Source organism: Adiantum capillus-veneris, chromosome 17 (genome assembly GCF_014529385.1).
Source record: "Adiantum capillus-veneris isolate H3 chromosome 17, ASM1452938v2, whole genome shotgun sequence".
NCBI lineage: Eukaryota > Viridiplantae > Streptophyta > Polypodiopsida > Polypodiales > Pteridaceae > Adiantum > Adiantum capillus-veneris.
Genome location: NC_140947.1, coordinates 134997405 through 135069493, shown reverse-complemented (window position 1 = coordinate 135069493; position 72089 = coordinate 134997405). Strand labels below are relative to the sequence as shown.

At 42.4% G+C, this 72089-nt stretch overlaps 2 pseudogenes; both read left to right on the top strand.

Moving 5' to 3' along the window:
• Positions 1 to 21374: 21374 nt before the first annotated feature.
• Positions 21375 to 57158, top strand: LOC147438132 (uncharacterized; annotated as a pseudogene).
• LOC147438133 (uncharacterized) lies at positions 37941 to 43516 on the top strand (annotated as a pseudogene).
• Positions 57159 to 72089: the final 14931 nt, after the last annotated feature.

The following is a 72089-nucleotide window of genomic DNA, read 5'->3' as shown; positions in this document are numbered from 1 at the left end:
ATGATGGTACATGAATATACCATCGTCCTGGGGGAGGTCTAATGATAGCCATTTTTTAGCCTCCATAATTGCCATAGTAAGCTACCTCACCCTATCAAAATCACTCAAACATTTTGGTTATCCCTACCATTTCACTGTACATAGGCGTGTGTGAGTTAGGGGACTTTTCCCATATCTTCTTAAAAACCCTTAATTAGCTAGTCACTAGGCTAGTTGAGCCAAAAAAATATAAGGATAGTATGGCCCATTTGTGTGTAAATATTTCATTGTATATAGGGCCTAGATAAAAGGATTTTTCATAATTATTTTGGTATTTATTTAAATATTTCTACGTATGGTGTGTTATTTATGCTATGTACATTGACTCACCATTACCATATTTTTTCTTACCATTTTGCATACTCTTTATTCCATATAAAAATAATTTCATGCAAGGTTCTCTTATTTTTGGTGTAACTCCATCCCAACAAAAATCCAAAAAAACTAGTTTTATTTATGTGTATATTATTTCACTATTGTGATTTTTCCTTCCTACATCTATTCTCTATTACTCTCATAAATTAGACCACAAAAAATATTCATTTTTTAATGGTAGACTTATAATGAGAGAGATTTATTTTGACCCCTTTATATTTTTTCCGACATGTATATATATTTTTAGACCCCTCAATATTTGATTTTCTTAATTGTACTATTCACTTATATCATGATCTCAACAATATCTTCAATTATAGACCTACCAAATAAGGTCAAGGGTATGTGGCATGCATGCATGCACCATGGGGAGCTCACTCTTAGAGGTATTCAAAAGAATCATCCAAAGAAGGTCCTCATAAGGACTTTGTGTAGTGAAAAAAATAGTCGGTTTTGCTGAATTTTTAAAGATCACATGCTCCCTGAATTTGAAAAGGTGATACAAACAAAAGTTGTAGCTGATGAGCTGAACTTTCACCTCAAAGTTTTTCATATTTTTTTGATCTACGAACTGTGAGCTATGATTTTATTGGTGGACCCCAGTTTGCCCATGCTATGTAGCCACACTCCCTCTTCCACCTTATCATTTTCCTCTTTCACACACACTCCTCCCTCTCCTTCCCACTCCCAAACCTGTACCTCCCATGTGCTAATTCACCCTTTTCACCATTTCCACATCTCTCACACCTCCATAGCCTTCATCCTCCATTTCTACACCCTATGTGTCCCCCTTTCTCTCTACATATATGTCCATATTACCATACTCTCTTCAGCTTTGTAAAGAACCTTAAAAAATCAGCAAAAATCCAAGGATAACCTCTGCAAATGAAGGCTTTTATCATGAATTTTCCAAGGTTTGAAGTAACATAGCTTCATCGACACGTGCTGCTTCGCCATGCTGACCGCTTCTTCTACCGGTGCTGTAAAGAGGTGAATGTCAACTTCTCCAAGCTTCAACCTTGCTTTACAAGCTTATCCCTTCTCTAACTTTTCTCATCATATATCTCACCATTTTGTGAATGATTTTGTAAATATTCACCAGTGATAATTACTAACTACTAACCACTAACCTTATTGTAAAATGCACCCTCTACTAGAGTAGGCACTCCCAAATTATTCACTCAATCCTCTCTCCTTTCCTCCTCAATAATTCTCTTCCCCTGAGCCCACATCCATGTGACTCAAAGGACAAGAGAGACCCACCCTCATTTAAAAATAAAGAAATAAAAAAAAATATGCATAATCTTTTATTCCTTCAAATAAACTTGATTGGGCCTAATCCTAATCGGGGCTTTTAAAACCTATAAATAGAGCCCTTCTCTCCCTTGTAAATCATCACATGATCACACTACACCACACCATTATCAACACATAACACACCACTCTTCAAGCCTAGTTGTGTAGAGTGTGTGCATTGTGAGTGCTCTATTCCATCACTACACATAGGTGCATGGAGAAGCTTGAAGTTAGTTATGCCATCTAGAGGAGGGGAGTGATACTATACTCTGCAATCACAGTTGTAGCCTACTCTTGTCCATAAATAAGATTCATAGTTTTGGGTGCAATTGTATGCTGCAACTACGACTCTTCTCTCCAAATTGACTTAATAAGTTGACTCATCAGGTGGTTGAAGGTATATTGTCCTTGAAGTTTGTTGTGCCATTTCATGCTTGGTGGATTGAGGGCTTGTTGAATTGTTTGCCAAAACTTTTAATTGTAAGAGGGTGCTCTGTGAGAGGGCTCTCGTGACCCTAAGACAATTTGTGTATTGGCAACAAGGTCAAGTTTTGTGTTGTCTCTCTATTTCTCATCAAGCTTTGTGTGCATCTAGTCTTTAAGGCTAAGACTGAGTTGCTCAAGTTGATTTGTGCGCTTTACCTCTCTCTGGCGTGGTGAATGTTTGTGTTTGGTGTGTGTGGCTATCTTGTATTCCCCTCTCTTTCTGCGTTTGAGTACAAGGAGAAATCACGTGCGTCCTAGTTCGCATCTACAACTAGGTGGTGCCCCTTTTCTTGTTTGGTTTCTGGCTGTGGGTTGTTGTTGTCTCTGATTGTACTTGCCCCAACCCCAATTGAGAAGCACGGGAGCCTCGAAGGATGTTTAGAGGTCGCTCTTCTTGTTGCCCGCCCCGGACTGCCTCAAACTGGTGCCCCCACTGAGGACGGCTTGTGCATTTTTGTGAAGGCTCAACCTTTAGCATAATCGAGTAGCTTGCATGAATCACGAGAATTTGTATGATTTCTTCATTCCCATTGCAAGGCAAAAGGTACACATAATTGTTAGTACTAAGTTGCAATTTCAACGTGTAATTCGTAGAATTTTAGGTCCTCTTAGGTTGACAGCGATAAACGCATCAGTAAATCCTTTTATTTTGCCTCTCATTAGGAACGACCTTAGTTTGGACGTCTATATTTTTGTTTTGTTTTAAGAATTAGGTCATGCATAGACCATGGATAATGGCCCAAGAATAGAGATTTTCCCCTTTCATTTCACTCCACACATTAGAATAAACATTACAATTAGTAGAAAAATCCATCTTCAACAACGTATGGTGTTCATGTTTGGTGCCCAAAGAGTAGGAGAAATTCTCGCATCACCAAACCCTGTCATCCTGCCTCTTATTGATTATCATAGGTCATTTGATGTGAATATTTTTATTTTGTTGTAAAATAGATTGCAATTTAGAAAACATTATTGTGTAAAATTTTTAAGAAAGAAAAACAAAAACGTGTTGTCACTTTGAAACCGATTCAATGGAGGCCCAACGCCAAATGTCCGGATATCCTCTTTTCTTTGGAGAGCCTGGAGAGGATGCAAAATTATTTTTAGCAAATTTCAAGATGTCTTGTCGTATCAAGAGGATAGTAACTGATCAGGAACGTGTAGAAATGTTTGAGGTAGTCCTTAGGAAAGAAGCTAGCACTTGGTTTGACTCTTTGCCTGAGGAAGTTAAGGGAAATTACACGGAAGTGTTGAATCATTTCAAGAAATACTTCTTTGATCCCCAAAACACTCAGAAATTATGGCAAGACATTGTTTCTCATAAGCAAAAAGACTTAGATGACTACTACTTGTACAAGCAAGAGTTTCTACGTCTTTGGGCTGTATGGGTGAGAAATGTTGCTAACCCTGGTGATCATTGCAGAGTTCCTAAAGAAGGAGAGGTTCATAGCCGGACTCTTTCCTGACCTCAAGATAAAAGTTGAGGCGGGTGCACCTGCTACCTTTGATGCAGCTGAAACTAGGGCTGCTGAGAAATATAGAAAACTCAACTGCCTAAGGGGAGAGGTTCCAATAGAAGGTCTTAGTCCCAAAGATAAGTCACAAGCATCAACATCTAGGGAGCTTCCTGAGGTAACGACAGAAGTGATTGAAAAGTTAAATGAATCTTTAAGCAGCTTGTCAATTCACCTTGCACAAGCTGTAGGTCCAAAGGGACAAGAAAAGAAGTCTGAAGAGCGAGATCCACGACCTAGGAGAGTCTTGCAATGTTGGAATTGCAGAGAGTCTGGACATGGGATGTATAATTGTCCTTGGCCCCGTGGGGAGCCAGGGAGACCTAACTTGAATTACCCAGTGATGAATGCAGGTGAAGGAACTAGTCAGCAACCACGGCTTCTACAAAGTCCAAATGGAGCAAGACCACCTCCACAAGGAGTGGAAGGAGTTCCACCTTTGCCAGACCCAAATGTGCATGTGGTAGAGGTGACAAATTCAAAAGAGGTTGACATGGAAGCAAATGGCATTAAGTGTGGCCGTGGAAAAAGGAAGGAGAAAGAAGGTGTCACATCACAAAGTGATCATGGACGAGAAAAGAAGGCAAAGGAGACTAAGGAAACTAAGAGGAATCGACGTCGTATCAATCTCCAAGACTTCCCTCTTGGACATGGTATGGCTCTATACAACCTATTGGAAGACATGAGAGGTAAGGGTCCTGATATCTCATGGCCTCAGTTTCTTGCATTATTCCCACAAGTTATGAGGGATTTAACAAAGGCAGTTAGCACTAGGAGAAAGGTAAAAGAGAGTATTCCTGTTGTAAAAATTGCACATGCTGAAATGAATGAGGATATTACACCTGTGCTAGATTGTTACATCAAAGGAAGATTGGTTAGGGAAGGTCTAGTGGATGGGGGTGCACAAATTTACATCATGACAGAGGGACTCATGCAAAAACTAGGCATGCACATCCATGAGACACCTGAAATTAAAGTCAAGATGACAAACAATAGCAAAGCTAGGTGTGTAGGCATTTGTAAAAATGTTTTTGTAGAGGCCTTTGGCATTAAGAAGGCAGTGGATTTTTATGTTATGTCTATGAAAGGAAATGGTTATCCATTTATCCTAGGGAGACCATGGCTAATGAAAATGCGATCTTTGCAGGATTGGGAGAGTGGAAAGCTAATTTTCAGGAATGGCAATCATAAAAAGGTTGTCTTTGACATGAAGGAGCAACGCCAAGAGGATCTCTATGAAGAATCATCTCAAAATGAGACCGAGGAAGGCTGGACCGATAGCAATTCAGAAGGAGAAAGTAGTGGCAGCATTACTGAAGAGGAGTCTTCCATCGAAGTCATGGGGGTAAGGTTTAATCCAAACAACCAAGAGACCTCTTGCCCAGGTTTGGAAGAGGTAGGTTCCCAAGAGAACCAAAAAGTGGAAGATGAAAGAATGCTAGAAGGTATGTTATCTACAACACTTACAAAGGATGAAAGAGAGGAGCTCAAAGGTGTGTTAAGGAAATTTCCTAGGCTTTTTGCTAAAGATTACACCGATGTGCGTGGAGTAGATGCTGTTCAACACAAAATTGAGTTGAAGCCAGAGGCCACACCTAAGGCTCAGAAGCTACGAAGGCTAGGAGTCATCAAGGAGTAGGCTTTACTCAAGGAGGTAAGAAAGCTTCTAGCAGCAGGTTTCATTTATCCAGTGGAGAATTCAGAGTGGGTCTCTCCCGTTGTTGTCACTCCTAAGAAAAATGGCAAGTGGAGGGTGTGTGTGGATTATCGTCCACTCAATGAGGCAACAAAAAGAGATCACTTTCCTCTCCCATTTCAAGATGAGATACTAAATGAGGTAGCTGGTCATGAGAAGTACATTGTGTGTGATGGCTACTCGGGTTACTTTCAAATAGGTATCGCATTGGAAGATCAGTTGAAAACAACCTTCATCACTCCTTGGGGTTGTTATGCTTTTAGAGTCATGCCATTTGGACTGACAAATGCTCCTGCAACTTTCCAACGCTTCATGAACATGGTGTTTCAAGCATTCTTTGGAAAGTTCATTAGGGTTTTTATTTATGATTTTTGCATGTATAGCTCAAAATCATTGCATCTACAAAGGGTAGAAGAAGGTTTAAAGAAGCTCTACGACATGGGAGGTCAACTCAACCCCGACAAGTGTCACATAGGTGAGGATGAAGTGATCTTGCTTGGTCACAAGGTTTCCTATAAAGGCATTGAGGTGGATCCTTCAAAGGCAAAGGCTCTTATTGAGCTCCCATCACCCAAGAATCTCAAAGAGGTCATCTCATTCATTCAAAAGGTGAAGTATATGTCACGCTTTATTCACTTAGCTTCGAAGTTGCTTCATCCTTTGCAAAAGTTGACACAACAAGTAGAATTTTCATGGTCTTATGAGCTTGAAGAGTACTTTTGTAACATTAAAGTCATTTTGTCAGAGCTAACAATACTCATGCCTCCTTGTTGGGAGTGCACATTCTTTGTTAGCTCTAGTGCTGGGAAGGAAACAATTGGTGCCGTTTTATTACAACAAGATCCCCACAATACTAGGATGCGACCCATCTACTTTGCTAGTAGGGTCATGAATGCTTCGGAGAGAGGCTACACAGAGGCAAAACTCATGATGCTGTCTCTCATGTTTGCGGTGAGAAAGTTTAGATCCTACTTGCTACCAAAACCTTTTGTAATTCTCACTGCAGAAAATTTATTTCCTTGGGTGTCATCTCAAATGAATCTTAGCACCAGGATCTCAAAGTGGATTATGGAATTGCAAGAGTTCCAATACTCTTTCAAGGTAGACGATAGTGTGCGTGCACAATTGGCAGGGATCCTTACTTACAGGGTACATGAGAAGGAGATTAAGGTGCCTGAGGTAAAGACCCTACCATTGCCACCACCTAAAAGTATTCCTAATTCTTTTACCTTGTTCTTTGATGGAGCTTTTCGACGAGTCACAGGAAAAGCAGGGGGAGGGCTAGTATTGCTCAACCCAAGTGGGGAGGTGGTCATGCAAGAGAAGGTCAATCTACCAGGTTCAACTAGCAACAATGAAGCAGAATATGACACACTACTTCATGGTTTAAAGATATGCATTGGCCAAGGTATACAACGTTTCATGGTAAAAGGGGATGCACTTCTCATCGTGAAGCAAATTTTAGGCATTTGGGCATGCAAGAATGAAAGCCTAGGGACAAAAGTTCATGCCATTCGTAGATTGTTTAATCAATTTGAAGAAGTGCAACTATATCATATTCCTAGGAAACAGAATAAAGATGCCGATTTACTTGCACAACAAGCAGTTACATGTGTTGAGAAAGAAGTGCAGGTCATCATGGTGGCAGCAACTGTCAAGCAACCGAGATACCAGGGATTGGAGTCATTGACTCCCATTATTAGCTACATTTTGGAGGGTGAGTTTCCACAAGACTTCACGAAGGCTCAGAAGAGGAGACTCATGAAAAAGTCAAGTCCGTATCTCTTTCTAGAAGGATCCCTTTATCAAAGAGGGAAGGATCAAGTGTGCAGAAGAGTACCAACTATTGAGGAAATCCCAGCCATTCTAAAAGGTCTGCATGAGGAAGCGTGTGGTGGTCATTTTGCACAGGAACTCACTGCAAAAAAGATTTTTTCTTGCCGGATATGTTTGGCCAAGCTTGCACATTGATGTTCAGCATTGGTGTAAAAGCTATCACAACTGTTAGATTAATGGAAACAAGCATCTGTTATATGGTCCATGTCAATTAGTCCTTGCAAATAGTCCATTTGAAAAATGGGGCATTGATGCTATGTGTCCATTGCCTAGGACTAAAAATGGGAAATCGTATATCTTGGTGGCCATAGACTACATGAGGAGATGGGTATAAGCACAAAGTGTGGCAAAGGTAAATGAGAGGACAGTGAGCAAATTTGTCTACACTCACATTTGCTGTAGATTTGACACACCTTTAGAGATTGTTTCTGATAATGGTCCAGGGTTTAGAAAGGGCTTGCTCACAGAAGTCTGTGAAGACACTACAAGAGGTTGTGTGCTCTTGTGACGCTGTTAGCGACGGAAATACACTTGGTTTTTATAACCCCCGACGTTGCTAATAGCGTCGCTATGAGAGCGTTGCTATATGCGACGCTATATGCGTCGCTATATAGAGACGCTCATAGCGACGGTTATAGCAACGTTTACACAAAAGTCTATAGCGACGCTCCAGAGCCATAAATAGCGACAGTTATAGCGACGCCCGAGAGAATTTTTATTTGGTAACAGGGCATTGAATGCCCTGCCACCCATCAACCATATTTTACTTGATGGGTGGCAGGGCATTCAATGCCCTGTTACCAAAAAAAAATTCTCTCGGGCGTCGCTATAACTGTCGCTATTTATGGCTCTGGAGCGTTGCTATAGACTTCTGTGTAAACGTTGCTATAACCATCGCTATGAGCGTCTCTATATAGGGACGCTTATAGCGTCGCATATAGCGACGCTCTCATAGCGACGCTCCAGAGCCATAAATAGCGACAGTTATAGCGACGCCCGAGAGAAATTTTTTTTGGTAACAGGGCATTGAATGCCTTGCCACCCATCAACCATATTTTACTTGATTCACTTTTTAAAAAAAGTGCAAGGGTAGATAATAGACCCAAAATAGTCACCCACAAGACGCATTGTTTGCAAAATTGACAATTGTACACATCATAGGCAAAATGAATTGATTGGCAAATGTAATAATGACAATTGTACAACATCATAGGCATAAAGAATTGATTGGCAAAATGAACTGCGGTGACAAATGTAATAATATACATGGTTCAAAAAGACGTATAAAATCCGTCTCATGATACATAAGCTATGAGAAACCCTAAACTAATGCTATCTAGCTACGGCTAAACTGACGTCGTCTAGTCAGACGTCTCATCGCGTCCAAGCGGCGTATCTGTCGGATTCTGCAAAAAAAGACAATAAGACAGCTTTCAGTAAGTATAAACATATAACGACATTTATAAAACAATACAAAAAATAGAAAAGAGTAAACCCTAATACTAACCATGCCGCCGCGAGTGCATTATGCCAGTGGGGGTCCGCAAAGATCGAATGGTCTCTTTTACTTTGCGTTCTTGGGCTCCTGTGAAAATCCATGGTGCTTTAGGGAGTTTTATCGATCCATCAGACGCTGTTTGCGGCCAATATTGCTCCATACGATCCACATTTCTAAGGTCAACTATGGCTCCCAAAGTATCTTTCTTGCCGGTCAGATGGTCCCATAGTAGATTACCCACATTCTTGAATATGTGCATTGGATCGAGCAAGTGATTGATCATGAGTCGGGGCCAGTATGGTAGCTCGTACCATAGAGATAGTCTCTTCATCCCTGGAGGCAATCCGTCATCGCACATCTCCTTCTGCTCTAACCATGCTTGTGCAGACATCCTTGGTGGCTCTCTTCCCAAAAAGCCGTCGCGTAACACATGATTCTCTGGAAGATACGCTTGATGACCTTCGTAGATTTTCTTCTTCAGTGAGGGCTCCCTACGTGCATTCAGTCTAGGTCCACATGTGACACATGCTCTGTATCCGCTTGTTTGAAGCCCTGCATGTATACACATGATAATAGATCAACTATGGGAAAAAACAAGATTTACAGTGTCTGAGTGAGGAGTGTCAATAGATCACCTGAGCATTCTGTTAGCCCGGGATAGCCATGCATGGTCCACATTAGAATGCCTCTGATCAAAGCATTCCGTCGTCCTGTGTGTCGGCTCATATCCACCACCTCTATGCCAATCCACAATTGTTGTAGCTCTTCCAATAGTGGACGAAGATACACATCCATATTCTGCACTTTATATCGCCCTGGCACAATCAAGCTTAGCCATAGGTGCCCCTTCTTCATAGTCAACCACGGGGGAATGTTGTAGTTGACGATGACAACGGGCCATACACTATAAGATGTTGATCTTTGACCAAATGGATTTACGCCATCCATAGCCAGGCCTAAGCGCAAATTTCGAGCTTCCCTGGCAATATCCGACCATGTTCCATCTATATGTTTCCAGGCTGCGCAATCTGCAGGAATTCGTAGCACACCATCCGAAGATTTATTCTCCTCATGCCATGATGCTAGGGCGGCCATGGACTTACATTCGAAGAAATGCTTGATGCGAGGAAGCAGAGGAAAATGTCGCAAAACCTTTTGTGGAATTTTTGTCCCGTGGAGATCTACTCGATATCTTTCGGAATCACATTTCGGACACTTCTCCATGTCTATGTATTCCCCTCTGAAAAGAATGCAGTCATTAGGACAAGCGTGGATAGAATTGTAATCCATTCCCAAGTTTCGCAAAATCTTTCTTGCTTCATCTCGGGAATCTGGCATCACATTGTCAGGTGGTAGTATGTCCTCTTTAACCAATCTACACAACATAAAAATACGATACAGTCGTGTAAAAATCTATCAGATCATTATACATTTAGAGTTTTATTAAAGTAAACTAATTGTAATAGATCACCTGAAAAGCGCTATGACGCTAGTGTCACTCCATCCAAACTTTGCCTGCATGTTGAGAAGAACCAGGAGTACTTTCAATCTAGACATACATGCTCCATTATACAATGGCGTATCGGCTTCACTTTTCATATCATCATAGATAAGCCTTTCTGATCTCGGGCTCAAACATTGCCTCGTTGGGAATGTGCTCTGCATGATCATCCCCCGAGCTGTCAGAGGCTACATCTTGTGGCCTCACATATGCTGCTTGACCAAAGCGCCTGCGAACACGTCTATTGGGTTGCAAGATTGCTGCTTGTTGGCCAGCGTCAGAGTCCGATGAGTTATAATTGGCAACAACTCGATCTATAATAGATGGATCGAACTCGCCAAATTCGCGAACGTGCTGCAAAGAAACACGTCTTGTCCGTCGCACAGCATGCTTGCATTGATTACAAGGACATAAGACCCTCGTTGAGAGATAGGTGTTTCGGTTGGACGGTCCCACATCCTCGTCACTACTCATAATGAGGATAAAAATCTTATAACCTGGACAACAAATTTAATATTCTATTGGCATTCTTCGTCTTATCTCTCTCTCTCTCTCTCTCTACCTCACATTTCTCTAGTCATGTCCAATCCCTGCACACCTCGTTCTAGAGGTGCACGGAGATCAGAACCACCGGGTTATAATCTCGTCTTTATTGGTCAATACCTATATTTGTGGGTACAATAAATCTACAGACCCACATCTACATGATATTGCATGTAGTGGACAAAACCCCTTTGCCTCTTCTCTAGCTGTAGCACTTCACAGCATCTTAACATCTTTTCACAGTAGATCTTTTCACTGTTCGTCTAACTCTAAACCCTAAACCGTAAGTAATTCTTGAGTGGACTCGATCTAATGTAAATAAGTGTAAATCTAAATAAACGTAAATCTAACTAAAAATAAACCTAAATCTAATTTAACGTAAGTCTACATCTAACCTAATCTTTAACGTCTTTTGGGATAGTTTCCTACGACGTTAAAACTCTCTTCTTCTTGTGTGTGTGTGTGTGTGTGTGTGTGTGGGTAAACCTAAATAAACCTAAGTCTAATCTAATATAACATAAATCTAAATCTAACGTAAATTATGTTATATTAAAAACAAAGAACTAAACTAACAGGGATTATAAGAACCTTAAAACTAATTTAACACATAATTTTTCACATAACTCGGCAAGAGTTGGCATTCTCATCACTAAAGATGTGAGAGTTAACTTTCGGCGGTGACGCTGCCTCATCTCCATCCACATGTGACGACAGCAATTGGCCCTTTGGACCGTTCTTTCTCTTGTTACTAACTTTGAAGTTGTTGTTGAATGACTAGAGGTTGTCTAGATGATCATTGTCGGGGATGTAGTGACTCTTGCCGCCCAGAAGATCCACCTTCTTCCCTATCTTCTGAAGACATTTCACCAGTACTTTTGGATCGACGGAGCCCACCATGAGTGAAGGCAGCAATACCCTATATTCCATTGAGGACTTTCTTCACCCGCTTCATGCAAGCATCGCAGTCTATGGAGACCTAAATCTAATCTAATATAACGTAAATCTAAATCTAGCGTAAATAAACGTAAATCTAACTAAAAATAAACCTAAATCTAATTTAATTTAACTTAAATAAACCTAAATCTAATTTAACGTAAGTCTACATCTAACCTAATCTTTAACGTCTTTTAGGATAGTTTCCTACGACGTTATAACTCTCTTCTTCTTGTGTGTGTGCGCATGTGTGGATGTGTGTGCCAATAAAAAGAGATAAATGGTATAACCTTTCTATCACCCATGCCAAGTATGATAGATTGGTTATGCCATTTTCCTCTTGAATAATAGGTCTTGAGTTCAACTCCTCGTCGGCTAGATCTTTAGGTCTTTTAATTTTAATTAGTTTCCTACGACGTTAAATTAGTTTCTCTCTCTTTCTCTCTCAATGTGTGTGCGTTTTTTTGTTTATGCATGTTTTCTCTCTCTTTTCCTCTCTCAATGTGTGCGTTTTTTGTTTATGCATGTTCTCCCTCTCTTTCCCTCTCTCAATGTGTGCGTTTTTTGTTTATGCATGCTCTCTCTCTCTCTTTTCCTCTCTCAATGTGTGTGTGCATTCTTTGTTTATGTATGTGTGTGTGCATTTTTGTTTATGTTTGTACTCTCTCTCTCTCTCTCTCTCTCTCTCTCTCTCTAAAAAACACTATGTGTGTGTGTGTGTGTGAGAGAGAGAGAGAGAGGGAGAGAGAAAGAGGGGAAGGGAACATGAGAGTGAGGAGAGGGAAGGAGCATACCTGGCTCTCCTTCCTCTCCTCGTGTGTGTGTGTGTGTGTGGAGAAGAAAGAGAGAGAGAGAGAGAGAGAGAGAGCGTTACCTGCTCCTTGCTTGAGGGCGTCGAAAAACTCAGATCTGAGATCTGAGTTTTTGGGCGCTCTCTATTATTTTTTTTACCCCAGCCGACGTCGCTATGAGCGTCGCAAATTTACTTGTAAATTTGCGACGCTCATAGCGATGTCGGGATTTTTTTTTTTTGACCGTCACTGTGTGAGCGTCTCTAATATGAATAGCCTCTTGTAGTGAGAACTTCACATTCTACATCATCATAGTACACCCTACTATCCCCAATCAAATGGTTTGGTAGAAAAAGCTAATAGTATCATTGCAGGCATCATTAGAAAGATGGTTCAAAACAAGACAAAGTTGTGGGATGACTTCTTGGATGGTGCCTTGTGGGCGTATCGAACCACATATAGGGAAGCCACGGAATTTACACCATTTCACTTGGTCTATGGTCAAGAGGCTTTACAACCAATAGAGCTCAACATTCCAAGAATGCGACTTCATGGCAAAGCAACACAAGATGATCAAGAAGCATGGATGGATCGACTTCTTACCCTAGCTGAGCTTGAGTGGAAAACAAAAGCAGCATACGAGTGCTGCAAGAGGAAAGCCACACAGACGAAGGAGAAGCTCGACAAGAAACTAAAGGACAAAGGCATCAATGAAGGAGATCTTGTGCTAAGGTATGACAATCAACTCGATAATCGTTTTGATGCCAAATTTGAAACTAGATGGCATGGGCCATACATAGTTAAGAAGGATTTCAATTCAAGTTACTATCAACTTATGGACTTGAATGGGAAAGAGCACTCCAAGAAGGTAAACGGGTATCGCTTGAAGCCTTATTTGAGTCGCCTTCTACCAAAGGATCTACCAAAGATTTGTCAAAGGGCAGCTATCTCATGTAAGTATTGTTACATGAAGTATGAGTGTAACTCCAGCCAAAATTCTGAGGGGCCAAATAATGAAGATCTCGTCAAGGACTCTGAAGCACTCTCTTTGGAAAAGATGCTCTATGATGGTACATGAATATACCATCATCCTGGGGGAGGGCTAATGAGAGCCGTTTTTCGGATTTCCATAATTGCCATAGTAAGCTACCTCACCCTATCAAATCACTCAAACATTTTGGTTATCCCTACCATTTCACTGTACATAGGCGTGTGTGAGTTAGGGGACTTTTCCCATATCTTCTTAAAAACCCTTAATTAGCTAGTCACTGGGCTAGTTGAGCCAAAAAATATAAGTATATTATGGCCCATTTGTGTGTAAATATTTCATTGTATATAGGGCCTAAATAAAAGGATTTTTCATAATTATTTTGATATTTATTTAAATATTTCTACGTATGGTGTGTTATTTATACTATGTACATTGACTCACCATTACCATATTTTTTCTTACCATTTTGCATACTCTTTATTCCATATAAAAATAATTTCATACAAGCTTCTCTTATTTTTGGTGTAACTTCATCCCAACAAAAATCCAAAAAAACTAGTTTTATTTACGTGTATATTTTTTCACTATTGTGATTTTTTCCTTCCTACATCTATTCTCTGTTACTCTCATAAATTAGACCACAAAAAATATTCATTTTTTTATGGTAGACTTATAATGAGAGAGATTTATTTTGACCCCTTTATATTTTTTCCACCTATATTATTTATATTTGACATGTATATATATTTTTAGACCCCTCAATATTTGATTTTCTTAGTTGTACTATTCACTTATATCATGATCTCAACAATATCTTCAATTATAGACCTACCAAATAAGGCCAAGGGTATGTGGCATGCATGCATGCACCATGGGGAGCTCACTCTTGGAGGTATTCAAAAGAATCATCCAAAGAAGGTCCTCACAAGCATTTTGTGCAGTGGAAAAAATAGTCGGTTTTGCTGAATTTTTAAAGATCACATGCTCCCCGAATTTGAAAAGGTGATACAAACAAAAGTTGTAGCTCATGAGCTGAACTTTTACCTCAAATTTTTTCATATTGTTTTGAGCTACGAGCTGTGAGCTATGATTTTATTGGTGGACCCCAGTTTGCCCATGCTATGCAGCCACACTCCCTCTTCCACTTTATCATTTTCCTCTTTCACACACACTCCTCCCTCTCCTTCCCACTCCCAAACCTGTACCTCCCATGTCCTAATTCACCCTTTTCACCATTGCCACATCTCTCACACCTCCATAGCCTTCATCCTCCATTTCTACACCCTATGTGTCCCCCTTTCTCTCTACATATATGTCCATATTACCATACTCTCTTCAAGCCTAGTTGTGTAGAGTGTGTGCATTGTGAGTGCTCTATTCCATCACTACACATAGGTGCATGGAGAAGCTTGAAGTTAGTTATGCCATCTAGAGGAGTGGAGTGATACTATACTCTGCAATCACACTTGTAGCCTACTCTTGTCCATAAATAAGATTCATAGTTTTGGGTGCAATTGTATGTTGCAACTACGACTCTTCTCTCCAAATTGACTTAATAAGTTGACTCATCAGGTGGTTGAAGGTATATTGTCCTTGAAGTTTGTTGTGCCATTTCATGCTTGGTGGTTTGAGGGCTTGTTGAATTGTTTGCCAAAACTTTTAATTGTAAGAGGGTGCTCTGTGAGAGGGCTCTCGTGACCCTAAGACAATTTGTGTATTGGCAACAAGGTCAAGTTTTGTGTTGTCTCTCTATTTCTCATCAAGCTTTGTGTGCATCTAGTCTTTAAGGCTAAGACTGAGTTGCTCAAGTTGATTTGTGCACTTTACCTCTCTCTGGCGTGGTGAATGTTTGTGTTTGGTGTGTGTGGCTATCTTGTATTCCGCTCTCTTTGTGCGTTTGAGTACAAGGAGAAATCACGTGCATCCTAGTTCCCATCTACAACTAGGTGGTGCCCCTTTTCTTGTTTGGTTTCTGGCTGTGGGTTGTTGTTGTCTCTGATTGTGCTTGCCCCAGCCCCAATTGAGCAGCACGGGAGCCTCAAAGGGTGTTTAGAGGCCGCTCTTCTTGTTGCCCGCCTCGGACCACCTCAATGGTTCTGTTGACATTGACAAAGTCGGACTGAGATGAGACAGTGGATTCTTGAGCTTGCGGAGCTGCAATTTTTGACCAGCATTCTGACGTCTTGGGGTGAGCAGGAAAAGGGCAAAGTCAATTACATAGTGGAGACCATCATGAGAGAGTACCAGCCTGCTCCGAGTTCAAACGTTGTTCCAAGGAGGTGGATCAAGGGTGTTGCACGGGACACCGTGAAACATCAACGAGATGCAGCTCGGAAAGCTTTCAGGACTGGCTCGCCGAAGCTTTCGGGCATCCCACACGAGACGTGGCTGTAGATCAGGGAGGATGAGCGGACAGCGGACATGCGGTTCAGACAGCAGTGTGAGGCCGTGCAGATACAACAGATGACCAGGGGGACATCTCATCTTGGCAGCGGAGGCTTCGACACCTTTTGCTATGAGTTTGTGAGTTTCTATTCCAATCTTAACTATGGCGTTTTTTAAAATGCGATGAATCATGTATTCTTATTACTGTGATTTTTGTATAAATGCAGAATCTTGCGATGCATCGAGCCCCGACACGCCAAGAGGAGTCAGATGGATATCGCAGAGGTATCTATGAAGTATTGAATGATCTTGATGCTTCAGGAGAGCCTGTAGACTAGGAGGTCTTACAGTCTCGCTGATCGCTTGAGGTGAGACGTTAATATGTGTGTGCTGATTTAATTAAGTATATGTGAAGTAATATCAATACTAATTTTGTGAGTTGTCCGATGTGCAGGTTGTGATGCCTAGTCATCAGTGGACCGGATTTCATATATATGCTTTGTGAGACACAGACATGCTTCTGTGTCTCTTTTTTGTATAGACATATATGGTTATGGTTATTCTTCAGACAGTTATTGTTTTCCTTATGGTTATGGTTATTGTCATTGTCATTGTATAGACATGGTTTTTTCTCCTATTCTTGTATAGACATAGTTATGGTTCAGGTTTTGTTTATGGTTATGTTTAACTTTCTGGTTATGCTTATGGTTACTGTTAATTTTGTTTATGGTTATGGTTATCTACATTATGGTTTTGATCAAAGTGGTTATGGCCGGTTATGGTTATGATTTTAAGTTATGGTTATGCTTTTAAGTTATGGTTATGGTTCGTTATGGTTATGATTTTCAGTTGGTACGGTTATGGTTTTGCACAAAGTTCATTTCATTTCTTTCATTGGCCTTAAATCTCATGTGAGATCCTACATGGATAGCATGTAGGAGGCGTATACATAATATGGTTTTTTTTTTAAAGTTTATGGAAAAACGAAGAGAACTCTGCCGAAATTTCTGCAGGAGCACTGTTGATTTTGGTGGTGCTCACTTTCTTGGGCAGAGGGCAGGAATTCTGGCTGTGGTGGCTGTGTCCATCTTTTCACTGGTCACAGGCCAGGCTACCTCTCCTCTGCCCAAGAAATTTTTACGCGTCTATACTTTCGTCGAAATCTGCGTCGCTATCTGTGTCTATAACTGCATCGCTATCTACATCGCAAATAAAGCCTTTCCATACTTATATCGACGCTGTTTCCGACAGTTTTATAGGGACGTAGATAGTGACGTTAAACGTCTCTATATACGTCAATAACACCTTTTTTGTTGTAGTGAATGTTTCATTGGTATCAGAGCTATTGGTTTCTCTTTTCTTGCTCAAGAAGAGAGGTCCTCAAGATTTCTACAAATGGCTGGTGTTATTAATTGCAAAAGAGTAAGTAGAATAGGGATTTTTAATCCTTGAAGCACGCCTGCTTTATGTAGTTAACAGGAATACCGTCGAGAGCTATGGTCTTAATAATGGAGTCCTACAAGGCTTGCCTATGGGTTAACCATTATTGAGTTATTAGAATCTTCACAAGAACCGCTATTGTCTTGGCTCTGTTAAACCCTCTCTTTTATTCCTTGCAATTAATAATATTCGAGCCATGGGTATAGATACTTGAGTGCTTATCTTTGAAGATAAAGAAGAGTAGCAACTACGGCTGGAAGTGCCAAACTACAAGTAAAAATGTACACCTAAAATTTTCTAGTATGGCTAATAAGGGAAAAAATATTGAAATGAATGTTGATAGCTTTGATTTTGCTAATGAAAGAGTAACTAATGATGCCCCTATGCTTGTAAACTATCTTGTTTCTAAGCTTCAACAAGCCTTGGACAATCCATCCCTCCAAGGTGAAGTGCTACAACAATTGCACATCCATGGTATTCTCCAAACTCCCCACCAAGAAGAGAGAGTACCTAAGAAAGCTCCTGGTGAGACTTCCAAAAGAGGACTCTCTCCGATAAGGGAAGAAGAGGAGAATCCATACAAAGGGCTCAAAAACTTACTACTTGATGAGGCATCTCCCTCCAAAAGGAGAACCCAAGTTTTAACGGTAGAGTCCCCACCAAAATAACGAGAAACAAGTGAGTCTCCTGCCACCTTGGTGGAGATGGCTCCACAAAGATGGTATGCAAAACGCTCCCAGACCATTGCATACTCCTCTTCACCATAATTCAAAGACGGAAGAGAGAAAATAAGAGAATAAAAGGCCAAGAAAGAGGTCAACCTCTTTTCCATCCTGTCCCTCTCTTGAAGAAAGTGATGGTGCAGACATGAACAAGGGAAGAAAAAGGCAAGAAATAGATCACCCACTTCTCCAGCCTCCTCATACCCTTCTTTTTCTGAAGGAAGTGATGGTGCAGCTCTCGAACCACCCAAAAGAATAGGCCATAGGAAATCCTCTTCCACTTGGAAAAGGTCTTCCAAGCTCAAAAAGTTCAAAGAGGGAGGAAAGAACATTTCTTTCCTTACCTATGATGGCACCTTTGGTGCTATGGACGAAGTCTTGGCCTTTATCCAACAATTCAATGTGGCATTTGGAGATGAGGGATTCACGGAGTCCTCTAAGATACATCATGTAGGTATGAATTTTCAAAGTCCGCCAGGCAAAGGTGGTCTAGCCTACAAGAAAATGGTGAAGCTCCACAAACATGGAAAGCTTTAAGAGCGTCCATCATGAAGAAGTTTTTGGCTACTGATGCAAAAGACAAAGTACTCACCAAATGTTGAAGCTTGAATCTCTCTCCCTGCGCATCTATTTACAAATATGTAGACAAGTTTTGGGATTTACATCTCAAAGACATTCTCTACAAAAAGATGGATTGATGAGAGCAAAAACAAGAATTTTGTGTGGGTTTATCTGAGCGTATGTTAACTCCCAGAGGCCATGCACCATCTCAACGGTCATACACCATACCATGTGGCTTCAAGAATCAACTTCCAACAAGGGGCTAAGAGAAATCTTAAGCCCATGGAAAACCACGACCATAACGAGCCTAAGGGGAAGGACAATGTCCAAAAGTGTCCCAAAGGCAACGCCAACAACAACATAGCTGAGGAGAAGGAAGTTTACAAAGGCAAAAGTAAACTCTTTCCTGAAGAGCTAGAGCATTTTCGAAAAGATAACCATTGTTTCAAGTGCGAGGATCAAGGGCATACCTATCGTGCTTGCCCCCACAAGAATACACGTAATGAGCCTCCTAGAGCTACATCGGTCGAAATTCAAGAAGAGGATGCTCATCACAAAGGATCTTCTCTATGTCATGCTTGGGGAAATCTTCGAGGGCTTTCATTCTCTTTGACCCTGGTTCTACTCACAATTTCACATCCATAGAGTTGGCCACCAAGCTAGGCATCCAAGCCAATGAGATGGGAGATATCCTACCTACTGATGGTGCTTTCAAGGGGCAAGAAGCCTCATTCACTCCCTTAATTGGGAAATTGAGGCTCCATGACCAAAGCTATGTGGAAAAGGAGGATTTATTCATCTCTCCTCTCAAACATGAGGATGTAATCCTAGGGGCACCATGGTTTGATCGCATGGCTTCCAATGTTAAATTCCCTGAAAGAAAACTCTACTTTAGGTATAGGGAACAATATATGTACAAAGATGCTAAGGAGTTGGGTAGTACCATACCCATTGTACATAAGCAAGCTTTCAATAAGTCAATAAAGAGATTTTTTTATGTGTACATGATTTTTGTTAAAGATTCTCAAAATGAACCTAAGAAGATATAACCAATCAAAAGGAATTAGAGTTATGCTCAACAAGAGGAGATTATGCGGCAAGTGTATGAGTTGGTTGAAAAGGCATGGTTAGGCCTATCTCATCACCATTTTGTTCACCAGTGTTATTAGTGTGAAAGAAAGATGGCACATATCGTATGTGTGTCGACTATAGAGCACTAACTAGGATCACTATCTAGAATAGGTTTCCCATTCCATGGATAGAAGATCTATTTGATAAGCTACAGGGGTTGACCTAATTCAATATTATTGACCTAAAAAGTGTCTACCATCAAATAAGGATAGTTGATCAAGACATTGTAAAGAACTAATTTCACACTACATTGTCATGCCTTTTGGCTTGACTCAATGCACTGGCCACATTTAACTGCCTGATGGAGAAGCTATTCAGGCCTCACCGAACCTTTACTGGAGTGTTCTTTGATGATATAATCATCTGCTCTAATTTATTAGATGGACACAAGTTTTACGATAGAATAAACTTTATATTAATTGAAAGAAAAGTGAATTGTTCTTACAAGAGATTCAGTATTCAGGTCACATTATCTTTCAAGATGGCATGCAAATGGATCCATCAAAGTTAAAGGTAATAAAAGGATGGCATAATCCAAGGAATCTGCATGAACTAGGAAGCTTTATAGGTATGTGTGCATACTATAGATGCTTCATAGAAAAGTTCTCACAAATCGCCGGACAATATAGTGGATACCTGCAAGAATCTTTACAAAAGATTAGGGATTTCACTCTCTCTCTCAAGCTCTCTTTCTCTCCCAAGTTTTAAGCTCCCTTCCTGTCACTCAAGCTATCAAGCTTTCAAGCTCTCAAGTCTGCATGTTTGCCATTGATGCAAGTCTCAAGCTCTCTCCCTCTCCCTCTCTAGTCTCTTTTTTAGTACAAAAGTGTTATGGGCCAATAATAGTAATATCCTGTTTAGAGTTGATGACGTGCCATGTTCACTGTGCATGAGCTGCATGTCTCTCTCTTTGTCTCTCTCTCTCCCCCTCTCCCTCTATGCGGTAGGAGAGGATGACATGCATCACTTGTCGCATATGAAGAATGCTAGCTTGCATACTGTTAGAGCTATCTCCAACAAATGCATACTCTCTTGTTTAACTTCACGTATTCGTTTATTAGAAAAAAGAAAACGATATTGGACATTCAAAAAATGAGAACCCAAAAAATAGGTTTTATTACCAACTGAATGAAATATGAGAGGGTAATTAGTGAGATGTGAGCTGATGTTAAATGGAATTGGGAGGAAGAACTTGAGAAGGTTGTGATTGCGGAGATGCCCAGAAAGGATGGCAGAGCGTTAACATTCAAAGAACTTGCAGCATGAATCTATAAGCACATTGATGATGTCAAGAGGATGAGGGATTAGCAGATACAAGGGGATCAAGCTCTGTCAGCACCAACATTGAGAGATGAGCAGAGGCTGGCGATCGAATCTGGAGGGGTTCCGCTAGGAACAACTGTGGTGGCCATGGTATGGGGATATTAATCCACATCATCCAACCACGTGTCAACCTAATAGACACAACTACCCGCATTCCCAAGAATCACACACGACCTTGTAACTGCCTCCATAACTGTATAAAATACATACTCGGTAATCAATTCAATACACACTTTTTTCCATTGCCTTCTTGGATGCATATCACTCTCCCTCTCTCTCTAACTCACCTTCTCTGTGAGTTCCTTTCTCTCACATGGGATCATCGAAGGCAAGGCCTGATACTCCCACACCTGTGAGGCGCCCCACCATGCAGTCACCTGTGCCTCCCCAACTCTGGACGCAGAACCTCCTGGTGGTTCTTCTAGCTGCCATACGGCGAGCACTCCATGCCTTTTGCGGACCTTCTGCTATGGGAAGGTACCCCAACCTCAAGCCCGAAGGCCCCACGCTTGCTGCACCTCCATCAGCCTCTTTGCTTAAGAGGCAGACACCTCCTACAAGTGTTGCTACTCGCCCTACCTCCTGCAAACATGAAGATGCTGACGTTGCTTATGATGATGAGGTCATCAGTACTACCTTCCATGCAAACCTTCCTACTGAAAATGGTGATGGTGATGCCACCATTGTTGCAGCATTCCTCGGGAACCCGGCTTCTACAAACCAAACATTTGTTCAAGCCACCCATCCTGCTCCGGGTGGTCCTTCTCATGCTCCAGTCGAAGGTGCTACCGCACCTCGGCATGTAGACCCTGTAGCCCAACCTGCTACTGCCAATGCTACTGCAGCCATCAAGAATCCCACGCCTACTGTAGACGACAAGCCTGCTCCAAAAGATGACGCTCCTGCTGATGCAATTGCTACCGCACCACCTGCGAGCGTCGCAACCCTAATTGATGTTGACACTACTAAAACACTTCCTACAGACGCTCCAGAATCTCTTGTTGTAGATGCCACTAATACAAATCCCACAGACACCACTTCTGCACACGGAGACACCGCTGCAACACTCTCTGTTGACCTTGATGCAACCCTTGCAGACACATATCACGTTGCCACCTGTTCAGCTGTGACAGACGCCACCCTTGCGGCCAAGATAGTCGTTAGTGTAGCCGCTAACGGAATTGTTGCTGCATCACTTGCCGATGGGTTTACTATGGCCAACAGCATGTCAAACCCTCTCAGATTAAAAACAGTTGCAGCTGAAAAGGCTGCCCTTGCTGCCTCTAACCAACCTGATGGCACCCGTGCTGCTGCTGACAATGGTATAACCCTTAAATATCCAACCTTGCTGGAAGTGATCACAAGCATTAGGAGAAAGTTTAACTCACTTTTGGGCCTTTCAGTTCTAGAGGGAGAGTGGCGCTCAACCAATGAGGAAGAGGCTAACGTTACGTTGAAAATCGACATTTTGGAGTCAAGCTCTTTTAAAAAAACGGAGGAAATATTATTTTTGTTCATCAAATTGCACTAACTCTGTACCGAGGAATTTCAAAACTTTCATTGAAGACTCTATCTAGTATCTTTGTTCCCGCCCAAATATGACTTTGAGTAGCTCTACTTTCCTCTCAAAACTTCTTCTCTTCTTCATATTTGCACTAACCTTTCTGTGTATTCTACTGCACACCATGACTACTTCTCGAAGTCCTAGCACTACCATTGACTCTGTTAGCATTTTTAATAGTTATACTACAGACGATCAAGAATGGATACCATCTCAAATAACTATTGAAAGTTGGGTTCTACTGCAAACTAGGAGGAGGAAGAGGAGGTAACACAATGATTTCGTGGAGGCTTATAAAGAACAAGTTAAAGAGTTTAAAGTGTTTGCACAAAGCAAGCGGGTGAAAGAGGTCCTCATACAACATGCTTTCCAGCATGCAGACTTAAGGTTGCAAACATCTCCTCCATGTTTTCCAAGGCATCCACCCAACTGTAAGTTATTTTGAGCATCTCGCTTAGTGCAGGATTATATTCGAAGATTAAGTGGTGGATATCATCTTTGGTATGTTTTAGATATTTATCCATCGAATAACACAGATTGGCAACCAGTTGAGAGCATAGTTGGTATTTTTGATGCTTTCCATGCATTTATTGGTGAGAAAATGTACCGAGGAAGACAACACAAGAAACTTGTAGATAATGGAATTTCTTTTATGATATGTCATATGTGGAATCGAGAACTTCCATTGGTTGGGATCGTGTAGCTCCTTTGTCACTTCCATCCTTTGACAGCAAGGATTGGTCCTTGCCAACTTCACAAACTAGTGAAAGCTTTAGGAATAAGTTGTTTCAGAATATACAAAAGTCCCTCAAGTATTCAATTGCCACAAAAATAGTTCGGCTTGCACTACTTGTGCCTCTTGAATTAGTGTTTATAGAATTTTTCTTCAATGAGAAAATAAGAACTACCGCAACAATGTTCATTTGCAAGTCTGAGAGCTATTTGGACTTTTTAGATGATAATTGGGATAGGAAACAATCACAGAACAAAATTTGTATTTTGCAAAAGAAGTCCATAATTTGCAAGTTCATTATAAGCTCTGAAAATTTCTTAGTGTCGTTTTACTATATTAGATATCATCTTCTTAGTGGGCAGCTTATTCCACTCGACCAAGATACAGAGAATAGCCTCGAGAACAAACCTTTATCAATGGAGCTCTACTTTTGAGAGAGCCTACTTATTGTGATGGAGACAATGTCAAGCACAACTCTTGCACAGCTCAGGGTAGATCTTACATGTGAAGAACTTTCACTTTTGCCGGAATTGTATGCATTCCGGCTCAACAATAGAAGGTGCTTACTAACTCGATGAATTTTGATTGTCTTTAATACATTAAAATAGAATTTAACTTTTTCATCTTTTCAGATTCCAAGACGCAAGGAGAAAACAACATTGTGCAAGGAGTCACTAACAAATACACTTCACTTAATATATTGCACCGGAAGCTAAGGTCACATACCTTGTGCATGCAAGGAGCTTTGATGCCATGCAAACCATGATGTACTCTTCAAAATGACTAATGCCGAAACATTTTGTGGTGGTCAAACAATGTTTCAAAAATGTACATTTTCATTGTCTCAAAACTTTACATATTGTGTTGTTTCTCTCAAGATTTATACTAGTAAATTGACTGAGGAGCAACAGGACATTCAAACAGATTTGCCAGCCATAGCTATAGTCATCAGTTTGCGTGGGCACGGTTACCCGTTCGTGCCGGATGGTATTTCCTAGATCATGTTCTAACAAAACATGCTCTACACAGCAAACAAGTTTTTTCGCGGCGCTACATACATAACCACTTGAGTCAGCAACACATTACGAAGAGACACTTCTTCCAAATGTACCCAAATGGGCCTTATGGTTTTACATGACCGTGAAATGCCCTGCTTTTCCCGGAGTTTGCGTAGTAAACAATCTTAGCTTCCATGTCAAATAACATCAGACTCCAATGATCACTACAAAGACACCATCAAAGATGAGGAGAAAGATTCTAAATGAAACATGGTTTTTACAAGGCAAGAAAAAACTCACGATTGATTGTATGCAGTGACCAGAAAGCACACTAGATCAAAGTTGACTCTGCTAAACCAGTTCATCAAACTCAAAAAGGAAACTGAGTTGTTTTGCAGCAAAGGTGATATCAGCGGATCTATTACGTATACTTTGTCTTGAACCTCAGGGGGCAGAAGCGAGACAACGTGCCTAACATGAATCAATGGCAGAGATTAGACTTGAGGTATTTTAGCGGGCTATCACTGCCATAAACCCATGAGTCAATACCAAGTCCATCCCCCACTGACTCGCTTGGTATTGATCCATGTCTTAACAATAGTGAGCTATTTAATGAATCAAGCGTGAATTATAAAGAAAAACTTGACGAGACTTCTGTGAAGACATGGATCAATACCGAGCGAGTAGTACCACTATCCAATTCCATAAGCCACTATCTCGCTTGGTATTGACCCATGTCTCGGTAGAGACCCATTTAATGAACCAACCGTGACTTTTAAAGAGCATGAGAATTAACACAAAGCAACGTTGACGACCTCATTCGTTGCATTGGAGTTGGGAAACTGCGCATGCACAGGAACTCTTGTTGATCGAGGTTGAAAATGCAGTCCTCCTGTGACCTTCCAGGAAGCAGTATCTGTGCATGCAGAGGCGCTGCGTTAAACAAAACTCTCAAATCATCTTTATTCTCTTCGTTGATTTTCTCTAAAATAATTGACTCATCTGATACGTTGGATGGCCCTTGTGATGCAGAGCCTTGACCTTGCCTTTCTTGAGCTGGCTTCATGGCTGCCTCAGGCTCCTCCCTAACAACCGTAGGGTCCTCCCTAACAGGCACAGGCTCCGGATCATTTTCCTTCAATATTGGTCCCTGGCCTGCACTTGCCCCTCATCAGCCCTTACTGGCTGCGGATCCTCCATGACTTGCTCATTTTGGTGTCTAGCAGGCTCCGCAATAACTATCTCTGTTTCTTCCATGACTGCCTCTGGGCCCACTCTGGCTTGCTCATACCCCTCTGTGGCTATCTTAGCCTGCTCATCTATATCGTTTCTCTCGACCCGTGATCAGGTCCTTCTGCTGTTTGTTTCAGCCCTAGATGGATCTGTCTGTTGTGCACGAGGATGGAGAGGGGGGATGTTGAGAATATCCATAGTTCTACTATCCCGGATAGGCACTGACTGAAGGAGCCCATCGAAGCAAAAATGTAGCCTTTGAAGAGTATCAAAATCCCACGGCATGATAGTAACGCGGTGTGCATGGGCAGCTAGGATATATCCATCGCTGAAGAATTCAACAAGGTAGTCTTCTGCAATTTCTTGAAGGCAGAGTAGTGCACTACTGGCCCATCGCATGCCGAATCTCCACTACTCACAAATCTTCCACACTACTCGCTGGAAAGGGAAACGTGGAATAGCAGGTTGAACGTGTCGTTCTATCCTGCACAGCTCTTACAGTACACCTCTGTGCGTCTCATACTGGTGTCTTCTTGCTTGAGCATTCAAAGATTCACCTGTTGCCCTCCTAGCCATGGCCTTTACACGAGGAATCTCTACAAATAGCATAACACAAAAAGACAATTTATTTGTCAGCACAAGGGACTTCAGATTTTAGAAAAGGTCAGTACCAAGTGAGTAGGTGTGTCGGAAAGAGTTTGCCTATCCTTATTCGCTTGGTAGTGACCTCAGAAAATAGTAATAGCAGACATCACTTATATTTTTTGAGGTCAGTACCAAGCGAGCAGGTGCATCGGAAAGAGTTTGCCTTCCCTTATTCGCTCAGTAGTGACCTCAGAAAATAGTAATAGCAGACATCACTTATATTTTATGAAGTCAGTATCGAGCGAATAGGTGCATCGGAAAGAGTTTGCCTTGCCTTATTCGCTTGGTAGTGACCTCAGGAAATAGTAATAACAAACGTCACTTATATTTTTTGAGGTCAGTACCAAGCAAACAGGTGCATCGGAAAGAGATTGCCTTCCCTTATTCGCTGTCAAGAGTTTTTTGGAGCAAGGGATTGCACATATGTATATGCACATGCATGGTGCATCAAATAAAGGATTTTCCATTTTCCAGAGCTAGGTGGTTACCTGGGGCCCACCTGTGTACAGGTAGGACAACATGTACATAGTGCATCGATTTTCACTATCACCAGTATCAGTATGCTTTTTCTATAATAACAAGGAGTTGGTAGTGCATAAAAGTTCTCGAGGAAGCTATCCGCGGGTCGATGACATGAGGTAAGCAGGTGCATCAGATGGAATCTAGTGGCGTCAGGAGGTCGAATGGGGTCAATATTTGCACGTGGATGAGTACCGACACAACGTGGATATTTTCTTGTGATAATTATGCAAAAAGGTCGTCATGAGAACTTTATTTGGGGGCCACTTCACGTGGTGGCGGGATGCATTATTGAAAAAGTTGAGTGCCAAGTGTGCGGATGATGCAAAAAGGTGACAACTATGCACTGCCAGGTAAATTTTTAGCCTGTTCGGGGTCCGTTTGAGGTCAACTAAAAGGCCAAAGGTGCCCAAGTAATAAAGCTAAGTGTGGAAACTCAAAAACCAGAGAGAAGACCAGAAAAAACATGGAGAGAAGAGGAGGAACAGTTGCAACCCTGTTTTTGGAGCGTGTTTTGGCCGTAAACTGCTCATCCAAGGTCGGATTTGAGCACTTTGACATTGTAGATTGGGGTTTTTGGCCGTTCCGAACACGATGGCTCTGTCCATTTTTCCAAATTCCTCACTATTATTCTGCTGTTTTAGCTGTTTAAGTTTCTTCTATGAGCGAAGCTTCTACTCGAATTTGTGATTGTATATGGCATACTTTACCCATATTGTGTGAGCTATTTGCCCATTGGTGTTGGCCTAAGCTCAATTGTATATAAAATCAGAAATTTTCTTCTTTTGAGCTGAGTTTTTTGGGTGTGTGTGTGTGTGTGTGTGTGTGTCTCTGTGTGGAGTGGATAAATGGGTAGTATCTCTCCTCTCACTCCATAGGTGTATTCGCTGTCTCGGCCAGGTGGGTTGTATAAGCCGAGTGGTGACCCGTAGTGTGTGTGTGTATCATTCCAAGAGTGTGTGTCCGGTCATTATAGAGGCATTCTGTGTGTTTTCATCTTGCTCACATTTTTTTGGTGCCCCCACTGAGGATCTTCTTTGAGTACCTTCTGCTTCGAGATTCGGGATTATAGGTTGCAGACTACAGGTTACAGGTTACATGGACAGGTACAGGTACATGTGATCCACACAAGTACAGGTAGCTGGAGTAGAGTGATACACTGGCACGTGGGAGTCACTTGCAGTTGTCGTGGGTATGCATCATTTGGCGCCTGTTTGAGCGCATTGTCTATTGGTATTGTATGTTACTTGTGGATACTGCCATTGTACGCCTTTGTGGAGCCATACTTGGTTTTATTTGGCAGTCCCAACCATTTTTTAGACTTGGTCTGGAAGATAGTCATATTTGAGACTTGACTATACAATATTTGCATAAGCCTTCGTGAGAGGGTCGATAGCGTGAGGTTTTATTGAGCTGGGGGATTCTCAAATGTGAGATCCTTTCGGTGATACAGGTAGCTGGAGCACCCTTTTTGTGAACTCGTCATAGGCTATGTACTAGTGATTCCTAATTGATTCTCAGGTTCTATTGTTGGCAGTTTATGCATACATATACAGTTTATATTTTGGGTTCCTACTGCTCTACTTCTGGGGAAACTCTGTCAATATTTTTCCAAGTTATGATGCTTGGATTTTTGGTCTTTTTAGCCATTTATTCTGTTATGCTGCTGAAATTCTTGCAAAATCAGAGGATAAGTTAGGTGCGCCTTATTGGGAGCTTCATGGTTGGCTTTAATGGATGATCAAAATGGACCTCAATTCACTCCTTTTCATTTAACTCAAAGAATCCAGATAAATGTTCATGTGTCCAGGAAGATTTTTTTCCAGCAGCACATAGTCTTTATGTTCGGGCCAAGAAGATTAAGAGAGATACTAGAATGTCCTTTGCCTGCTGTAATTCCGATGATTAACTATAAAACCTCATTTGATGTGCATGTGTTTGTTCTTATCGAAAGACAAGCTTGCTCCATTGAAGTTTCTAGGGATTGAGTCAGTCAAAAGTTTTGGGTTCTTGCACGTGTGTTCAAAGGGGTTCTCAAAGCATCATAACTTGGGTAGCCATGGCTTTCTCTTATCCGGAATTTCATGGAAGAAGTGATGAAGATGTGAAAGAATTTTTGAAAAAGATGGAGGTTGCCTGTATTAGCAACCAGATTCATCACCCAGCGTAGATGTTACGTCTTTTCCAAATTTGTTTGAAAAGTAATGCACGAGTTTGGACCAAAGCATTTGAAGAGGAGATGCATGTGGCTGATCCACCTGTAAGATTGAGTTGGGAGAATCTAAGGCATGGATTGGAAGTGGAGTTTGTGAAGATAGAAGATCCTTACAAAGTATGGCAAGAAGTACAAGGTTTGGTGCAAAAGGAAGGTGAGCCAGTAGATGTGTACATACATAAGTTTTCATTGGCATGGGAGCGGATGTGCAAGGCCTTAGCACCACAGGTACCCCCACCTGACATGATGAAGAAGGACAGGTTCTTGGTTGGTCTTTGGGAGAATATACGTCGTAGAGTGGAGCTAAAGAAGCCTAGAACATATGAAGATGCATTGGAAGTGGCAAGGAACAAAGAGTGGAAGCTGAGGAAAATGAGCCAGCTAGGGGTGGAGTCTTCGCCCATGAGGTCTGAATTTCAGCCTATGTACTCTTTATAAGGTCGCATGCCAGGAGTTCATCATGAACCAGTGGTTCCTGTTACTCCTCAGGTTATGCCAGCAGTAGTCACTACAAAAGTGCAAGATGATGGGCGAAGGCAAGACATGAGGCGAGTGGTAGATTTAATGAAGAATCTCAGCCTAAACATACTAGGTCAAGTGGGAAATAATCGAGGTCGAGGGAGGTTTGCAAATCAGCCAAGAGGTGAAGAAAGAGCTAGGAATGGTGTTGGACAAAGCAATGGTAGGTTCTGGAGGTAGACGCTCGCATGTTATAATTGCGGAGAGCTGGGCCACATCAACCCGCAATGTGAGAAGCCACCAAGGATGGGAGGAGACATGTATCCATTGCCAAGACAGGTGCTAACTAGGTCTAATGGTTATGGCATCGAAATTAAAGGAGAAGAAGGAACCAGTGGATTAACCCAGGAGGAAAAGGGAAAGAAAAAATTGATAAGTGTAGTCACCTTGGAGAAGGCATCAAAGCTAGAGGATACATTAGTGATGCCTATTGGGAAGAGTAAGAAGAAGAGAAAGAGCCATGAAGGCGAGGATGTCAAGGCCAAGAGGAAAAGAAGGGCTCATCGCAAGTTTCATGTTTCAGAAGGAGGATCTGACGAGCAAGAAAGCCAATGTTACTTTTGGGCAGCTTATAGAGATGGTGCCTAAGCTAAAGCGACAGTGGAAGAGGATGTTTAACCCCATGGAGAAAGAGCCAGAGAGAGGTTTAGTGAAGGTGTTGGCGATGGACGAGCTCCAAGAATTTTTCCCAATAGTAGATGTGTGGCATAAAAGAAAAAATATAGGACAAGTTTATGTTGATGGCGGAGCCCAGATATGTGTCATAACACACTCATGTGTTGAGAAGATGGGTCTCACAGTGACTGGGTGTCAGGCTTCCGGATAACATTGGCAAACCATCAAAAATTAAAATGTTTGGGTGTTGTAAAGAGCTTAGAAGTGGAGGCGTATGATGCAAAGGTGGTGGTTGATTTTCATGTGATGCCAACAGGGTTGGGAGCATATATTCCTATTATACCGGGCAGACCATGGTTACGTGCAGTGGGAGCTGTTCAAGATTGGCGACGTGGTACGGTTAGCCTCTATGGAAAGACAGGTGCCAAGAAGCTATATAATATGGACACAAGGAAACGATTGGAAGAGCTTTATGAAGATGAAGATGAGTCTAGTGATGAAGACTATTCCACAGTGTCTGATGAGGACAGTGATAGTACTACCAGCAGTGATAAAGAAAGATTGGCGACGTGGTACGGTTAGCCTCTATGGAAAGACAGGTGCCAAGAATCTATATAATATGGACACAAGGAAACAATTGGAAGAGATTTATGAAGATGAAGATGAGTCTAGTGATGAAGACTATTCCACAGTGTCTGATGAGGACAGTGATAGTACTACCAGCAGTGATAAAGAAAGATTGGCGACGTGGTACGGTTAGCCTCTATGGAAAGACAGGTGCCAAGAAGCTATATAATATGGACACAAGGAAACGATTGGAAGAGCTTTATGAAGATGAAGATGAGTCTAGTGATGAAGACTATTCCACAGTGTCTGATGAGGACAGTGATAGTACTACCAGCAGTGATGAGGATGTTGATGTTCCATTTCTTTTGATGGACAAAGAAACCCAGGAGTCTGCTTTAGTTGCATTTGCAAATGAGACCGTTGAAGATGAAAGTGAAGGGCCTTATGAAGTGATTGAAGGGCTGATGCAAACCAAGGTTGAATTGTCAAAGAAGAAGGAATTGATGACACAAATGATTAGTGGAGACCTCTCAGCTATGGAGAAGGAGATATATTTGCACATGCTGGCTAGTTTTCCTCATTTGTTATTACTTCATATGAAGAGATCAGAGGATTCAAGGGCAAAGAGATGCATATAGAACCAAAAGAAGGTGCTAAGCCAGTGTGGAAAAGGCTAAGAAGGATGGGTCAAGAGCAAATGGAAGCCTTGAGGGAAGAGGTGGACAAGTTATTGAAGCCGGGATTCATAGTCCCTGTGGAGACCACAGAATGGGTGAGTCCAGTAGTAATCAGTCCAAAGAAGGATGGAAAGTGGAGGATTTGTGTAGATTTTAAACCCTTAAATGCAGCCACTAAGAAGAACCCATATCCTCTTCCATTCATTCATTAGATCTTGGATTCAATGGCAGGTTATGAGAGGTACAGTGCGTGTGATGGTTTTTCAGGCTATTTTCAATTGAAGATTGCTCTTAAAGACCACACAAAGACAAATTTTATTACACCATGGGGCTGTTATTGTTACACGGTATTGCCATTTGGGTTGACAAATGGACCTTCCTTATATCAAGAGAGAGAAAATTGGGTATTGGAACCTTTCATTGGTAGTTGCGTTAAAGCTTTTATGGACGACTTCTGTGTCTACAGTAGTAGGGCTGAACACCATGAGAAGTTGCAGATGGTATTGGCTCGATATGATGAATGTGGAGGACCACTAAATTCAAAGAAATGTCATCTAGCACAACCAAGGGTGAAGTTATTGGGCCATATGGTGTCAGAAAATGTCATTGAGGCCGATCCAGACAAGGTTAAGTCTATTAGTCTTCTTCCATCACCTACGAGTACAAAGCAATTGGAAACCTTTATACACAAAGTAAAGTACACGAAACGGTTTATTCAATTTTCTTCGCAGCTTCTTTATCCATTACAACAAGTGCAAAAGCATGATTCATTGCAATGGGATGACAAGTGCGAAGAAGCGTTTCAAGAGGTGAAAGAGGTGTTAGGGGGGTTGTCAGCCATGTAGGTTCCTGATTGGGAGCAAGTGATTTATGTAAATCCATCACTAGGGGATGATGCCATTGGAGCCATGCTATTGCAAAAGGGGAAGGGTAGCCATTATATGAGGCCAGTGTATTGTGCAAGCCGAGTGAAGTTGGTAGCAGAGAGAAAATTCTCGGCAGTAGAGCTAGTGATGGCCAGTGTAATATTTGCTTGTGGGCGATTTCGTCATTACTTGCTACCACGACCTTTTGTTTTCTAAATGAGTTATGCCTTTTTGCCACAATTAATTAATGGAACTAACATGAATTGGATTCAAGAGAAGAAACTATTAGCAGACTGTAAGTTCTGTAAAAACACTACAGAATACTTGCTCTACTAGCAAAAGCGGAAATCCAATCGAAAAACGGGCTCACTGCTGCTGCTTCACCTCCGCACACCATCGCTCCCCCCCCTGCCCTTTTGCCTCGCTACCTACCCCCGTGCTGCCTGCCAGCCTTTGCCGCCCCCTGCCAGCACGCCCGCGGCCTGCCTTGCGCTGCCTTTTAGCCACTGCCGCCCTTGTCACCCCCTCCACCTGCTACTGCCAGCGCTTCCACCTTCCCCCCCCCCCGGCCCGTCTTCCCGCCCGCCTCGGTCTCTCCCTGTCAACCCCTGCAATTTGTCCTCCTCAGCATTGCTTCAATTTTTGGGATAGTGTTTCCTACGCCTGATTGCAGCGTCCACCCGTGGATCTCTTCTTACGACACAACAATAGACACAGATGGAGGCTCCAGCTTTGCCACATAGGGACTCGCCAGAAGACCCCTTGCTCGACCCCGTTGAGCCCACCATTCGACTTGCTCTCTCGCCGATAGAGCAAGCGAGCCTTGCCGCAAAGGTAGAGCGATTGCAGGCGACTTCGGTCATCTGGAAGATTCTCGGCACCTGACCTAGCACAGGAGAGCTGCTAGACCTTCTCCAGGCCCGCCTTCTTGCAGAGGTGGGCAAGATCTTGGATGTCCTGATTCTCGGACGGGGGTACTATTAGATCGAGTTCGAGACCTTGGAGATGGCGTCCAAGGTCATAGCTATGAGTCCACTGGCCATCTGAGCATCACGCGCCCACTTTTGACAGTGGCAACATGGTTTTGATCCGGATTCGGATGTTCTAGTAGAGGAGGCACACATCCCCATCTCAGTCTGCTTTCTGGGTTTACGGAGGGAGTACCTACCACTTCTTTCTAAGATCGGCTCCGCCATTGGGACAGTCCTAGAGACACCTCGTACGGCAGCATCAGTAGCTGCCAAGGCGGCTAGCATCCCCTCAGTTCGAGTTTTGGTCAGAGATAGCCACACGCTCCCGAAGGTCATCCTTCTGCCTCGGGTGAGTGGGGATTGGTTTATACAGAGTGTGGAGTACTCGGGCCTCCCGAACCAGTGCTTCGTTTGTCGAGAGATGGGCCACCTAGCGAAGGCCTGTCCACGGAGGAGGCCGCGACCTGCACCACAGCCTCAGCCCCAGCCTGCGAGGGCTGGGCCGTAGCCACAATCCAGCGGCACAACGCACAAATTCAGAGCCACCCTCCAAGCCTGGGGCTCCAACGGAGAAGGGGTGGTAGCAGGCCCATGGCCATCAACGCGAGGGGCCACATCGATAGCCTGGCACGCAGAGTGGACCTCAGGTGCCTACTCAGCAGTAGTGGGTTCCCACGAGGAACCGCTTTGGTCATCTTTAGCAGGAAGTGTCCCCTATGCCATCCTTCACCTCCGCTTCACCCTCGATAGCCTCTCCCCCTTCAGAGTGCTCCTTCTCCTCCTCATCGTCCCCACGCCTTCTGCTCCCATCGCCTCTCCACCTCGCCCCTCTACCTCTGTCACCCCATCCCGTCCCTCTTCTCCTCCGCTCCCCCCAGCTCCTTCTCCCCCCCCTTCTGCTCTAGTTCCACAGTCGACTCAGGAGACTTGTCCCTCTCCGGCGGCTAGGAGATCTCTTGGCAGCACCTTTGCCACGAGTCGCCTAGCGAGAGAGGGTCAACCCTTCTTGCGGCCCCCTCTGCAGATTCATACATCTTCCCTTGCAGCTATCCCTCGTGGTCTGACGAGCATTGACCTCCGATGCCACTGGGACTTCTTTGACTACGGGTTCACTCGCTTTCTCGGCAATTCTGCAGCAGACCACAAGGCAGCCTGCTTCGGGGTCCATGCTTTGTTCCTCGCTGCTAGGGTGACAGAGGCCTTGGACTCAGCAGTTGGTTTCTCCTTCCACCTCTGTGGTAGGGCCGAGACAGAGTGGTCCCTCGACTCAGTGTTGGGATGGTTGCATACACAGGTCCTCGAGTTCTCTCATCATATGGGAGAAGTTGGAGTTACATATTTGTTGCAGACTTTGTGGCTATTGGCCAAGTTTGCGGTGACACCCCCAGACTCAGCAGGATGTAGGCACATTGTGGTGTACTTCTTTGCTGATACACATTGTTTGCCTTGCTATGTATACATTCATGAGGACTCTTGGACAGAGGAGGATTCTTTACGCATGGCTCGCTTTGCTTGGGCTTGGGCTAGGAACTCACTACAGTCTCGCCTATCTAGAGGATGCTCGGATGCGGATTACTCCCCATCCAAGCCAGCCTCGAAGATAGCCCGTCTTGCTGTTGCGGCAGCATCTGTTCTCTCTCGCTCCCCATGAGGATCGTCTCATGGAATGTGCAGGGACTAGGTGGGCCCCAGTTTCAGCGACAACGGGGCCGATTGTGTCAGGAGCTTCAGTGTTTCCTTATGGGAGGAGAGATTGATCTCCTTATGCTTCAGGAGCACCATCTGTGTGAGACCGCATTGGGCGATGTTGTTAGATTTTGCATGGACGATATGATACCTTTTGGTCAGCTGCTTTTGGACCTGGAGGCATCCAGGGTGGGGTATGTATGACTATTGTGGATTCATTGTAGCAGGCCATTGTGGGCAGAGGGATTATTGTCAGGTAGGGCTCAGTGGATTACTATGCAGGTTCAGGGTGGCCTTGTGGGCTTCCTAAACATCTATGCGCCCAATGTGGCGAGTGCTCGTGCAGAGTTTTGGTCACAAATTGTTGAGTCTTTGCCGCAGGCCAACCATTGCTGTATAGGAGGGGACTTCAACATGTTGGAGGACCCTTCTGACAGGATTGGAGGCAGCCATGCTACTGTGCATGGAGTCAAGTTAATATCTTGGGAGAGGTGTGTATCACTTTGAGGGTCTCGGATACATGGTAGCACTTTGGCTTTGTGAGGCCTCCAGCCAGTCTTGCCTTCTCTAGATCGGACCGCGGAGTGGGAGGAGTGAATCTATCGCGGATATATTGCTTCTACACTGGTGACCACTTCAGTGACTTGGGGGGATCAGTGGGCATCCTGGCAGGTACATCCTTCTCGAACCATGCACCAGTGATCCTCACAGTGGCAAACATGCAGAGGAGTGGGAGCACGATGCTTCGCATCCCAAAGCGGGTCTTGTTGGACTCAGCACTCAGAGAGAGGATAGAGGCTCTCTGGACAGAGGGCATGGACAGCCAGGTTCCACCTGCAGATAGAGTGGCCTTAGGCCTAGCTCAGCTTAGCCACTTTTTTCTTCAAGAGTCTCTGGCTCATCTGGGCTGCAGTGAGAGAGGAGGAGCAGCGTCTCAGACGAGGCATTGCTTCACTACAAAGGACATAGGAGCAACATCCAGACAGTCCATGGTTGGAGGAGCAGTTACAGGAGGCTCGACAGGAGCTTGCTAGCACAGAGGAGAGGCGTCATGATTTTTCCTTCCACTGACAGGAATCTCAGTGGACTCAGGTGGGTGACAGAGTGATTGGTGCTTTTTTTGAGGCAGTGGGACCTCGGCACTCACATGCCAAGGTGAATCAGTTGAGGAGACCCGATGGGTCAGTTGCTTGTGAGCCCAGGATATGCGTGCAGCTGCTACTGACTTTTACCGTGAGTTACTGTCGACTGAGCCCCAGTCAGAGCGGTAGGATGCATGCAGGGAGCAGGTTTGGGCATAGATGCCTTGTCTTGTGACAGAGGAGATGCACCAGAGACTAGAGATGCCACTTCATCATGAGGAGCTACACACGTCTCTTAGGGCCCTCCCTCCTGGTAGCTGTCCAGGTGAGGATGGATTGACTCCCAGATTTTTCTTGGAGTACTAGGACCTGCTTGGCCCAGATCTTTGTAGTGCCTTTCAATACATTTTGCACACAGGAATGATGCCTGATAGCATGAGTGCGGGCCTGATCTACCTCATTTCAAAGGAGGGTGGCTCCTTGGATGAGACTCGACAGTGGCGCCCCATCACCATCCTCAACTCAGTCTACAAAATTCTTGCCAAGGCTCTGAGTTTGAGGATTCAGCCACTTTTGGAGATCCTTATACATGGGACTCAAACAGGTTTTGTCAAGGAACGCAGTATCCTTGACAACATCTTCACTTTCTGGGAGGCTTCTGCCCTGGCACGGCTCCTTGGGGAGGACCTTGTGATTCTTCTTTTCAATTTTGAGAAGGCATACGACAGAGTTGACTGGGACTTTCTAGAGGGAACTCTACGTAGGATGGGCTTCTCAGATGCTTGGATCACAGGGGTGTCAGCTTTGTACAAACAGGCTCACAATCAGGTGCTTTTGGCAGGAGGTAGAGGTGAGCGCTTCATGCTCACACGATCGGTCAGACAGGGTTGTCCTCTTGCCCCCTTTCTCTTTCTATTCTATTCGGAGGCGATGAGCAGATTTTTGTGTCACAGTAGGTTGGTCTGCAGGGCTTAGCACTCCCTATTCGGGGAGATGAGCTACTGGACGCTGAGTTTTTCGATGACTCAGCCTTGTACTTAGAGGGCCAGGAAGGCAATCTGTACAGATGTGAGCAGGCTTTGGAGACCTTTTGTTGTGCATCGGGCGCACTGATCAACTGGAGAAAGATAGTGGCTTTCTTGGTTGGCAGTGCTCCTATGCCAGATTGGATGGCAGGAGAGAGTTTCAGGTGGATTCCCCCAGGGACTGTAGTTCGTTACTTTGGTTGTCAGGTTGGTTTGGACTTATTCCCCGAGCAGCTGATTGTTCTTCTTATCCTGTCCATTAGGAGAAAGCTGTTACATTGGAGCTCAGCACGACTTTCGCTAGCTGGTAGAGTAGTAGTTGCCAACGAGGTGTTGTTGGTGACTATGTGGTACATCACTTCTTGCTGGATCTTCTCAAGTTCTTGTATCATCTAGCTAGAGAGGTTGATCAGGAACTTCCTTTGGTCAGGTCGTGACACTCAGATTTCCCGAGCCAAGGTGGCTTGGTCGGTCATCACACTTTCTTGTTCTCAGGGAGGGCTTGGGATCATTGATCCAGCACAGCAGAGCAGAGCCCTTCTTGGGAAGTTCGTAGTCAGAGGACTTCACAGGAGAGGAGCCCTGGAAGGAGTTCTTGCTGCAGAGGCTTCGTGCGAGGGTGCCTTAGTGAAGAGGCCCTTGCCAACCTTCGACCAGATGGATCTTTATAGAGTTGCGTCGAGTTGGTTTGAGCAGGAGACTGAAGGACCGCTTTGCAGTGAGTTTGCTTCGATCTTGGGAGCTCTTACGGCGTGGCCTGGAGCAGAGACAGCCGACATGCACGAAGGAGCGCCTACGGCAGCCCCTCGTCTAGAACCCCATGGTTAGCACTCAGAGAGGCCACTTGGTTGGTAGTCAGCCTCATGTTTCTTGGGGTCCCATGGCAGCAGGTCCAGCGCGCTCTCTAGGTGACTGGCTAGAGTTTACAGGTTTGTCAGAGGAGGTGCAGGGATTCCAGCTACAGGGTATGAGAGGGGTGCAAAGCATGTGTCAGGACATCTCAGAGTCAGTTCCAGCTGAGTGGCTCACGCCTCTCGAGCCAGTAGCACCCCGGTGGATGGGAGCCTTCACACAACTGGAGGTTCTCATTTCAGTCAGGGCCTGCTCAGAGACTATCTTAGCCCTGTTCTTCGAGCTTCAGGGTGGGGGACGACTACAGCTAGTTGCAGTAGAGGCCCCGCAGGTAGCAGAGTGCTGTTTTCATAGAATCCGAGTAGTGGGCATCTGTGGGAGGACCTGCGTCATAGACCCTGACCCAGCAGTTCTTGAGACTGGACACTGGAGGCTATGGGCTTGGGAGTGTTGTCCGCTGGCACGAGTACAGTGGGATCCTGGTGAGTGGCTATGGAGGGAACCCTTCTCTTCTACAGACCACCCAGGAGTCCCGTTCTTTCAGTACACTGTTCAACTGGGACATCATATACTAGCAGCACAGAGAGAGGCCCGCCCCGCTGCAGCACGTCATTGGCAAGAGGAGGGTCTCACAATTGAGTTATTGGCAGACTTTTGGGAGAGTTTGTGGGACTCCAGTCAGCCGAGGTGAGTCACCTTATTTCAGTGGCTGGTCGCACATAGAGCTACAACAGTTGGGAGCTGGCTAGTGCATAGTGGTCTCTCGGCCACATGTGCAGCTTGTGACCATTTTGTGGAGAGTTTGCGTCACTGTCTTTGGGACTGTCCCTCGGCCCAGCAGGTGTGGCTACGAGTTCTTCGGCTGATGCCTGCTCTCTCCACGGCTCGACAGTACACTTGGGGGGCAACGGCTTGGTCCACCCTCACGGGCCCGGCACTTCAGTTTGAGCTATCTTCCACCAGTAGGATGATAGTGATGTAGGGGGGCGACCTACACTCTAGCCCGCTACAGAGCTTACTCCACAGGAGTGGTGCAGTGAGAGAGAGGAGTGTTGGGAGCTCATCAGCAGCCTGACACTTTGGTTCATCTAGCGGGCCCACTGTTTCCACATCTTTGAGGCTCGCCCTGTGCCACCAGTAGAGACTGTTTGTGAATTTTGGCTAGAGTTGATCCATACTCTCAGAGGACAGCTTGAGGGAGTACAGGGCAGCTCCGACCGCATACGGGAGCGCCGCACGGCTTTCCTTCGACTCTGGCGCCCTGGGACTTTCTACACCATAATCCAGGGTGTGCTCAGATGGCACTACCGTCCACGTGTGTGGCTCTTCCCCCCTCCCATATCTTGATTTAGCCTCATTGTATATATGCTGTTTTTTCATTGGGAGAGTCTCCCCATCATGTTTGTTGTAGCCCTCTCTTGCAGCGGTGGTTGTAGCCCTATGGGCAGTTTTCATTAATTAATAGAAGGATCTTTTTCTCGAAAAAAATTAATGGCACTATTATGTTAAATGTGGTCAAGAAATGGGTAATTGAACTACAAGAGTTTGAGTTCTCTTTTCTAGTGGAAGACAGTACAAGAGCTACCCTAGCTGATTTGTTGACTTACAAGGAGAATCCCCTTCTTGTTAAGGAAGAGGTGGTGAGAAAGGTAGTTGAAGAAGTGCCACAAATCAGCAATGCACATGTTTTGTTCTTTGATGGCTCATACAGAAAGAGCCATGATGCGGCTTCAGGGGGTATAGCACTTTATGATCCAGAGGGGAAGCTAGTATGCAAGAGAGGGTTGAAATTGGATCCACATAGTAACAATGAGGCTAAATATGCTACGTTGGAAGCTGGATTACACATTTGTTTGAAGCATGGGATTATAAGGTTGAGCATAAAAGGTGATGCCTTGTTAGTTGTGAAGCAAGTGCTGAGTATATAGCACTTTATGATCCAGAGGGGAAGCTAGTATGCAAGAGAGGGTTGAAATTGGATCCACATAGTAACAATGAGGCTAAATATGCTACGTTGGAAGCTGGATTACACGTTTGTTTGAAGCATGGGATTATAAGGTTGAGCATAAAAGGTGATGCCTTGTTAGTTGTGAAGCAAGTGCTGAGTATGTGGAAGAGCAAGAACACCTCATTGAAGGAAATATGTTTCAGAATTAAAGGCCTGTTAAAAAAATTCGAACCATGGAGCATCAAACACATTGAACGTGTTCTAAATGGAGAGGCACATGAAGCAGCTCAAAGCATGATTGGGGAGCTATTTGTATTGAGGACCAATTTACCTCTTTATCATGACGGGGAAAGTTTGTCTCAAGAAGAGGAGTTTTTGCTAACAGGAATCATTCCGAAAGACATTCAGAAGTCTAAGAAGTATGGTTTTGTGCGTAGAGAATACATGTACAAATTGATTGGTGATTTCTTGTACATGAAAGGGGCTGATCTCGTGTTGAGACGTGTACCTTGGCGGGAGGAGCTTTATAGAGTGTTGGAAGAGAATCATGAAGGTGTATGTGGCGGACATTTTGCTCTAAAGATCACCTTGCATAAGATCTTGCAAGAGGGGTATGTATGGACTAGTTTGCACAAGGATGTTCACCATTCGTGTAGGTCTTGCAATAGGTGTCAAGCATTTGGGAAGAGAGTGTTGAAGCCAGAGCTACGAAAAACCATTATGGCGTTTGATGTGTTTGAAAAGTGGGGGATTGATGCAATAGGCCCGTTACCTATCACAAGCAGGGGAAAAAACTATATTTTGATTGCAGTGGACTATCTCTCTAGATGGGCAGAGGCTATAGCAGTAAAACAAATCACTGCAAAGGATGTGGCAAAATTTGTGTATGATGAAATATGTTACAAGTTTGGGGTGCCACTAGAGCTACTTTCAGATAAGGGTCCAGGATTTAGAGCTAAACTGCTAGACTTTTTATGCGCGAAGATGAAGATTAGGCATCAGCATACCACTCCTTATTACCCTTAGTGTAATGGCTTAAATGAAAGACTCAATGGCGAGTTGGTACAAATTATTTTGAAAGTGACAGAGCACCAAGGAAAGAATTGGGATTTGCAATTGCCTAGTGCATTATGGGCTTACCGTACTTCGGTGAAGACAGGTATAGGGTTTACTCCATTTCATCTGGTGTATGGAAAGGAAGCACTATTGCCTGTGGAAGTAGAGTTGCCTGCAGTAAAGATGCTAGAGAAGCTGCTTGGGCCGTCTAGTGATGCATTCAAAGAGAGGCTCTTACAGTTACAAGAGGTTCAGCTGGATAGGATGAGTGCATTGGAGCATTATGGGCAGATGCAAGATAAGGCTTTGGCAAAGATAAATGAGAAGTTCAAGAGTAAGGGTATCAAGAAGCATGACTTGGTTTTGCGCTACAACAGTAAGATGGACAACACCTTCCAAAAGAAGTTTCAAATTAAGTGGGAAGGTCCTTTCAAGGTAGTGGAGTGTTTTCCGAATGGTACATATCAATTAGCTAACCTGTATGGAATCCTACATAAGTCAAGGGTAAATGGATTGCACCTGAAATTGTATCATGCCAGGTTAATGATGGTGGAGCAAGATGAGGGATGAGGAGACCTGTGACGCGGCGAGTCTCATATCTCTTTTTGTTGTTGTTGCTGATCATGAATGATCTAGCAGACTAGAGGATGGGCAAATTATGTCAAGAGTTTTTTGGAGCAAGGGATTGCACATATGTATATACACATACATGGTGCATCAAATAAAGGATTGCCCATTTTCCAGAGCTAGGTGGTTACGTGGGGCCCACCTGTGTACATGCGGGACAACATGTACATAGTGCATAGATTATCACTATCACCAATACCAGTATGGTTTTTCTATAATAATGAGGATTTGGTAGTGCAGAAAACTTCTCAAGGAAGCTATCCGCGGGTCGATGACATGAGGTAAGCAGGTGCGTCAGATGGCATCTAGTGGTGTTAGGAGGTCGAATGGGGCCAATATTTGCACGTGGATGAGTACAGACACAACGTGGGTATTTTCTTGCGATAATTATGCAAAAAGGTCATCATAAGAACTGTATCTGGGGGCCACTTCATGTGGTGGCGGGATGCATTATTGAAAAAAGTTGAGTACCAAGTGTACGGATGATGCAAAAAGGTGACAACTATGCACTGCGAGGTCAATTTTTGGCCTGTTCGGGGTCCGTTTGAGGTCAACTAAAAGGCCAAGGGTTCCCAAGTAATAAAGCTAAGTGTGGAAACTGAAAAACCAGCGAGAAGACCAGAAAAAACGTGGAGAGAAGAGGAGAAACAACCGCAATTTTGTTTTTGCTGTTTTTGGAGCCTGTTTTGGCCGTAAACTGCTCATCCGAGGTCGGATTTGAGCACTTTGACATTGTAGACTGAGGTTTTGGGCCATTCCGGACGTGATGGCGCTGTCCATTTTTCCAAATTTCTCACTATTTTTATACTTTTTGGCTATGCAAGTTTCTCCTATGAGCGAAGCTTCTGGTCCAATTTGTGATTGTATCCAACATACTTTACCCATATTGTGTGAGCTATTTGCCCCATTGGTGTTGGCCTAAGCTCAATTGTATCTAAACATCAAAAATTTTCTTCTTTTGTGCAAATTTTTTTGGGGGTGTGTGTGTTTGTATCTCTGTGTGTGGAGTGGGTAAATGGGTAGTCTCTCTCCTCTCACTCCATAGGTGTGTTCCCTGTCTTGGCCAGGTGGGTTGTATAAGCCGAGTGGTGCCCCATAGTGTGTGTGTATATCATCCCAAGAGTGTGTGTCGGTTCATTATAGAGGCGTTCTGTGTGTTTTCATCCCGCTCACATCGCTTGGTAGTGACTTCAGAAAATAGTAATAGCAGACATCACTTATATTTTTTGACGTCAGTGCCAAGTGAGCACGTGCATTGGAAAGAGTTTTCCTTCCATTTTTCGCTCGGTAATGACCTCAGAAAGTAATAGCAAACGTCACTTATATTTTCTGAGGTCAGTACCAAGCAAACAGGTGCATCAAAAAGAGTTTGCCTTCCCTTATTTGCTTGGTACTGACCTCATAAAAGTGTAATAGCAAGCGAACAGGTTTGCATCCCCTGCAACAAAATACCAATGCGAAGGAGACGTTTAAGTCCATGCGTTCCTAGCTGTCATGTCGTTCCCTCCCATCACCTCCCGTAATGTGGGGGGGTGGTACCATTGTTTCTCCCTCCGACGTCTACCTTTCATGAAACCGCATGGCGGTACCACCCCTCACAGACCACTCATCAGCCAGAACCCAGGCTCTTCTGTTCAGGCATGTCCATCTAGTCTATTTAACCACCCATCATTTTTTTTCAGAACCTCCCTCAGGGTTTTGCACAACAACTACAAGAAGCTTAGGATAGTGGTGATGCCTTTCCAAGGTATGCTCCCACAGTGCCAACAGGACTGCATCCGGGCCCTCCTCAGGAGGTCCCCCTTCGCCCTCCCCCGATGTTACCATTCATGTTCTTGATCGACACAGCCCGGGAGTGGCTGCTGTCAACACGGGAGTCAATCCTCGAGATAAGCTGCTGGTAATTCTTTTCTTTCTGCTCCCAATTTCGAAGCTCCTAGTTTGAAGAGCTTATTTGCTAAATGCTCTCTGCAGGATGCTATCCTGAAGCTGGAATAAATGCTGATCGTCAGTCACAGAGTCTTAATCCTCAAAGACTCTCTGGAAGTAAGAAGGCCTAAAGACCTGCAGTGATTGCTCGCCTAGAATGGATCTATAGAGGCTATCTATAATTGGCTACATGAGATGAAGAATGAAGTTCTTGAGCTAGCCATTAAACATGAGGAAGCCATTAAATTTGCCAACAGGCTTCAGGAAGAGATAGTCTGGCTGTGAAGGAAAAGGAATACATGGTTATTGCGAACCCTAAACCCCCGAAAATTAGTAGGCCACTCTTTGTAAAGTCTGAATCTTGGCCTTTGTGCCTGTCCCTAGTTTTCTAACGCAAAATCCCCTACATGGGTGTTAAGTTGTAATTTTTCTTCTCCCTTATAAATTCAAAACGCGTATTTGGTTAAAAAAACCCTAAACCCGCAACAAACAGGGTTTACCTTCCCCTTATTTGCTTAGCATTGACCTCTATACTAGCAGACATCACTTATATTTTCTGAGGTCAGTACCAAGCGAACAGGGGCATCGAACAAAGTGGCCTTTCCTTATTCGGGTGGCACTGACCAAGGAAAAGCGTAAAAGTAAACATCCTATGGTAAAGACCATGGTCAGTACCAAGCGAACAGGTGCAGCAAACAGGGTTTACCTTCTCTTATTCGCTTGGTGATGACTACAAAAAATGCAAGTGCACAAAAGGGTAGTAAGTAGCATACCTCTTCACTATGTGTAGAGTTTTGCGTCACTAAAGCACTGCAGAACAGGAGTAAGAGAAGGATGCGCGTGAGTAAGAGGTGATGCACAAAAAGAGTTGGGATGGTTTGCTTATTGAGCATCGATGGGGGAAGAGTTAATTAAAATGATGGGCAGTAGAGGACGCGAAAAGAGGCAGAAGAGTTGAAATGTTTGGCGGGGGTACTGCCTCTAAACTTAGAATGCTTACCTCGGCGAGGGTTACAACTTCACTTATGCACGATATTGTGGTTGGTAAATTGTACTACATGGGAATCTGAGACCATTTATTACTTGTTGTCCTTGTGAGGGTAGCTCACATGCCTTTTCGAGTGACCGTTTAGGGTCAGACAAACGCCAATCACCCTTGCAGTAGCCATCTCCATCTCCAAGTGGAACAAACAGATCACCGTTGCCTTTGCCTTTTCTGCGCTCTTCCCCTTGGCCACCTCTCGTGATCTTGCGTTGAGAGTCAAATATCGATCGCCCTTGCAGTTGCCATCTCCATCTCCAAGTAGAACAAATAGATCTCTATTGCCTTTGCCTTTTCTGTGCTCTTCCCCTTGGCCACCTCTCGTGATCTTGCGTTGAGCGACCTCCACTAGGTTGAGTCCTTTGCTACCGTGTCGCCATTGCCATCGCCACCTTCTGGTTCTTGTTGTCGGCGGCCTGCGACATCACCATCCAACTTGGAGCCATTGGATATTGCAGAGACAGGTTCTTTCTCCCTACCTCTCTCCCCTTCCTTTGTGTTGTTAACTATGTGTGCACAGAAGCCACTGCATTAGGGTAAGATTAAAAGTCTCAAACCGCATGGTTGGAATAATTACTCCTTATGTGACCGTGCCTGAGTTTGGACATAGTGAGTAAGTAGGCCTATATATCTATCACTAAAACATTAAATGCTCTGTTCTTATCCACCTGTTTTGAATGCTTAGGCAAGAACCATCAGAACCAAGCAAATAGGGACCTTCGGAGATTCTTGGGTCCCTATTCACTTGGTTCTGACTCAAGTGACGTCACCTTTTATGACATTAGCGCACGGGACAGAACCAAGCAAATAGGGTCCTTCGAAGATTCTTGGGCTCCTATTTGCTTGGTTCTGACTCAAGTGACGTCACCTTTTATGAAATTAGCGCACGAAACAAAACCAAGCGAATAGGGCCCTTCGGAGATTCTTGGGGCCCTATTCGCTTGGTTCTGAGTCAAGTGACAAAACCTTTTATGACATTAGCGCACGGGACAGAACCAAGCAAATAGGGCCATTTGGAGATTCTTGGGGCCCCTACTCGCTTGGTTCTGACTCTAGTGACGTCACCTTTTATGACATTAGCACACGGGACATAACCAAGGGAATAGAGACCTTGAGGGGTACTCGATGTTGGAGCTATATATGGCTCACTCTACTCAACTTGGTCTCACCTATATATTTGTATCTTGTCCTCAATATGAATCAGTCTTTGGGAGCGTATATGGTGTGTCTCTTGTCTCGTCTCTCTCTCTCTCTTTCTCTCTACATCTCAACATGGTATCAGAGCGGTAACGATCACGCACCGATTCAATTCATGGTGACAAAACAATATGTGTATGCGATTCGCGTGTAAGATTCAAAATTGATACAAATTTTATTTTTAAGCGTTGATTTTTGTTAACTGTGGTTGTTTTGTGTTAAGAAGAATATGATTAGTGTTTTGTGTGGCGTTTATTGCTAATCAATCTAATCGTTGATTACGTTTTCTTGTTGATGACACCCTGAACTTCATCTCAATTTTTCGGGGTGTTCTGCTCAAAATTTGGAGAAACGAAAAAAACGATTGCTCTTTTCATCCAAAACTTGTTTGTCTCCTCGAGCTCTTCGATTTGAGCTCTAGGTTTGCATCAATCGGAGTTCGCAGCAGAAAGTTATGTTGTTTTTACTGCAATTGAGCTTGACGCAGCTTTCTTCGTCCTACTTCTTCATGAAGCGTCCGCGATCGTTTTTCTTATTTTGGTGTTAACTTTTTAGAGAAGATTTAGCTTTTTGCTATTCGTATTGTGGCCGTCAATCTTGTGTCTAACGCCACTCTATTTTGAGGACTCTTTTATTATTAACGTCTCCTTTATCCTGCCTTTTTTGGGTGATGTCTCTCACATCTTTGGACGTTCCTTGAGCATCCTTCTTACGTTTATCGTTGACAGAACGCAGTTCTCATATCTCTCTCATTCTCAATTGCGGCCTTCACCATATATGGTGTGCAGATTCTGCGATCTTATCTTATACGTTTTCTCGTAACAAGATATGGCTATGAATATTCTCCTCAACGGCTTTTCGTCTGGCCAGCGTTCTGTTCCTCCTTTCTAAGGTCAAGGATTTCCAGGCTGGAAAGCAAAGATGTTGTTAATTCTTGAAGGCGACGAACTCTCCGATGTTGTTCTTGGAAATCGTGTTTGTCCGCCTCAGCCTGTTGATACGGATAATGATAACGTGCTTATCACTGAAGGACCTATATTTGAAGACTGGAATGTTGCCTATACGGATTGGCAACGACGTGACAAAGCAGATCGTCGGTATATTCTTTCTGCTCTTACTCATTCCCTTTTTCTTGATATGTATGAACTGACTACTTCCCACGACGTATAAAAGTACTTTATTGCAAACTTTCAGAAGAAATCTGTTACATAAATACTTTATTTGAGAGGGTTGCTTAACAAGTTACAATATGAAGTTGGTACTGCCATGACGGGACATATTGAATCTTTCAAATCTGTTATTAATCAACTTGCTGCTGTCGGTGATCCTGTTCCACAAAAGTAACTGATTACACTTCTCCTTGATACGGTGAAGGACTCTTCTTATGATAACATTGTTACTATTCTCTCTAATAAAGATGGTCTTGATTTTGACCAAGCCTGCATGTCTTTAATTGAATACTCTCAACGTCAAGAACGTCGTAATGCTGGTCATGATACAACTATGATTTCACAAGAGGAGACTGAGTCACAATAGATGGAACGTGCTTTTTATGCTCGAAGGCGTCCATTTCAATGAGGAAACCGCAGAGGTGGCCGTCGCGGTAATATTTTCTCTCGTCTCAAATTTCCTAATAAGCAATGTTCTTACTGCAACAGAAACGGCCATACTGAAGATGATTGTTGGGCACGTCAATATGATGAAGAACACAATATTACCACAAAACAACCACGTTTATCTAGAGACTCTTCTTCTTCTTCTTGTGAATATTGAGGACGATCTGATCATCCCACTCATATGTGCTATAAGCGTCGATTCGACACAGGTCGGAATAGAGCATATGCTACTGAACATCGAAACAACATTGTACCAGAAACAAGATGCGTCCTATGTTCAGTTGCTCCAGACATAATACTTCATGTACGTGATGGGTCACTTTTTATTGTCGATTCTGGTGCTACAGGAAATATGACATATCAGTCTAAGTGGCTTCATAACTATCATCCACTACCAGTTCAACGTGTTGTTTATCTTGCTGATGATACTACTTGTCAAGTAAAGGGTATTGGAGACTTATATCTTGGCACCTTATCTTCTTCCACTCGAATTTTGCGAAGAGTATTACATGTACCAGATCTTCAACGTAATCTTCTTTCAGTTGCTAGACTTGTTGATCTTGGTCTATTTGTTGGATTTGATCATACCAAATGCCGAATTGAGAAAGATGGACAAACTATAGCCACTGCTCCTCGAAACGGTAACTTGTTTGAACTCTCTCTCAACGATGCTGTAGCAAATGTTGTCACTGCTCTAGGTGATCATGATTGCAAAGTATGGCATCACCGTTTTGTTCATGTTGATTTCTCAAAACTCCTTGATCTTCAATGTCGTGATCTTGTTCATGGCATGGATCTTAAAGCCCATCCCCATATGGGAATTTGTGAATTTTGTGCTCTTGGGAAACACAATCGTAAACCCTTTCCTCTTTCAAATACAACTCATTCTCATGACATATTGGATCTTGTTCATACTGATATATCTGGACCTCTACCTTCTTCGAGATCACAATATCGCTCCTTCATTACTTTCATTGATGATTTCTCAAGGTATAAGACTGTATTTCTACTTAGAAAAAAATCTGAAGCCTTATCTGTTTTCAAACAATTCCACAAAGCTGCAGAACTTCAAACTGGTCGTCGCCTTAAGAAGATTCGTAGTGACAATGGAGGCGAATATGTTTCTCGAGAGTTTGTGAGTTACTGTGCTGACAGTGGAATTCATCATGAACACACTATTCCATATTCACCTCAACAGAATGGTGTTGCTGAACGAAAGAATCGCACTATTCTCAATGTTGTAAGATGTATGCTGATTCATTCTGGCTTATCTCGTGTTTTCTGGGCTGAAGCTACTTTGACAGTAGTATTTATTCAAAATCATCTTCCTACTACTGCACCCTCTGGTAAGATACCCATCACAACATGGACAGGTGACATTCCTTCTGTATCTCATTTTCGAACCTTTGGATGTATTGCTTATATTCATGTTCCCAAAGAAACACGAACAAAGCTTGATGCTCCTAGTCTTAAAGTTATTTTTATTAGATATTCTGACACTTCCAAAGGCTACAAATTCTATGACCCTTCCTCCAAGAAAGTAATTGTGAATCGTGATGCTACTTTTAACGAACACCTTATGGGAGGCTCATGGTCCATGGATGATTCTGATGATACTAAATCATTGCTTCAGGCTTTTTCGTTTCTTTCAAAAGATGAAACTCTTCCTATAGAGCAACTTTCCTCTTCACAACCATTCATTCTGAATGTTGCCAATGATGATATTGATATTTTTGTTGATCTGCCTATTGATTTTGAACATGGCTCATGTCATGTTTATGATGACGATATTGCTGATAATGCTTTTTCTACTTCTGAAGATCCCGTTACTTATGATGAAGCTATCTCTTCACCACAAAAGGATCAATGGCAAGAGGCTATGGAAGCAGAGTACGATTCTCTTATCTCTAAAGGTACATGGATACTAACTGAATTACCTCCTAGTCGTACAGCTATTAAATGTAAGTGGGTGTATAAGACAAAAGTAAAAGCAGATGGATATTTTGACAAGTTCAAGGCACGTTTAGTTGCAAAAGGTTACTCCCAAGTAGCTGGTGTTGATTATCAAGAGACTTTTTCACCAGTTGTTCGCATTATAAGTGTTCGAGTTTTATTGGCATTTGCTGTTCAATTTGATTTAGAAGCTCATCAAATGGATGTGTGAACTGATTTTCTTAATGGTGACTTGGAAGAGGAAACTCATATGGAACAACCAGAAGGGTTTGTTATTCTAGGTAAAGAAGACCTTGTTGCTCAACTCCATAAGGCACTATATGGTCTGAAACAAGCTTCGCGAGCCTGGTATACAAAATTTGATATTTTTCTCACCTCTAAAGGATTCATCTCTTGCTCGTCAGACCCCAACTTATACATAAAACGCCAAGGTAGCAGTTTTGTGATTCTTGCTCTTTATATGGATGATACCATCCTTGTTTCCAATGATTTGGGATTTCTTCAGCAAGTGAAAAAGTTATTGTCTTCTGCATTTGATATGGTGGATCTTGGAGAGATTCACTCGTGTCTTGGCATTCAAATCCAACGGAACTATACAAAAGGTATTTTATTCCTTCGACAATCAAAGTTTATTGTAGATACTATTCAAAAATTTGGTATGGAATCTGCACATTCAGCCAACACACCTTGTCTTGCGAGCTCTACGAAGAACACTTCTGACAATGGCGGTCAACTTGTCACAAATCAACCTTATGCTAACTTGATTGGATGTCTTCAACACTCGTCCTGATATTCTGTTTGCTGCTAATTATCTTGGACAACATCTTGCATGTCCTTCTCTTAAGCATTGGTCTGCTGCAAAGCTTGTATTGAAATACTTGAAAGGCACTACAGATTTGGGTTTAGTCTATCGACGACATCTCACATTGGATTCTATGCAATCTCTTTCTCTTTTGGGTTACACAGATGCAGACTGGGCAAGATCACATTTATCTATGCGATCTAGTAGTGGAAATTGCTTCTTTATAAATGGTTGTCTTGTTTCTTGGACCAGCAAGAAACAACGTTGTGTTGCAGTTTCTACGACTAAGTCAGAATATGTTGCAACATCACTTGCAGCTCATGAGTTCATTTGGCTTCGACAAATGCTGGTTGATATTGGTCACTCTCCTCTTTCTAGCACACCCTTGCGGTGTGACAACCAAAGTGCTATTAGTCTTGCAAAAGACTATCTTCAGCATAATAAGTCAAAGCACATTGCTCTCCATTATCATTATGTCAGGTATGAAGTACGCAAAGGAACCATTATGGTTGATCACTGTCCAAGTGACCAGATGATTGCAGACATTTTGACCAAAGGCCTCAACGAGTCACGTTTCATCCTCTTGCGCTTGGAGCTTGGAGTTGCTTCGGCCTTACTCTTTCTAGATTAGCTTCTTTGCTATTGTAGTAGCTTTGTACATATGACATTGTAATCTTTTAGGTACCATGCACTATGCACACTCCACATTTGCACATTGTGATCTCTAAGTCACTTTAACATTTGTACATAGATGCACAATTCACTTTCACATCATCATCGCTCGTTCATATCTTCACATTGTATAGGGGCTTGGGTTTTTCCCTTGAACTCCCCAAGGGTTTTTTCATCCAAAGCTAGAGACCTTTGTTTGAGTGGGGGTGTTGGAGCTATATATGGCTCACTCTACTCAACTTGGTCTCACCTATATATTTGTATCTTGTCCTCAATATGAATCAATCTTTGGGAGCATATATGGTGTGTCTCTTGTCTCGTCTCTCTCTCTTTCTCTCTACATCTCAACACTCGAGGCTCAATATTCGCTTGGTTATGACACCAAATAGTTTTAACTTGCTTTTTCTTTCAGTCATGGGGATCATAGTCCTGGAAACAGACGTTGTGAGCGAGGATACATGTGAAGAAAAACTATTCACGTTCTTATACAACGCCCATGCTCATCACCGTGCACCAGAACTATTAGGAATGTTTAATGCAAAGTTTTCTATACAGAGGATTATAGATTGCTCATTTGAGTACCTACAAACCCATTTGCAACAGTATGAGGCAATCACTTGTGACAATTCCATGACAGTTGATGACATGAGATATGTGCACCTAGCCGACTTTGACCTTGACAAGAGTGCTTCAAGGAGACTGAATCGCTGTCTAGAAAAGTGTCCCTCCAATGCACTGCTTGTACAAGATACGTGTATGAAGCACTTCAAAAAGTGTCGCTTAGTGGAATTCTACCACGGGTTTGTCTGTTACTTATACTTACAGACGGATGGTGAGTCAGAGACTTCCTAGTCAACAACTTTCGATAGTTGTCCATTGGCGCCGGAGGAAGAGGTAGAGGATGTGGAGGTGCAATTCGACCCAGAAGAAGAGCGGGTAGAGGTACTAAAGGAAACATTTGATGCGGGCTTAACTCTTGCTTCTCTTGCGGATGTAGCAATAGGGTGCAAGCAAGAAAGTCCAAGTAAGGAAGTGACTTTGCCTCTCAATTGTTCTCACAGCTTTGCTATGGCGGGCGACACCCACTATGTTCTGCTCACAGATATCATGCATGAGCTCAATATACGAGAGGACTATTGCCTAGCTGCAATTGCAATTTTTTGTGGGGTAGACATGGGGTTTGTGGATGATGATGGAGTGGACCAACATCTTATTGCTGACACAACTATCTGTAACTCACAGTTCACATCAGGGTGGCAGCTGATCAAAGATATATTCAATGAAGCGAAGTCTGGAGAGGCCAATTTTCCAACAGATGAGCAGTTTGAATCAACAACAAAACAACTTGGCTTGGAAAACATGGGTAGGCCTATGGCACCCAGAGATCAGGTAATGAATAGTCACTCTATTCACTTGTGGGGGAGGTCGATGCTGGAAATGGACGAGAATCAGATGGTAATTTTTGTCATGAATTCGAATGGTATTGGAGATGGCTCAGTGATAAAATATAATGATCATTTTTTTTGTTGATAGGTGCTAGTGTATGACGATAGTTTCCTTAGAAGTGCGGGAGGCTCACGGCAAGGGCTTGTCACTGGAGTCCAAGGCAAGGATGCGGCGTTGTCTCACTACATCGGGTGTTTCAACCACAAAAAGGTTTGTAGAAACAATTCAAGTACTTGGCAACTGTACTCATCTCACTTACGGCCCTTAAATTCATTACAATTTTTATGTAGATCATAATATACCACAAGGAATACTCCGATGACAATGCAAAGTTCCCACTATTTGCAATGAAAGTTATTACAAGATTGTGTGGTGGGCACCCCCTCCCATTAAACGCAGAAAGACTAATTCTGATTGAGAAACAGTTTGCTCTACACGTATTTGGCATTGGGTATGGGTGCCAAGCACTTAGAGCCCCCTATTTCATGTCCTACAAAGCTCAGGCTATGGCTGCAGGGGTTGAAGACCCGGAAAGCTGAGATCCATACAACAAGAGGCTGTTTCTGAGGGAAAGAAGACGCCTGATGCCCATGGGGATGCTGCCATCAACAGAGGAACGAGCTCATCTATAGAGCTTGCACATTGAAGAGGTACAAAATGAGGAAGAAGGAGGTGCATCGAAGAGGATAAAAATGACGGGCTCAGGTCCATCTTCTCCCGCTCCTGCCTCGTGACCGTCGCCACCTTGCATGGCACTCCACCGCATTTGAAGCTCCCCAAGCCATATGTTTCTTCTCTTTGTGGATGTGTTGTAAAGACCGTGTAATTTCTGAACTCTTAAGAAGTTCCTTCTGCCTTGCTCTATGAATTAGTCTTCTATAATTCCATTGGTATAACTCTAATAGGCTATTGGCCTTATCTTTTCCTCCCCCATGTCTAGTGTGCTTAAAACAACCTGTTCTTGCCATGTAGTGGGTTTTTTCCATGCCTTGTGTGTACTATATTGATAGTCGTATGTCTTGGCAAAAAATGGACCATGGTTGAACAGTATGTGCTGCATTGAAATAAAACAAAATGGTCAGTAGAGTACAATTTTTTTTTAAAAAATGTATACGTAGAATGCCAACCCACCATGTAATGTGTGATATGTTGCCCACCCCACCCTGTAAGGTAAGCCTTTTTCCAATCCAGCAAGGCTGCTTGAAATGATGTGAGCTTACTTTGGTCCCAAGAATGCTGCTCAACGTAGTGGAATTTTTTATCTAGTGATTTCCACACGTTCGCCTTGTGATTCTGTATTGCCCTACCACCAACATTGTCTTTAACCACTTTATGTAACTGTTTCCATTTGTTGACCAGGTTTCTCCTTTCTTCTCTATCTGAATCTTTGAGGCTAAACCCAAGAAACCTTCTTGCCTTCGCTCCGCCTATCGATGCTTTCCTCAGTACCTTGTACCGACTTTGAGACATCTTAGGGTCCTCTTCGATTTTGACATTGCCTCCATGCAAACCAATGTCTGAGAGCACTCCCTCTAATGCTTTGATCACTCTTTTCGACTCACTCTCTGGCTTTAATGTCCATGCAAAACATATGTACAAATGAACAATCTTTTCAATTATTGGACAGAGTGCATGAAGTGTACATACGTGAACTCTACTCAGAGGAATATCAAGCACTGGTTTAAAAGTCTGCATATGATAGCTGCTCCGTGTGTTATGTTGTACATATACTTAAGAGTCTTTAAGTCACATGCCATGTGCCATTCCACTGTGTAGTCACCAAATCCTTCCACTGAAAGAACGACTTTGTTTCTTTGTTCACTGATGATAGAAGGAATTTGGGTTTGACTAAAAACCCAATCGAAGATTTCAAAATTTTCCTTATCAACGTGTAGTGAAAAATGAAAACACAAAATCAGCAACCAAATAATCAATATTTTTGTTATCATAGAGTGAAAAAAGTATACCTGAAATGATCCTAGAGTTAGAATGTTGTTTTTGCATTGCACGCTGAAGTATCGTGGATCCTCTTTCGTTATTGATGGATCCAGAGCTCAGTTCATGAGGGTAATGGTGAATCTCTCCAGCTTCTTGTTCTTCAGGACCTCGCACTCGTCGAGCTTCAAAACAAACTTGAGAACCCCACGGCACTCCTCTCGATTGATGTCAAAGAAGTGAACTGCATACCTTTGCAATGCTTCAAGATGAACGAAGAGGTTTTTGTGCTCGTGAAACTGTACCTCTCTGCCATCCTTTCCTAAGAACATTGCTTCAATATGGAATGGTGACCCAGGTTTCTCAAACACCTCATCGTTTACGTGTCGGCGAGCAGTCTTTACATGTGATGGATTTGGCAGCAATGATCCTCTCTGTAGTTTATTTTGAAACTTTTTAGCTAATGCTTTGAAGAGTTCCGTGTATCCCATCTACAAGATGCCACTCTCATCAAGTATTGCTTGCACTTCCATTGGTGGTTCCAGCTGATTCTCGTTCATGAAGGTACAATTTTTTTTCTGAGTTATCATCTCTTCAACTACTTCTTTTAGAACTAGACGACTGTAATGCACTCCGGCATTGAAGCCTGCACCGTTCGAGTTTGGATACAGTAAAGACCACCCAAAAAAGCACCATGCGTTATGATAATGTATAGGAAAGTGTATCCATTTCTTAGTGAAGCACATTGTAGAAAAAAGCTTCGAGTTACCTTAAAGCTCGTATTCATTTTTTTAGGCCACCACTACCAACCTTCATGTTCTCAATGTTGCACATATCTCGTTTTCTTTTTCGACTACCAAGCACGGTGTCTTTCTCTCGCAAACTTGTGATCTGCTTCTCAAGGCCTTGGATTGTCTCTTTGTTTGATGAAATCTTTTGAGAGCATGCTTCATTAAGTTTCTTCAGCTGCATGTTCTCCATCGCGAGGAAGTTTCTTTGCCTTTCCGCATTCAATCCTCTCATTTCCAAATGTTTCGTGTATCGCAATAGCCCATCCTTGCCATCGCCTGTGAAATGTAAGAGGTTAGTGATATTAGCAAAGGGAGGTGGCGCATTTGTCTTAGGATCCTTTGGATAAATAGACCCATAGGTCCACAAATCCAAATGATGTTCCTTGTTTGTCCTTCTAAGTTCTTTCTCCCGTTGAGATAAGAAAGACTTCCTCCTACGTTTCTGCAACGGTGCGTACTCTTGCAATACATCAACATGAAGATGATGTGTGTTCTTTCTTTGGGTAAGTGTTAACAATGAACGGGCTGAGGATTGCAAGTTCCAATTAGTGTTTTCATCAGGAAAAGAAGTGTTCTTCATTCCTAGAGTTGATAGAGAAAAACACAGAGACTCGAAACTCATGAAATATCTCAGGTTTTGGGAGGGAAGGCCATATTCTAAAGTTTAGACTTGATAGAGTTCGTGTGGCTTATGTTTCTAGAGGGAACGCTTGTAAGTTGGCATTTCAAATCATTAGTCATACGGTTAGTTGGATTCCTGACAAGAGAACGAATGATAAGAATGATAAAGACGGTGGCTACCCACCAAAGAATGTCATTTTGGCTTTTTGTTGCGCAGAAGAGTATCACATAAAATGCACAATTTAACATTTTCATTTTCTCTCTCTTAGCCGACGTGGCACTTATTACAGGGCCCAAAAGTGAGTCCAACTTTCACCTAATGTGTGCCCACACCTTTCAACTTGGATTTGCTTGATTGCTATGAACCGGTTTCACTATGGCAATGAAACCCCTTGCCACTCTTCTGGGATCCATCCCTGCAGGAATGGTGGACCTCCGAGTCACAACTCCATAGCACCTTCTACTCCCAATCTTCAAGCATTCAGAAATTTCAGTTCAGCCTGTGTACCTCAGGCCCGATATGTGCCACCCTTTGTTGTGAGGGCCAAGATCATTCAAGATCCCTGCCATGCTCCATCCTTATGCGTTTACTGCAAAGGATGCTTTCACAAATTCAGATCCAACTCAAAACCTTCAAGTGTCATCAACCCTTGCAGGCGGGACGATCTAGGCGGGATCAATGATCACACAATCAATGTTCTCTACCTTGTCTCCCGTAAGCAACTCAAATTCAGCTCCAGCTCAAAACCTTCAAGTTCTATCAACCCTCGTAGGCGGGACAATCTAGGCGGGACCAATGATCACACAATCAACGTTCTCTAGCTTGTCTCTACCTTGTCTCCCGTAAAAAATCGAACATGCACCTTGCTGCCAACTACCTCTCCTGCTTCATGCAGAACCCCGATGCATCAAGCATGCAAATGCTCACTCAAATTCAGTGCTATCTCCAACAACTTGAGCCATCCGCTCATGATGTAGCCACTTCCCAACCTCCCATTCAATTGGCTACTCTAACCCAACCTTTGCCGAGTGAGCCTTTCCCTCAAACCAATTCTCAGCTCCATGATACAACAAATTTTCCCTTGCTAAGAGTTGTCTCTTCTACCCCCTTTGATCCCGGTGGTGATATCTACAAAATCATCACTGCAGATGAAGACCATGCCATCGACGACCACCCTGCTGAAATTCTTGGTGAAGCAAGAGTTGCAGACGCACAACCTTCAGGTGAGCCTGATGTGGCCGAGATTTCTTGCATACCTGTTGTTCTCGCACTTGTCTATGCTCCCTTTGATACTGGTGGTGGAGTACCTCTTGGTCTTACCTCTCCTTCCAGTGCATACCAAATCCTCATCATCAGCTTCTCCCTCCAACACCCACATTACCCTGTCAAAGCCTCCAATCCCACATCTCGCCCAACTTCAGAGGGCTCTCTACCTTTCCACTCAGCTGATGCACATCACCATTCTTTTCTATCAATTGGCAAGTGTTTACAATCAGTTTACCTTATCCTTGACGTCGACTAATACTTTCAAAGTTGGAATCATGCTTTCATTTTGCTTGGGGGGGCGAATGTGCAATGTCCAAGCTCATGAAATCATTCATAATACAGACCTGACGAAGCACTTCAAAGTTCGACCAAAGCGAAGATCAGAGTTTCTAATCTTCTTAATTATGAAGTCGGACCTTGATCTAGGTTGAAGACCTAAGAAGTCACACCAAGAATAATTGCATATGCATATTGTATTTTTACAAAGCATGTAGATCTATCTCATGATCACATCACAGTATGCACACATACATGCCTCTGTATGGACGACGTTTCTTACGGAGGCGTATGGGGATATTAACCCATATCATCCAACCACGTGTCAACCTAATAGGCACAATTACCCGCATTCCCAAGAATCTCACACGAACTTGTAACTGCCTCCATAACTGTATAAAATACATACTCGGTAATCAATTCAATACACGCTGCTTGCCATCACCTTCTTGGCTCTCTCTCTGTGTATCACTCTCCCTCTCTCTCTAACTCACCTTCTCTATGAGTTCCTTTCTCTCACACATGGTTTATGATCTTATGAGGGAGATGCTGGGGATCGAAGGGGAGGCTCCACCGGCACTAGCAGAAATGGCAGTGGAGGTATAGATTATTAGCAATCAGGTCAATGGGGAGGAGGATGGCCGGGCGATGTCTGTATTACATGATTGTAGTACACAATTAGATGAAAATGAGGCTATAAGCTCTCGTAAAGTACATCCAAGGTCCTCAACACAAATTAGACAGAAACATCGCACTGATGAGTATCTGGACAAATATAATTGCGGTCCTAGTGAAGCTTTGGAAGCTCATGTCAATTATGCAGGAAGAGAGCCAAGTATCAGCTATAAGCAGGCTTGTCGGTGCTGCTCATGAACCAATCAAAGAGACCATTCCCAACGCAGATTTAGATGATGCAGCCCATGCTAAATGCTTATTTGGCGACCTTACTTCCGGTGACCTTTCAGATTGAGTAGTTTTGGGGCCTCTTGAGTAGGGCTGCTATTTTAGATTTTGCCATGTGGGTTAGGACAATCAAAGTTGCTATTTTCTGCCTCTAGATTCTTGATGTTTGTATGTATCAATTTTTGAAGCTATGAGATCATGCAGTGAAGGGGGAATTCTATCTCTATTTCTGAAAGTGATTTTCTTTCTTAAATTTTATCTCTAGCATGTTAACCTCTCTAACAACTTTGTCATACCATCATGAAGCTCGATGGGTGCTTTCTTAGTTCCAATCTCAACACTTTGAGTGCTTATGAAGGAGATAACATCAGCTTTTGTGTGGTGCTCCTCTCCAGTCTTGCATTTCTTCCTTCTTGTTAATGGGTGGTGTGTAAGGGATTGAACTAGGGGTTTCTCACTTCAAACTTGTGTGTTGTATGAGAATGCTCTAGCAATGATGGATGTGCATTAATGATAGAGAATTGAGGGAGAGGCTAGGGATTTTATGTCATTGGAGGCGATCCTACATGTGTTTTTCTTAGTGGTTTTTGTTTGAGAAAATGGGTTTTTTTGGGTGTGTGTTTATTGACTAGGGTGAGTGTGCTCTTAGTTCCAAGCCTAGGCTTCACAATATGCCTCACAAGGTGTTAGGTGCTTGTAATTCCCAAAGGGCAAGGCTTGAGTTGGGCAAAAGGAAACCACCTTGTGTATTTTGTCGTGTTTTTGTGTTTTAAGTTTGCGTTTTCTAGGAGAGAAGGAGACAAGCCTAGAGAAGTGTCCCATGCATTGCTTCCCTTGTACTGTCAAAGTCAACCAAATAACATTAGTATCCCATGTCGAAGGTTGCTACATTTGATGTCAAAGAGCTTAATGCCCCTAGTCCTCTATTTTTTTTCCATAACTCATGAATTTAGTCTAGAATTCTCAAGATGTGGGGGAAATCCACTCTCTTAAGTGTAAACATACCACATATATTCATCAGAAGGAAGTTTTTAGTATAATGAAATTACAAAAAAATATTTCCATGAAGAGTATGTTCCTTTAATTTGGAAAAAAAATCTCAAGTTTCTTAAAGAAAAGGGGAAATTTTATCTCCTTGAAAGTCACACGCAAGAATCTTTTGTATTATCACTAGACTCCATGGTCTCCCAAAGAAGAGAGCATTCACTTTAGTACTAATGTAGATTTAATTAGATGATACAATCCATGTTGGACACTTTGGCGGCCTTACTTTCAATGACCGAACGTAGACCGAAATGGCCTTTCAAATTGAGTAGTTTTGGGCCCTCCCTAGGGCTGCTATGTGAGGTCCCCGCCTCGTCATCGTATCCATTTGGCAATAGGAGGGTACCTAACAGGTCGCTAGGCCCTCATCAATTGAGAAAAATAAAGTCAAGTTATACAAGATTTCTAATGGATAACTTGAGTCCGAGTCATTGAAAAGGTTTGCTAGCCTTGTCTCACAGGGAAAGCATGAACTAACACAATAATCTAACGTTCCTAATTCTCACCTTTCAAAAGAGAGACACCCCAAATGCCGTTTTTCCCATTATTTTCAGAGGCACGTACAATTGGGACTTTTAGACTTTTGGCACAATGAGTCTCTAGTTTCGCTTCTCCTATTAATAAGGACTGGAGAGTTTCTCGAATAATTGAGACTACCCATCCTTGAACAGCAACCTGAGCCATTTCCCACTTTCCACCCCACACTCACACTTTTTGTTTGTTTTCTAATTACTACCACATGATTGTTCATACACAAAATTCCTTTCAAGGGTTCCCATCATAAGTTTGTTAAAACAGTCCTTCAAACATTATCAAATCGGCATTAAGACAATCTTTCCTAAATGAAAACTCTACATACAACATTACTTTATTATATTGCAATACTTAGGACTCGTAGAAACTTCTTCTGGCGGATGCTCACTCCATCCCTCGTCATTGGCTATCCATACAACCTGTAGTAACTCTCCGGTTGGCCATCTTTTACTGAAATAAATCAAGTTGTCTCATAGAAATGGATCAACTTTACGCATAGAAATGCATGGATCCTGCGTAGAAACGTGAGCTACCTTTCTGTGATCAAAGGCGAGTTGGAACTAAATCAATATTGGAGTAAAATGAAATAAGGTTGAAAGAGTTCTTTCTAGGAAAACGTTTCTTTCTTAATTCAAACAGTATATCCTCAAATAGTCCTTCCATATTAATACAACTTAAAGAAACTTAACAAGTTCAATTGATTATGTATCAAATTGGGATTGAACCAATGTTTAGGTAGTTTTCTCTTTCCTAATTACTCATGATGCATTGAACAAAAAAAAGTTTCTTACTTGTTCTCTAGCAATAACATCACTTTGTGAGGTAAGTGGTGCATCTTCATTAATTGGTGCCTTTCCTTTGCATTTACCTAAATATATGTTGGTCCATCGCATCAGCCTTAAACACCATATTAGAGAGTTTGCGATTTTTGAGCCAATTTGGGAATCACCAATGTCTTCAAGATTTGGCCATATAGACAAATCTCAAACTATTTCTGAAGACCAAAGCCTTCCACAAAGTAGTACTTGAAAAGATATTCGAAGTCGTGCTCTCAAAACTTTGGCTAAGATTTCACCATATGTTCAAATCTAAATTCTTGTTAAAAGTGGGAATTGGGAAATTCCCAAATTCACTAATATGGTGTTTTTAGCAAGGAGCGGAGTCCTATGAGGAGTTTAAAGTGCACACAATATAATGATGGTATGGTCAGCACAAAGCTGTGCCCATGGGTGTTACACATCTACCTATATGTTTATATTTGGAAACTTGATAGAGTAGTCAATCTTCTTTGTGTTTTGACTATGTGAAGTGTGCGAATGTGGGGTATTATCTATGGGCTAGGTCCTTCGCACCCTCTTTTGGGGGAGCGGCTCGTTCCTATTTTCAATGCATTTGCCTTCCCTATATTCTTAGTTGTGGGTTGGTGATCATTATGGGTATGCGCATCATGCATCATGTGCAAGATGGATTTTTGGGGAGCAAGTAATGGGCCATTGTTGTGGTCCTGATTGATAAGATTATAAAGCCCTTAATAATATTACAATTAAGCACTAGTAACCAGTGGCATGGATGGATGGCCTTGGAGTTAGACTCTCAAGTACAAGGTATTTATCCAAGATTGATCTAAGGCAAATACGACCACATTCTTGGGATGTCTTGAAGGTTGTGTCTTGTCCTTGATATGGGTATTACCAATGCTTGGTCCTACCACAGCCTCCACTTTCTAGAAAATGATAAATGACTTGTTTTGCCACACCTACAAAAGTGTACAGTGGTGCTTCTAGGTTGCATTCTCATATATGCTACGTTGCTAGATGATCAATTTTGCAACATCTTGATCTCTTGTACATTTTTGTGGTGAAAGGTGGTGTATTGAAAGCTAATGTGTACAAATATTTTTCTGCATGGAGTCATTGTATCTTGGACATGTCATTTTTTGTCCCTTGCGTTTAAATCAATCTGGGAAACCTGCGCATAATGCTCGAATAATGGCCTGTTTCACTTTCCATCCTATGGTAGGTAAAGTCCTTTTTAGGCTTCATGGGTTTCTTTTGCAAGTTTTGTTTCAAACCCTTTACTCAATTGGTGATGTGATGGGTTCTAGGATTAGGGTTTATGCATCAATGCAAGGTCATAGACACAACAAGGTCATAGACACAACTGATCATTGTGTTTGTTTGGCCAATTAGACTCTCTCTATGTGTAAAAAGGTGGTCTTGCCAATCTCTTTGTCAAAGCAAGAATACTCTATGTTGCGCATTTGCTATCTATGTAGAGAATTTGACTTCTCACTTATTATTCATTCATTAGCCAGATGCTTCCACCCCCAATGATATCTTTATTACCAGCCTTAGTTGAATCGCTCCCAGCCTTAGTTAAGTAAGCTCAAGGCTTCAGCTTATAAAAACGTATGGCATGAGAGTCAATCACAATCCCTACAAAAGCGTGACTGTAACACGATCGTCATAGACCACTTTGATGCCCCCAACTTAGTGGGATCGGCCTCCCTCTAAGATTTAAAAAGCAAGGCATGCTCTCCCCCTCCCCCCTCTCTCCTTTCACGAGTACCTACCTTCTCAGTTCTCTGTGCATGCTAGTAAGATTCTCTTGTTTTCTTTTTTAATTTCCAATCGATATTAACTAATAGCTGAAATGTACAAAAAATAACTTTTTAGAAGCAACACTCATCAAAGGCTTTGACGCACATGTGTGCAACAAGCCAAGGGGTTTCAACTTTTTCATCGAGTCAAATATGAGCATAGGATTGTGTCCAGACTGTGCACAAGCCACTGTGCACAAGCCATCCCATCGGCTAAGCACCTCCTGTGATGAATGAAGTCCACAAGGGCTCTCACAAATTTAAGTTGGAAAAATGAACAAGTACTCTAAAAGTTGAATAGGATGCAACATGATCAAGAAATTAGCATGCCAAGGGCCGGGTACAACGTTTGAGTGTTTTGGGACTTGAGTTAGCTTTTGAGTGTTTTGGGACTTTTCCACACGTGGAATTGTTTTTTCCTTTAATATTCACAACTGGAAAATAGACTTCCCATAAGAAAATTTAGGACAAGAGAGCCGACCTTGGGAAAGTAGAATCAATGTTAGAAGACAATCTAGCGTATTTTAACCGGCTGAAATTATAAAATCCAGATTAGATTTTGAGCTTGGCTTTAATAAAACTGGCAAATTTACACAAGTTTTAGTGTAATTACCGGCAAAAGCTTCAAATTTTGGCCTGAAACCCGGGAGAATTTCAAGTTTCCCCTTATTTTGATCGGTTAAGAAAAATGTATTTTTCTAGGCGTGAGTAGAATCGCAAATCGGACTATTTATAAACTGGAAAGAGAGAGTATTGTGAGAAAGTAGAGTCTACATGGGATTATTTTCAAATGAGGGAAATGCTAATGGGATTCCACAAGCGTGGGAATCTTTGGTGGGAATATGAATTTCCCACTAAGCCCAAGGATGAGCATGCATCCTTTTACATCCTTTGCCAGACACTTGATTAACAATCTAAAAACTTCAACAATAAATTACAAAGCGATTTTGATTATAAAATTGCCATGATAAATAAAACTCTCCTTTCGTTGTTTTCACTCATGAAACTCAGAATTGGAAATGATTAAATATCCGCTCCAACAATGCCTTGCATTTGACCAAAACAAATCCAAAGAAAAGCATCTCTTTTACTTGTAAGTACTTCCATTCAAAAATTCTTTCCATTTCATGAGAAACTATTCAATGTAGGAAGCATTAACTGTTCAAGCTTGCTAAGATAAGATGCAAATTGTTCTTTCACACATATGGAAAACACATAGAAAATCATTTGAATATCCCTATCTCAACACCTTGAGGGGTAAATAATTTTTTCGGAAGCCATTTGGGTACTTAAGAGGTCACCTACACCTCAAGCAATAGACTAGTGTCAATGCCCAATAGCCCCAGGGGATTCACTTTATATAAAAAAGGGGAGGCCACTCGCTAGCGTACAACTTTGATAAAACTCTTATATAGACTCACATTAGGGAATATGACGCCCCTTCCTACGCTTATACGATAATCAAAGAAGAAAACTATTATAACCTATCTTACCCTATTGGGGACATGCGCCTAACTTATACACTTATGTAACTTGAAAAAAAACCCTCCTCTCCTGCACTTACCTGGTATGAAAAATTTTCCATGGTGAATCCCCCGAGTCAATAGCATATATTGTCTTTAAGTACCTACGTCAAAATTAGCGCAATGATCCTTATAATGCTTTGTGAAACTCTTTATTAAATATATATCTCACATTCTTGAAGGCAAAAATAAAAAATAAATAGAAACAATGATTATAAAATTGTTATGACATATTCCACTCTCACTTGTCATATGCAAAACTTGAAATTATTAAGAAATTTTTTAACCAACTCTTTGCATTGAATCCAAAAAAATTTAGAAGGAAAGCACCGATTCTAAATGTCGATTCTTCCATAGAAAATTACACATTGCCTCTGATAGGAAAAAATCCAAAACTACTCAAGAGTTAATATTTATTTTAGGCCTGGAATACTAAATAGACCATTAGCCGCATGAGCAATACAACATACTATTTTAGTGTGAATACATTACATCGCTTTGAAATGTATAATGATCTTTCCAAGATTGTGATACAACACACAATCTTCCTAGGTATAAATTGATAAGAACATAAACAACCATTTCTATCTTCTAGTGTAGAAAGTTGTCAAAGTGGGCAAAAACTATACACCTAAAAAATATCTCCATCATATCATATCATGTGAATGTTGTGGGATGTCAAGTCATCATCAAGTAATCATTGTGGAGTACCACGGTTTTACGTGCACACCATTAAAAGTTTTATTTAAGTTATCAAGTTACAATGCACAACATGACATGAATTTGATAATAATTAAGTTGAACACTTGTACATGGGTGCACGCACACACACACACGCATGCATACACACATGATAGTAGGATGAAATAAGTACATCTTGTAAATTATTTATATATGTTTACATTTTGAATTATGAAACTCAAAGTGATTTTGTGCAAAGGTTTTATAAAATTATGAGTACTAAGAAGATTCAAACATGCATCATGACCATTGGATAACTTCACAATAAAACATTGTTTTCCATGTGCATCACAAACAAACTCATGCATATACATACCAACTATCATGATTCAAATCTTGTATTCCTATGTGTTGTGTGCACATACTGTCTTTGCCAAACATTGTCTTGATTCCTTAGGTTGTGAAAAATTTCATATTTACGAAACAAATCATATAAGATTGATGAAAAAAATTATCTCCGCATGATTAGATTTCTATAAGAGAATTGAGGATATATTATGTTAATTGTGAACAATAGTATCACTAAACCATTTACTTCATAACATTCCACATGCACAGCCAAAATAAGCCCATGGATTGAAAGACATACCTAGCTGTAACATGTAAGTGGAAGTATGTTTGCTATGTGGGTCCACTCCACCCACAAAGACTCTTCTTGTGCATGCATCCAATGAAAAAGTGCCTTCTTTTTCTTAGTGTCAACTGTCACCATTCTTGCCTCCTTCCTGTGAGACCCTTGAACAACTAGCAAATGATCTCCCTCTAATGTCCATGGAGGAATGCATCCTACTTCACTTGGATGCAGCAATTTTGATCGCACCTTCTGCTCAGAAACTTCATAAGCAATCTGCATTTCCTCCAGTGGAGCTTGGAACCAAAAGAAACTATGGGCAAGACTAGAAATTGTATCACAATATCTATTAAATTTACCCGGCAATTACATGCTTGGATACACCCAAGCACAACAAAAACCTCAATCATACCAATATGTCCATGTGAAATTTTTTTGATACACCTTCTTTATTAGGAATCCTTCAAAATCGCGTGACCACCCACTTGGTACTTCGACTTGTTCACAAAAGCTTTAGAATACCAAAATGCATTACTGTGAACATTATCATTGTCTTCATGATCGCCCCTATATCTATTGTAACATTCTTGAGATAATCCTTCTTGAAGACAATTAATTTAAATGTTCTTCTATTATTTCCTCCCACTAGAATTCCTTTTCTCATTTCTAGAGCTTTACAACCACATGGAGGAAGTTGGGTGCATGCATTCCAAACTTTATGTACATCTATTCTAGATTTCACATGTAGAATGCATCTCTCATGCCATTCATAACATGTTTGAGATTGACATTGTCCAACATTTCCTTATGGCATTATCAAGGACAAGTGGACAAAAAGATTATTTGTACCACATGTAGGAACTTCATCTAGCTCAAGATGTAACTGTTTCCAGAGACAAGAGAATACAAAATGAATATGAAAGCAAGTGTAAGAAATAAATGGGATTGTGTGCAGTATGTTATACTTACATATGCACACAAGAATACATATATTTATGCGTATACACACATACATGAAAATGTATACATGTGAGTATATGCACATAAATATGAATATATAAGTTTTTGTATACATTCAAATATGTCTATATGGTGGTATTTTGGTTGTTGAAATAATACCTGGATATCCTTCTTTTCCTGCTCAATAATTTTCTTGCATTACATATACTTGAATATGTACTTCAAATTATTGTTCCAGCTTGAGTAGATTTGTGGACATTTAAGCTTTTTTAGAAAGGATCTGTAGGTCATCTTGGAGGATTTTTGAGGCAAACCATACGTGCTTCCCATTTACCAAAAGGATTCTACAATTGTTGACATAATCTTGTCTTCTTACCATCCCAAAGTTCATGAATGAATTCAAAAACCTCGGATACTTCTCTTTGTAGCCACTCACTTCTAGAGTACCACATCCCAAGAAAATCATGACAAAACACTGCTTTGGCATAGCTCCTTGAGATGATCAATGAAAGAAATATATTGAAAAGACATCATTACTTTTGTTGACTTTGCACATATGGGACATTGTTCACAACATGCATTGAAGTCATGCTGCAAAGATCTTGGATGAGCCATATCCTTGTCTTCACCATCTTCAAGGCTTGGGAAAGAAAATGTGGAGCATGGATAGACATCTCATTATTGATGCATGCTTTCCACTCTTGTGGGATCACCATCCCTCTTCTTTCATAAAGGGTCATAAGTTGAGAAAAATTTGAAAGAACCGGAAGTCCATTGATTGTCCCATCCCACTCAAGTGGATTTTCCATCAAGACCTGGGCCAAAGACTTCTCAATGGAATCATCTAGAGATACCCTCTTTCTCTTTGAGCCAAGTGGATTCTACATCATGCATGGATGGGTCCATGAATTTCCATTTGATTCTGGAGGATTATGCAAAATGATGATTTTGTCTCTCTATCTCTATATTATCTAAGAAACACCTATGTATATCAATCCTTCTTATCATGTCCAAATAAATTTATGGTTGAACATAAATGGTCTACAAGGGGGTGGGCAATGATGGTGCAACCAAACCTTGTCGACTTTGTGGAAAGGTAGGAAGTAGGTGCATGGGATCTAGAAGGTCAATGGCAAGAGTGTTTGAGCATGTACTGGATGTAAGTTGTAGTAGGTGCAGCTGATATGTGTATGTCAAATATGGATTTTAGGTAGTTCAAGGCGGGTTTTAAAGCTTACTTGATCGAGAAGCTTAGAAATGCTGAAGATTGGTGAATATTGTCCCATTCCATGGTATCATGGCATGTTTGCAAAGTGGTTAGTCCAACCTCGTGAGCTGAAGGTTTTTATGTGCTTGAAGGAACATATGTAGTAGATATCCAATTGAAAGCTATGACATGTAGTTGTAGAGTCTCAAAATCAATGGATCACAATTGAGGCCGTCGTGCTAGTCCCGTCAAGGTATTTTTCACCCAAAAACCATTTTTGCAGGAATGATTATGATCTTTTGCATCCATGAGCCATTGGCATAAGAAAAGGTTACTTTGGAGCATCATGTGGTGCAGAGATCAAGGTGGACGACTGGCTTTGTGAATGTGACCTCTCACAACCACTCGCTTCACGCAAGAAAGCGGTGGTCATTTCATGGAGGTGAGAAAGGAGGCAAAGTAGAATTTTTTTCTAACTCAAACATAGCAATTAAAGGCATTGCATGGTCATGTGAAAGGAGGCCAAGCAAGGTCTTTAAAAAAAGATTAAATCTTAGCATAAATTAAAAAAAACGAGCGGAGTTACAATGAAAGGATGGTGCCACTAGTCGTGAACAAAAGTATGTGAGGCCGCATGAGGCTCTATTTGCATGGAAAGGGGAGTCAAAAGCTATGTGTGGTGGGGGTCGACCACTAGCAAGGTTGTTAGTGGTGGAAAATGAAAAAAATAGGGTTGCTAAGGCCCCTATCACACTGGGGCAGGTGCCCGAGTGATTTTTTTGTTGGCGAGCACCCATATCGAGTCACATTGGGTTTTAATTAAAAAGTAGACCATCTTGAGTATTTAATCATCGACACCCAGGTGGTAGTGCCTCTAGGTTCCATGTTGGCCATGAGAACCCTTTGGCAGATGGCCTTCGTTTTCAAAATGTTGGCCAAGAGGTTGAGGCCGTCCCTCTGACATGCTCACAAAGTGTAATGGAAATAGCCTATGAACTTTGAGAACTGGAGTGAGCATTTTTGTGAGACTACTTTGAGAATATAGAGGGGGAACTTTATTGGTTGTAGCAACATATCCATAGTGCTTAATTAACTTGGCATGAACAATACTTTTGCAAGAGAGAGAGTTTAGAGAACTTGACAATAGTTGAGGACCAGATTTATGTGGAGCCGGTCCCCCCTCCAATAGGCTTTTGTATTATAGGTTCTCCCATCTAGAGAGACCTGGTAAAATACAATCTTTGCGTTCCTTGTGACCTAGGTGATGCAATGAAGATGGAAATCTTCATGCATCACGAGCATAACATATACTTTGTAGAAATCATTAACCATACCTGGCCTCAGTCCCAAGGCCTCAAACACCTTCGAAGGTGGAGAGAGCTAGCAGGGAATGAGGGTAGGGAAGAGGAGGAAGAAACATTCATAGGAGAAAGAAATAGTTCCTCACTTATCATCACTTTCTTGTTTAGCATATGAAGATGGAGAACTTGACAAGCTTGATCATTGGCTCATGGATCTTGGTTGGATTTTCATTCCAAATGCAAGAGTGTTGGTGTAGGCTCTCAACTTCTCTACGAGCTTGGAGAAGTAGATGGAGCTCCTACACTTTGCACCTCACACAATGAGAGAGAGAGAGAGAGAGAGAGAGAGAGAGAGAGAGAGAGAGAGAGAGAGAGAGAGAGAGAGTGGGAGAGTATACCCCCCAAGGTAGCCCCCTACTTTCTTTGATTGACCCCCTCTTCTAGCACTAGCTTGGACTTGATGGACCTCCTATATCCTGGCCAATCACATGCCTAGTGCATATCAAGCAACAAGGGTAGCCTTGGGACAAGTGTCCCCCTTTCCCCTTTGACAGAGAGGACTTGATAAATGCAAAAACAATTAATTAGATTAACTAAATTATCATTGGATCCCTTGGGAGGCCATCCAATCGTCTTTAGGCACACTATGAGGGAAGCATGAAGAGGAGCTTGACAAGTGTCCTATTTGCTTTCTTTGTGCCAAGATTGCCTTGTGTGAGGGTGTGTGTGTTCGCTCTCTAGCCCCTACAATGAGGGCTCGCTCCCCCTTGAGTAGGGATCAAGTTGAATTTGTGGAACACCTAAATCCCCTTAGTCATGGAGCACCTTAACACCATAGTCATTAAGCACCTCAAGCACCTTTGTTAGCAAGCACGACAAGCACCTCAAGGACAATACGTAGGAAGCACGACAAGCATCTCAAGCTTGGGCTGGGTTCCCACCTCAAGCACAACCCTAGCTTGCCTAAGGTCAAAGGACTTTTAATACTAACCTTTGGAGGTCTTTATTGAAGCTAACCCTAAGATATTTAAGCTCCATTAGCTAGCCTTTCTCTTTGACATACCATCACTCATTTGTACCCCTTTACAATTGGCCCCGTGTTGAGATAATCCTGTAAGCACATGTCTATGTTCTAACCCTTGTTCCCGTTTATTCTCCCACATTAAATGATCACTTTAATCGAGAAAAAGCATTTGGGTTGGTTAGATATTATATTTTATGACATTATCTCTCTCTTGAAATCATAGTCGTCCTCGACTAGAAGGTAGAAGAGTTAAATCCTTAGTCATTAGTTAATCTTTCTTAGCGGCGGCTAGAGGATCCGTTTTTACCCTACAGCCTTATTTCAAGATGGATGAAGAATCCATTTGGTGCTTGGGAAACATAGCTGCCACAAGCATGTATACTCTCTAGTCCATTTCATTCTCCCAAGTAGAGTGAGAAATTCTACTTGGTGTTTGAGAGACGTCATCATCACAAACATGATTCTAAGCATACACTGCTACTTAAATTTGTGCAGAATAAGAAGAGAATTAGTCTTATAAGACAAAAACCTTGATCATTTGAAAGAAACATGTACATTTTCTTACTCTAATGTAGCATTGTAAGCATTGACAAGGTTCATACTATCCTTAACCTATATTCCTTGCATCCATCTAGCATCTTAAAAAATATAATTTTTGAACTTAATAAGATATCGTCGGATAGTCTTACCATGTCATAGTACATTGTGTTTATGCCGAAGCATAGCTTCAAGTTGTAGCACCTCTTCTTGGTCTTTGATTTCTGGAGGGTCTTCAGTAATTGGTTCACTTGGTGGCTCTCCTTTGTAGGGCAAGTAGGCTCGCATGAAAAGCATTGTGTATAAGCCAATGGTTGGGAAACTTGAGTTGATAAGCCATCTCATTAATTGGCTTCATGATTTTAAAAGGACCATAGTATCTTTTTGTTGATTTAGCATGACATTATTGATGGCCCGTATGTAAAGAATGAGGATGCAAGAGAGCTACACAAGACAAGCACAAAGCACACAGAGATGGAAAGCTTCTTCTTCTTCTTCACAGAAAAGAGAGTACAAAATGACTAAGTGCTAAAGCTGAAAAGTAGCACATATGTACATGCGTTCACTAAGTGTGAACTCGCTAGAAGCGTACTAGGCTGGCACTATAAGTGTAGTCCAGCTGTAGAATCACTGGCAGAGATCCTCCGTGTCGGTCATCTAACGTGCCACCGAGTAAATGCCGTAAGCGGCCAAGACCCGTATTGGATGCCAGCTCAAGGTGTAGAGCTCGACATCTCAACACTCCCCCTCGAGCTTTGCATGTCGCAGAGTCCAAGCATAGTCCGGAAACGTCGAAGCTTCTCAGCTCCGAGGGCCTTGGTAAAGATATCCGCTATCTGCTCCTCTGTGCTGACGTAGACCAAGTCGATGTCGCCCGCCAACACTCGCTCTCGAACGTAGTGGTAATGGACCTCTATGTGTTTGGTCCTGGCATGGAACACTGGGTTCCTAGCCAACTGCATGCTGCTGAGGTTGCCACAATGAATGACAATCTTCTGGTCCACCTGCACTCCCAAGTCCTCAAGTAATGTGCGTAGCCAAGCTACCTCGCACGCCGCAACTGCTGCACCTCTGTACTCGGCCTCTGTGCTCGATAAAGCAACCGTAGGCTGCTTTTTGCTGCTCCAAGTAACAGCAGCACTCCCAAAAGAGAACATGAAGCCATTCGTAGATCTCCTATCAACAATGCTACCTGCCCAATCTGCATCTGTATACCCATACAATGCTAATGGTGCATCTGCTGCATAGAACAATGCGTAGTCAAGAGTACCTTGCACATACCTAAGTGTGCGTCGTACTCCATCCAAATGTTGCTTCCTCGGGAGTTGCATGAACTGACTCTCCAAGCCTACTGTGTAGCTCAAGTCTGGCCTCGTGATAGTCAAGTAGATTAGACTACCCACAATCTTCCTGTACATGTTGACATCCTCAACAACATCACCCTTCTCTGCACTCAGCTTTGCATTCACATCCAAGGGAATAGAAATTGGCTTACAATCAGCCATACCATACTTTGACAACATGTCCAAAGCATACTGTCTCTGTGATATCCATACACCCTCTGGAGTCCTGATCACCTCAATGCCAAGAAAGTAGCGCAACTCGCCTAAATCTTTCATTTCAAACTCCTGTTTGAGAAGACCCTTCACATGGTCAATCTCCATAGCATTGTCACCAACAATAATAAGGTCATCTACATATATGGTAATGACCACAATCCCCACATCACTCTCACGTACATAGAGTGAATGATCAGCATGAGCTCTCCTAAAACCAATACTGACAAGATACTTGGCAATCCTGACATACCATGCTCTAGAGCCCTGCTTCAAACCATACAAAGCTTTGAGAAGTCTACATACATAATCTGGGTAACCTGGATCGACATAACCAAGGGGCTGATCCATATACACTTCCTCTTGCAATTCACCATTCAAGAAGGCATTCTTTACATCCATTTGATGCATAATCCATCCTCTAGATGCAGCCACTGCTATGACAGCTCTCACAGTCGTCATCTTTGCCACTGGAGCAAAGGTCTCCTCATAGTCTATGCCATATGTCTGTGCATAACCCTTTGCGACCAGCCTTGCCTTGTGATGCTCAATGTTACCATCAGCCTTATGCTTGGTTTTATACACC